A 72,089-nucleotide genomic window follows, 5' to 3' on the forward strand; every position below is an offset into this window, starting at 1 on the left:
ATAACAATCGCTAACACATACATTTCCCTCAATCGTCCCCCACGGTACCACATAACTACTCCCCACAGATACACCACATCACTAACATACCCAGCATCATCCTGGGTGGTGATTTCAACGCCAAGTCGTCGGCCTGGCATGTCAACAACCCTGACACAGACAGAGGGCTGGTACTACAATCCCGGACAGATCATCTTTTCATACTAAGCAACCTAGACCAACATACACATATCCCACACCAAGCCCTCTTCCTCCCATCATCTCCAGACATCACCGTCTGCTCCCAAAACCTCGCTCCCACTACATGGAGAGCTGTCAAAACCCTAGGTTCTGATCACCTCCCAATCATCATCACTACCGAAACCAGAATCACCCCAGCTGGCCACAAACACACATACACTAATTATAAGAGAGCCAACTGGGAGGCCTTTGTAACTGAAACAGAACAACATCTCGAAACACAGAACAGTACTCCCATCACAAACATCAACACCGCTGTGCACACTTTCAATACAATTATACAAAACGCAGACTAAAGACACATCCCCAGAGGCAACAGAGAGAGACACAACCCCAACTTCACACCAGAAATTCAAGGCCTCATCAGACAACGGGACACACTGCGACACTCCCCAACACCCCGTACACAAGACACCATACAACAAATACAAGAACTCAACACTCAAATAAACAATAAAATATCGGAACAACAAACACTAAACTGGAAAAATTACCTCCAAACACTTGACCACAAAACAAACATCAGCAAACTACAAAACACTAAACAGCATCACACTTTCCAGCAGCAACACCACACAATCACACGCTGCCATCACAACAACAGACACCATACCCTCAAACAAACAACAAGCAAACACTCGATCTCATCAATCACTTTTCACAAGTCAGCCATCTCAACCCCCATCCCGAAGACCGACGTATCATCCGACGTAAGAGACAGTACCTCACAGACCCAGACTAGGCACCTTTCACTTACAACCAGACGTAGCACATCATTAACAACCTCAAGCACTCTTCTGCCTGTGGACCAGGCAACATAAGCAACATTCACCTTAAACACCTAGGACCACAAGGCATACAAGCACTCACCAACATACAAAACTACAGCTACTTACACAACATAATACCCAACATCTGGAAGCATGGCAATATCATCACTATCCCTAAACCCAACAAAGACCCCACGTTACCCTCCTCACATCGCCCCATCACACTCCTCTGCACCCCCTCCAAAGTCACTGAACGACTGGAACTACAACTAGTCACACCTCACATTCCCCTAGCCCAGTCACAACATGGCTTTAGGCCACTACACTCCACAACACCCTACTTACAGACCTTACACAGAGAGTTTTCGATGGCATGAATTCAGCTTGGCCACCACACAGAACACTCCTAATCACACTGGACATTAGCAAAGCTTTTGATGCCATCCCCCGCCACAACCTCACAAACAAAATACTTAACACAAACATGCACAATAACACAAAAAGATGGCTGGCAAACTACTTAGCAGGCAGATGTGCACAAGTAACATTTGCCGGTCAGTCTTCTAACATCAGAAACTTCACAAACGGAGTCCCCCAAGGATCTGTTTTGTCCCCTACACTCTTTAACCTATACATGCACGACGTACCCACACCCCACACACCACAGATACACATAGCTTCCTATGCAGATGACATAACACTTACATGTAGCCTACGCACCAAAACGCAAACACAGCTGCACGCATCATTCAACCTTACCTCAACACACTACACGAATGGTTCACCACAAACAGGCTCAAAATAGCCCCAGCCAAATCTACAGTGACTCTTCTCACAAACTGGACAGAAGAACAGTCACATCCCACACCTCACCATAAACAACACTCCCCTACCACACACACACACACACACACACACACACACACACACTGTGTCAAAAGCTTTCTTAGATTTCAAGAAAGCTTTTGACACAGTACCACACCAAAGACTTTTATGGAAACTGTACCATCAAGGAGGAATTCGAGGCAAACTGTTTTGTTGGATGCAAGACTTTCTCATAAAAAGAGAAATGAGGACAGTACTAAGAGGGAACTACTCATCATGGAAAGAAGTGACTAGTGGAGTACCACAGGGTTCAGTGCTGGCACCAATCATGTTTTTAGTGTATATAAATGATATAAACAGTAACACTGGAAATGAGAGCTATCTGAATATGTTTGCAGATGATGCAAAAATACAAAGGAGAATTACTAGCACAGACTCTTGTAGGGAGCTACAAGAAGAATTAAATAAACTTCATGAATGGAGTAGTACATGGCAAATGGAATTCAATGTAGACAAGTGTCATGTAATCAAGTTTGGTAAAAGTGGGAAAAGACCTGATTGGGATTTTAAGTTAGGAAATAAAACCCTATACACATCAGAAAGAGAGAAAGACCTAGGTGTGATTATCAATAACAGACTATCTCCGGCTGACCACATCAGCGAGAAGGTACGGAACATGTATACACTGCTTGCAAATATGAGAATAGCATTCACATACATAAATGAAGACATGCTAAGAAGGATAATAACATCATTCATTAGACCAACCCTGGAATATGCATCAGTAGTCTGGAGTCCTCATCTCAAAAAACATATAGACAAGATTGAAAAAGTTCAAAGGGCCGCTACAAGATGGATACCAAGCTTAAGGGACCTAAGCTACGAAGAAAGACTAAATAAACTGAATCTACCAACACTACAGGAGAGAAGGAAAAGAGGTGACATGATAATGCTATATAAGTGCATATCAGGGAAGGAGAAAATAGACATAAATGATTACTTAACATATGGAGAAGCATCAGCAAGAGGACACTGCAAAAAACTGCATAAGAAGAGAGGTGATAAAGACGTAAGGAAATTCAGTTTCCCAAACAGAGCAATTGATCAATGGAATGCACTATCGAATGAAATAGTGTGTGCCAAAACAATTCACAAATTTAAGGATATGTACGATAAATATGGTTTAAGACACGGGACAGTACGAGCTTGACTCATTCCTGTAAAGATACAATTAGGTAAGAACAATTAGGTAAGAACATACACACACACACACACACACACACACACACACACACACACACACACACACACACACACACACACACACACACACACACACACACACACACACACACACACACACACACACACACAAAATCCTTGGTGTAACATACAATACATCAATGTCATTTAAACAACACATCACAAACATTTAAAATAAAATAACACCAAGACTCAGTGCTCTGAGGTCACTTGCCCATACAACATTCGGACACAACAAAGAAACAACCACCACAGTATACAAACAATACATACGTTCAGTGATGAATTATGCAAGCCCTGCCTGGGCTTCTAACTTCACCAAAACACACTACAACACTCTACAGACGATACAGAACAAGGCCCTAAAAATAATCACAGGCTGCACAGCTACTACACCCACAGACTACCTACATCAAGAAACCAAAGTCCTCAAAGTCAAGGATCATCTAGACATGAAAGGCACCCAGTTTCTTGCTGCAGCCTCCACAAACCCACAACATCCACTACAGTACATGGCAGCACATCCACCCACACCAAGGAACATCAAAACAACACCCAGCACACGATACCATACACAGATACTGTCATCTCTCCCCTCTCGCCCACCTCAGACCAGCTTCCAGAAGCATATCCACACTCAGATCACTCGCCGCTCCATTCAGTCACTTAAAGACAACATACAGCTGCATGCACGGCCTCCTGACATCCACCCTTCTGAATCCTATCTTCCTCGCGAGGACAGGGTCCACCTGGCCAGGCTGAGATGCGGGCACCATCCAGCCCTCTTAAGCTACCAGAAGAGGCTGGATGAATCCGTCGCTGATGCCTGTCCAGGATGCAACACAGCACCCCATACTATAAAGTACATTATGGAAGACTGCATTGCACACAATCACCTACGAGTACGCCAACAACACAACATACACTCTTTGAGAGCTCTGTGGGAAAGCCCGGTCTCAGCCATGGCCTTCCTAAGGGACTCGGGGCTGTTCGGCCAGACTGCCTAGGGAACAACTACTACTACTACTACCCCTCTAGTTCAGATGACCTCACCCAAACTAAATATTAATGTCTGATGGGAGTGAGAATAAATTACAAAAGGCCCAAAACTATATCACTGGCAATATTCCTTCGGGATAAACGTCTGTGTGAGTGTACTTCAATTACATGGCTAGCGAGCTTGTAGACAAAACTCATTTTTATGACAGTTCTTTCCAGGGTGAGTAGTAACTAGTCACCTACTACAGTACCTGGTTGTTGTTGTTACTGGTGTGGCTCCAAGATCATCTGAATGTAAACCAAGTGGCCTGCAGACTGAAGTTACCCTTTTCCTACAGTCCACCATCCTTCTTTTGGGGGATAAGGAAGGACATGAGGGACATTTGTATAACAAGGCAGTAGAACCACGCAGTTACTGTTTGTGCCATCACATGAAAGCATCCCTCTCCAGTGTCCCACTGGTACACAAGAATAACAGCATCCATATACAGTATAAATAATGTCACACCTGTTAACACTTATCCTGAATCTTAGGCAAAATTGTAAAGAAATAATGGAAACTGGATTTAGAAAAAGTATAAAGGAAAGGCATTTAAAAATACCGTGGCGGGCATAAGGCATGCAGGACCAGGGCCAGTATTTGAGAATAGGGGGAGTGCAGTATTTCTGTACTCACTGATCACATCTCTTTATCAGTAGGGTTAAATCTATATCAGAAAGTCCTGAGTAATTCTTATTCCTTTCAATACGTCTGTTTATGTATTGTAGGTTATGTAGGTGGGGGCGCTCACCATCTACTCACTTGATGTAGTGCTGCTCTCAGGTGTCTGCCCTTTCCTCTCCTCCGTCCTTCTTTCCTTCCATCCTCTTCTGTCTTTCTTTCCTTCATTCTTTCCTCGTCCTTCTGCCTACGGGTGTCTTTACACTCCCTCTTGTCTTTCGTTCCTTCATTCTTTCGTCTTCCTTCTGCCTGTGGGTGATTCTACACTGAGTGACAAAACAAATGGTTTCTTATACAACAGGAAACCATTTACTACTCTGGGCGGTAACCATATAACCAAATTATGGCGCCTGGTGGTTTAGTGGGAAATTAAGGCGCTCCAATCGGATTGAGCCGGTGAAGGTTTATATCCAAGGGTTGGTTGGGGTTTATTGCTCATGTGATGCCACTCAGGGATGAGTGAGGCTGGTCACTCTCATCTTAAATGTCAGGACCCTCTTGCCTAGCCCCGGGCTCCTACGCTCCTCATGGGGCGAAATAGGACTGGATGATGGATGGATGGAGATTATGTACAGTATTACTAGTAGCTATTTAAATTTAAAAATGAGGCAGTTTCCCCCTTCTTCCAGTAGGTTGAAAATCAGACCTCAGTGTGTCCTGCAGCAGCATGTTGGATTAGCTTTTCACACATAATGGCCAGGATGACAGCAGTGGTAGATGAGGCCAGGTCTCCATCTAGAGGCAGTAGCAATCCCCTTCTCTTTATCCGATGGATGAAGTTCCACATCCACACTGCTGAACCTTCTGTTACTTGTTTACCTAGAGAGGGTATGCAGGGCTCCAGTGAAGGGGAAAGAGGCAGAGTTCTTTTACCTTGACCTCCACCGCAAACCCGAAAATCCACCTGCAAGTAATCAATATGTTTATTCGCAAACCTGAAAATTCACCTGCAGGTAATCAAGATACTGTACTCTCGCATGTCAAAGCAATGATTAGCATAAAAAGAAAACAATACACCAGCAAAAAATTTAAAGATATAAACAAATTATTAGCTGCATGTTACCACAGTAGGGTGCCAAAGACAAAGCCATATATGGTCCTTGCTGTTCTTTATTATGCAGTTTTTCTTTTTTCTGCTGATCCCAGGTTTTGTAACCACTCTTACATTAAGTGATCTGTTCACTGGGAGGTATTAATGTGCAAGCTGTTCCTTTAACGTATAAAAGATTACTTGAGCTTCTTGTCTCTATTCCTTACCTTCCTCCCTCCCTCTCTACCTACCTTCCTACCTACCATACCTCCTCGCAGACTTCCCAACCTATCACTCTGTCTACATACTTCCCTACCTACCTACCTCCCAACCAACATAACTCTCTAACTACTGTACCTCCTGACCTAGCTCCCTACCCATCAACTACTGTACTTGCTTAACCAGCTCATTGTCTGCCTCCCTAGCTACCTCCCTCTCCACCTACATACCAATCTCCCTGTCCACATACCTCCATGCCTACCTGCCTCCTTACCTACCTTCCTATCTATGCCCTTGTCTACCTCCCCATCTACTTCCCTACCTCCCTCCCCGCCTACCTCCCTGCATATTTCCACCACACCATGATGCAATAGCAAACATGTATTTCAAGAGATGAGAGCATGAATTACTGAATTTTGAATGCCCCTTTCAATTATATATATATTTAATGGTTATACTTCTTTAACAAATGAAGTTCCTTCTATGGCCTTGATTTTTTTTTTCCTCTCCCTGTGGCCTTTGGGTTGACCTGAGCATGTTGATCACTTAGATGAGAGCACACTGTCAGCTTGAGAGGATTCATTTGATACCTTATTCATCAAAAGTGGTCCATACTTGGAATCTATGGAGCACAAAAGGATGAACGGATAGACAGATGGAAAACTCATCAGGCTCTGTCATGCTATGTCCCTCAAGTTCGTCTTAGGGAAAATTCATAACCTTTCATTGGGAATTACAAAAAAAGAAAAAAAAAACATTACTGTACTAGTAACAGGAAGTTAAATTATAAACTGACATTCTAAAAAATGAAATTGTAGGTAAATACTAGATTGTAACTTACTGTACATTAAAAGGAAGTAATCTAAGTAAGATGGAAGTTTATTAATATTTGATGTTTTGAGTTATAAGGAGAAATGAATATGACTTAATGTGAGTTAATGTATATACTGGGTAGTGATGGAGTGAACAACTACCGACCTGAACAAGACAACCGGAATTACTGTACATATACTTAGTAGTACTGGATCAAATCATGCTAGAAACAGCTCTGCAAGAGCCTTAAGACATGCTATTTTGTAAAGTGAGAAATGTAACAGAAAAGAATAAGTGGTTCACACTCAGGATGCCCCACATGGGCATGAGCTGACAAGCAGACAATAAGAATAGCTCAGGATGGAAGCATTTGTATCAACAGATACATCGGTAAGGGACTGGTGCATATTGCAGTGGCCCTTTTCATGTTATGAGGGTAAAATACAGGTTTCGGGCAAAGCGGAAACAAGGTGTGAAAAAGCAGCAAAGCTTGAATCACAATTGGTTACAGTATGTTGCTGTCATTGTAACAGAACAAAGTTACAAGGGCTGCATTCAGCATTACGACATGGAACTTTGCCAGGAAAGGAACAGAATATTTGATGAGAGAAAAAATGAGCATCTAACATGCCCAACTGTTGCTGATATTGTTGCTTAACCCTGGTCTGTCTGGCCAAACAGACACATCTACCACAGGTAATCAACTGCTTCTGTGGGGCCATCCTTCAACTACAGCATGGTACATACAGCATGTAGGGAACCAGCGTCCCTTTGTAGTAGGCATCACCTCACTAGGGTTGGGCCAGTCCTTCCCATGGCTAGATGCAGGGAAATGTTAGGAGGTTTGGCTCAGAAGTGAAGCTGCTTCACTCTACCCAGGGTGTACAGTGTCACCACATGTAGGCTCCTCATCTCCACCAACTGTACTGAGCACAAACTACCAAAACCCAGATGGTGACATGTGAGTCTGTATATAATGTATGAGGCAGCCTATACCCAGACCTGAAATTACAAGAATACAGATAATACTGTACCTGAATTCTGGGGTAAGCTGGAGCAGTGTCAGCACTATCACTCCTGCTCCTTATGGAGTTTCTGTAGGTGGCAACAGAGTCAAGATCAACTGTGGCAGTGACCACCAACACTGACTGGAGTGAGTAGAGAGGTGCCACACCCACCAAGTCACCATTCAGACCCACACACGCATCACCAGCAAAGTACCCATCGCTGCCTGGAAGGACAATTAGTTGGTCATATATGGAGTAACTGTAAGAATTAGATGTGGTTAGCTGGTACAGGTCACGTCCTGGAGTGGAATGCCTTTATAAGGTGGCATTAATATAACTGGGCTGGGGAGCTGCCCAGTTACACAGGCTTTCCTCAAATCCCTTCCTGTTCACCAAGAGGAGAATGATGGACTGCAGGAGGAAGTCTACTTAAGCCAGCAGTCCACTGGGTTCACATTTCAAATGAACCTGGGGCTACCACTGCACTACTACTACTACTACCATACTACTGAACTACTACTAACATACTACTACTACTACTACTACTGCTACTATTGCTGATAAATATCATGTTAAAGAGGCTTTGGGTAAAGAAGCCAAAAACACATTAATCTCTTCATGATCTTCACAAATGACTCAGTGCCTATCCCTTCATGCTCTCAGTTTTAATTATACAGTTAATATGCTTTGGCCCTGATTTTTAATGTGTTGCACGACTCTGACACTTAAACATTATGGTAATTCCAGCACAGTCCTATAATAATTAATGATCATGTACTTTTATCACAGAATGCATGAACTTGGTGATGATACAATATGTGAAGAATTAATAATCAATAGCAGATAAATCATCAAGGCATCATCCCATAGAGATAATATCCACAGTGGACCCCATCCTTAGGGTGGAATAAGGGTCATATTGATTTTCTTATATACTGAACAAACTATAAAACTAGGAATAAAGCGAAAACCACATACCATCAAAGCCACGCTGATTGGCAAGAAGGTAACAACCCCCTGATTTGACTGTAGCAGTGCGAACCAGGGCATAGCCAAGGCCAGCTTGCTCCAGCACCTGATGTGCTGCCAGACCATTGCTTATTATCTCCACCCCATCTAAACTCATCCATATGTGCGGACTGTGGGTGATTCATAATTGTGATTTATTTTTGAGGGAAGTACATGGTAAGCAGAGTGCAGAAACTTCCCATGACTCTAGTGTTTCCTGCAAAAACAAATTCTATATTCTTTTTACTCTATCTCTCTATCTATTCATTGCCAGACGCCATAATTCCGCAAGGGGTGGCCATTTGCCTTTGAGTTATTTATTTTACGGGGAGGAGCACTAACCCTCCACCAACCCTCTTGCTGACAGGTAGGGAGCACGTATGGTTTGGTTATATGGTTACCACCCAGGGTTGTAAATGGTTTCTTGGCTTACAGGAAACCATCTGGCTTGTCACTCAATGTAAAGCCACCTGTAAAGGAAAGAAAAGCAATAAGAAGTGATAAGAAAGATGGGAGAAATAGGAAGAGAGGAGGGCAGGCACAGAAAAAAAATAATACAGGCTAAGGAAGAAGTAGGCAGCACTACATCAAGTGAGTGGATGATGGTCGCCACCACCTACTTAGCATGAAACTGCCATCTCTCCATCTTGAATGCTGAGCTGCAAAAACAAATTAACCGTAGAATATGGTGCTAGTCATGATGAAGTGCTTTGGATAGGATGTGCAGTGGATCCATAGCATTGTTTTCTTCTTTCAATGAGTTGGGTGAAATAAGCTGCAAAAAGACAAAAACTGAGCCAGTATAAGGGAAAAGAATTTACTGTAGTTATAACAGAACTGATCATAAACTTGTTTGTGAAGCAGAGGAAAAACATAGACAAAATTTAGAAAGCTAAAGCCATTTAATGAAATCAAGGGAAAAAACAGAAAGTGGTTATCATTTTTTTTTTAACCAACAAAACTAGGCCACTCCCACAACATGAATACTTAGTCATGGTAGCATGAAATTCAATGAGCATTTACTTAGGAAGCAGGACTAAGTTTCCTTGATAACCAGTCAGATCAAACCTCCGGTCTAACTACAGGTATACCAATTAGCTATCAACTGAGCTGGAAAGGTTTAGGGACCTTTGTTAAGTTAGAAAATATGTGCTATGGCAGGTACATTTCAATCACCTCAATGGATGCCACAACTCCTCGCAGATCTCTATGCCAATGGTTGTGTCATGAGTGGCCAGCAGAGCATCCCCAAAGGCCACAGTGTCCTGTCCCGTGATGGCGGTGATGAAGGGGGGCAGAGGCAGCTGCTCCACCACCCGTGCCTGCAGGAGGAATACGGGTACAGTAGTTATAAAAGATTCTGACCAGTTTTTCTATAAAACAAGCTCCTAAAGCAACTGATGATTATTGTGCTAATTAAAAGAGGTTACCAGTGTGTGGTACATGTACTGTAATGTTAGCAGCAGCATATACAATACAGTACTGTACTTAGACTGCAAGAGGTGGAGTGTATGGATAAATATAGCAATTTACTGTAATTAGATTTACATCAGCTCTGTCGGTAACACAAAATCAATTTCCTTGACCTCTGGTGGACCAGGTATATGTGGCCACGATGGTACATATGGAATTTGCCAGTGGTGTACATGGTGGGCTAAAACTATTTCAGTCCATTTCATAACTAACTATGCAGAATATGAAAACAGATAACTGATGTTGTGCAGAATATCATATTGTGTACGAGGAACTTTTTTATTGTTCTTTAATGTTTGAAACTTAACTCATCCACAGATATACAACAATATAAGAGCAAAATCTACTATCCAATAGCTTTACATTTTTTTTTTTCTTGGCCACTTTGCTGTTGTTTGATAGAATTGGAATTCATGGGTATATCTATTACACATTCACTCTCATTTACATTACTGTGGGCACAGTGGTATGGAGCTGTCTTAAAAGGTATCAAGTGGCACAGTAAATAAAAAGAATAAGAACCCTTCCTGAACAGTGTCAGAAGTAATATTGTCTGGGTCTCTGTTTCCACCTTGATCCTTTACTGTATAACACCCTTCATGCAGGTGGTTTTGGACATTCTAAAAATTTAATTATGGAATAAATATGGACTCCATAGCTACAACCTGCTAGGCAAATGGCAGTATGTTAAGTCCGTTCCCCTCAGAAAATCCTCCTCTCATACCTCCAGTCTTCCATATTACTCCCCCTTAGAATCCCCCGTTGCAAAACCTCCCATCCACATACCTTGCCACTCCACAGCAAGCCCCAGCCCTACCTGTCTGCTACCTTCACTGAAACGTTTCTTTTACCTCAGTCTTTCACCTTACCTGCTTGAGGCGAGCAACTTCGGCATGCAATCCACTGGGTTCTCATTTCTGTTGAACCTTAGGCCAGAACTATTACTTCTACTACTGTTACTACTACTACCTGTATTGCTACTACTACTACTAATAGTACTGTTACTACCATACCACTACTACTAGTATAGTGCTATTTCTACCTATACCACTAGTCCTACTACTACTACTACTACTATTACTACTACTACTACTACTACTACTACTACCACCACTACTACTACTACTACTATTACTACTGTGTTGCTTCTGCTGCTGCTGTTGCTACTGCTGCTGTTGCAGCTACTACTACTGCTGCTGCTGCTTTTATTCATATTATTACTACTACTACTACTATTAACTATTATTACCACTACAACTACTACTATTAACTACTACTACTACTACTACTATTACTACTACTATTAACTACTACTACTACTACTACAACTACTACTACTACTACTACTACTTCTACTACTACTACTACTACTACATCTGCAACTTTACATGGTGACACTGATCCAAGCATCCTTTTTAACACTCCTCCTCTCCCTGTCTATTGAAAAAGGATGGTGGACTGCAGGAAAACGGCAACTTCAACCTACAGTCCATCAGGTTTATGTCCGGAGGAGCTTGGGACCACAACAGCAACAACAACAACTCCACCATAATATCCCTACCACTTTAGCTGACCCTCCTCCCCCCCCCACCACTTCAACCCTCCATTTTACCTCTTCATAGTATCCCCAACTCTCAACCCTTCCCCCATCTTCCCTCATTCTCACTCCCTCACCCCTTCCCCTATCTTTCCTCCTCCCAGTTCCACTCTGCCATTTCTTTCCTCCCTCCCCTCATCCTCCATATCTTGCCCCATCTTTTCTCCCTCTCACCCCTCATACTTTGCCTTATCTTTCCTCCTCCTCATCTCTCACCTCTTGTCTATCTGTACTCCACCTCACCCATTACCACATCTTTCCTCCCCGTCCATCTCCCCCCGTGCCTCATCTTTCCTCCCCCTCCACCTCCCCTCGTACCTTATCTTTCCCTCCCCTCCCCCTCACCCCTCATCCCTTGTCCTATTTCCCCCCACTCCTTCCCTCCCCTCCCCCTTCACTCCCTTTTCCCTTGTCTCATCTTTCCCTTCCCCTTACCCACCTTTCGCCAGGGGGTGAACCATCGAGTTTCCTGATAACCTAAATGGGAGTCGTTGGCCAGCATCATCTTGGGCCTCACCAGCAGCACCCTCCTGTCAAAACAACACCTTTCGTTACCTCTGCAAGGACTGTTATTACTGAAACATTTACTATACTGTATCCACCCTAACTTGGCTTAAAACTGACATCTCTGCATCATCTTACGCCTCACCAGCTGCACGTCCCTGTTTCACGTTCCTCAGTGGCAGAAAAAGTCAGTGCTACGACTGTGCAACTTTTTCATATCACTTCTGTGTGACTAGTTTCATACTGTAATGTTAATCTTTCGTTGACTCTGGACATTCAAGATGGAGAATGTAATCTTAGGTCAAATAAGAGTGAGAGTTCGAGTGAGAGCAGTTGAGTTGTCTGCCAAAGTAGTATGTAGAATTACGTGGAAAGGCAGACAAATCAGAAAGTTCAGGAGCGTTGTGTGTTGATATATATGTGCTAGAAAGTGTTAGGAATTCCTTGTGATGGTCTGGCTATGTGGAGAGGTATGAGACTGGCTGAGAGAGTAGTCTCTGTAAGGTGAAAGAGGGAGGGGGAAGGGGAAACTGAGGATGAGGCGAAGGGATAGAAATGTATATGAATGAGCGGTGTGAGATGAAGAGGACATGGTGACGAAGGCTGGAGTGGGCTACAGACTAGTGTAGGGCCGAGTTTTGGAATGACTCAGCACTTTGAATGTCCCTCATTTTGGGCTTCACCAGCATCTCTGTCACATGTGTCTGCAGTAACAGCCGCCATTAGCATCACATGTAGAAGGCATCTTTTACATGTAGCCCATTCAGTTTCAGTATGGAAGGATGGTATTAGCGCCAAGGAGGTGACATGTGAGAATCTGTGGCATATATGTAGGATTACAGGGCCTTGAGGAATGGTCCACTGACTCTAAAATAATAATAATAACAATAATAATAATAATAATAATAATAATAATGAACACCAAATTCTCCTTAACTGTCACCTAACTATCTATCTCTATTGCCAGACGCCTTAATCCCGTTAGGGGTGGCCACAAACAAATAGCCTCCATGTCATCCTGTTCCCCGCCATTTCATTGCCCTGCTCCCAACTCACACCCCCCTCTCTCATGTACCTCTCCACTCCCTCCCTCCATCTCATCCTTGGCCTCCCCCTCCCTCTCTCCCTCCCTCCACCTCACTCACATACACTCTCCTCGTCAGTCGCTCGCTCTCTATCCTCTCCACACGTCCAAACCACCTCAGTGTTTCTCCTAACGCTTCCTATCACATCCACATCCACACCCCAACGCTCCTTCACTTCCTCATTTGTCAGTCTGTCTCTCCATGTGACTCCACATGCTCCTCTCAAATAACTCATTTCCACTGCTCTCACTCTTGAGTTGTGTCTCTCCAACAACGTCCACGCTTCACTTCCATATGTTAGAGTTGGTATCACAATACTGTCATGTAATAGCTTTTTCACCTCTATTCTCACTTCCTTGTTTCCTATCACGTTTTATCTATTTCCTCACTACAAAATTTCTACCTTAAGCTTCATAAAATTATCTACCAGTAACAAGAACCGAGGAATATGAACATCAAGACTACAAAAACAAAACAAAGAAGAATAACAACAAAATTATGATCAATTTATCTATCATGTCTACCATGAAAACAACGTAGCCTACAAAGGAATAAATTTGAAGAAAAGACTCCAAGACAGAACAAAAACAAGAGGGAAAGTAAGAAAAATAGCAAAAACATTGTACTTACTTATTGCAGAAGACCAGTTTGCAATTGTAGACTACGTTCTTGTGCATGACGGGGAGGCCAACATCGACCATGATATCAGTGCATGCGGGATGTTGCAGGAGAGAGCCCAGCACCCGCCATGACTGTTGCAAAATGTCCATCTCTAGGAAGTGGTCTTTGCATCCGTAACCTCTGCAACAACAACAACAACAACAACAAAAATGTAATGCACAAGGACAGCGTTATCTTGAAGAAATGCATCTCTACTACCGTTTTCAGTGATGATTGATGGTACCGTTTTCTGTCCATCTATCTATTGCCAGACGCCTTAATCTCGTAAGGGGTGGCCACAAACAAATCGCCTCCATGTCTCCCTGTCCAACGCCATTTCATTGCCCTGCTCCCCCGCTCTCTCATATACTTCTCCACTCCATCCCTCCATTTCATCCTTGGCCACCGTCTCCCTCTCCTCCTCTCCACCTCACAAACATTCTCTTCGTCAGTCACTAACTCTCTATCCTCTCCACATGGCCACACCACCTCAATGTGTAACTCTCTCTCTCTCTCTCTCTCTCTCTCTCTCTCTCTCTGCATCTTATCTTTACAGGAATGTGTGTGTGTGTGTGTGTGTGTGTGTGTGTGTGTGTGTGTGTGTGTGTGTGTGTGTTCTTTACAGGACTGAGTCAAGCTCGTACTGCCCCGTATAGGCCTATTGAACCATTTTTATCATACATATCTTTGAGTTTTTGTGTAGTGTTGACACAGTATATTATTCGGTTGTGCATTTCACTGATCAATTGCTCTCTCTGCTGTGATTACATGGCAGGAGAAAAGGATGGCATAGCAGAAAACCCTCTCCCCTACCCTCCAGACCCTCCGGCATTTGCTGTACAGGAAACAAAGAGAGGAGTAATACCTTGCAGAACTGAAAAACCTGAAGGAATTTCATAGGATCGGCTGAGAGAGAGAGAGAGAGAGAGAGAGAGAGAGACTTGTAGCTGCTTTTATAGTGCATGATATTATTGTTATTACTGTAATTATTGGTGTTCGTACTGGTAGGTGGGGGCACTCACCATCCACTCACCCGATGAGGTGCTGCTCACGGGTGTCTGCTCTTTCCTCTCCTCCATCCTTCTTTCCTTCCATGCTCCTGTCTTTCTTTCCTTCATTCTTTCCTCTTCCTTCTGCCTGTGGGTGACTCTACACTGAGTGACAAGCCTAATGGTATCCTGTACCCCTGGAAACCATTACTAAGCTGGGTGGTAACCATATAACTATATTTTGGCGCCTGGTGGTTTAGTGAGTAATTACAACGCTCCAATCGGATTGAGCCGGTGAGGGTTTATATCCAAGGGATGATTGGGGTTTGTTGCTCACGTAATGCCACTCAGGGATGAGTGAGGCTGGTCACTCTCATCTTAAATGCCAGGACCAACTTGCCTAGCCCCGGGCTCCTACGCTTCTCATGGAGGCAATGTAGGATTGGATGATGAATGAATGAATGAATTATTGGTGCTATTATTATTATTATTATTATTATTAGTAGTAGTAGTAGTAGTAGTATTAGTATTAGTATTATTAACTGGGGTACTCACGTAATACTCATCTCAGGACCACAGCAGTATCTTGCCCCTTGTGCTTTGGCCACCTGCACAGACTCAATGATTCTCTCGTAGTTGCCACGGAAGTCCAACGCCCATTGATTTAGGGCACACGTAGATACCACTGCCACGCGAACCATCTCTGGCAGGGATGAATAATAATAATAATAATAATAGTAATAATAATAATAATATCATACACCATACAAGCAGCTATGGTTCTCTCCCTCCCTCCCTCCCTCTCTCTCTCTCTCTCTCTCTCTCTCTCTCTCTCTCTCTCTCGTGTGTGTGTGTGTGTGTGTGTGTGTGTAATTATGCTAGTCACCCTGGCAGTGAGCCTTGGTTTCTGGGTTGGTAGGATGGTGTGCGGATGAGTGGGGTGGGTTGATGGGTGGACAGGCAGGGTGGGCAGTGAGTGGGTGGGCGGATGGATAGGGTGGGCAGAGTGGATGTGGTGGGTGATGTGATGGACGGGTTATATGGGGGTGAGGTGGGTAGGTGGGCAGACAACTGGGTGGGATGGGCAGGGTGTGTGGGTATGTGGGTGGATGGATAGGATGGATAGGTGGGCGGGTCGGATGGATGGGGATAATGGGAAAACATGTCCATGAGAAAAACAAAATAGACCCATGAGGATATGAGTCCATGAGGTAAATAGGTCCAAGGATTCAGGAAAACTATAGGACATGAAGGAAAATGTGTCAGTGTGGGAGCAGGTCTGTGGGCGAAAATATTTGGCTGTTGGGTTGACGCTTATGGGATGTAGAAGACGGTCCACTGGGTTCACTTTTACTACTTTTTTTTTTTTTTTTTATGCGAGGAAGAAGGAACCAAAGGCCATGAGCCCGCAGTAACAGTTCCCTCCAAGAGAAAAACAAAATACAATATAGAGCCAAATTCAAGATCCGATCATTTTGAGATGCCTGGACACACTGCGTTTGAAAGACTGGAGATCATAGGCAGCAGGAAATACAGACAGAGGGAGACAGTTCCAGAGCTGACCTGTTGCATAAATGAAAGACTGGGAGTAACGGTTAACTCTTGCATTAGAGAGTTGGACAGAAAAAGGATGAGAGTTTGCTACCAGACGGGTGCTACGCGCCCGTCGTAGAGGTGGAGGAATGCAAGCAGACAGTTCAGAGGAGCAGTGACCATTAAAGTAGCGATAGAAAAGAGATAAAGATGCAACAGTGCGGCGAAGAGACAGAGGTTGAAGGGAGTCAGTAAGAGGAGGAGAGTTAATGAGACGAAAAGCCTTTGACTCCACCCTATTGAGAAGAGCTGTATGTGGGGAGCCTCCCCACACATGAGAGTTGTACTCCACACAGGGGCGGATAAAACCCCTGTATAGAGTCAACAATTGTGCAGGGGTAAAGAAAGAGCGGAGTCGGCTTAGCACACCCAATCTCTTGGAAGCAGATTTTACAAGAGATGTAATATGATCTTTCCAAGATAAGTCCCGAGTAAATGAAACCCCAAGCATGTTCAAGGATGATGCAGGATTAAGCTGAATATTATTAAACATTAGTGGGTATACCTGTGGAAGATTTTGTCGGGTTGATAGGTGTAAGGACTGAGTCTTAGATGCATTAAAGACAACCATATTATTTTTACCCCAGTCAGAGATACGAGCCAAGTCAGACATTAGGTGTGCCATAGCCTCATCCCTTGATTGTTGAAGTAACTGTTGAGATGGGCGTTGCGGGAACCGAATGGAGAGGTGAAGGGTGGAGTCATCAGCGTATGAGTGGATAGGGTTAGATGTACAGCTTAGAAGATCATTGATGAATAAAAGGAAGAGAGTTGGTGATAGGACAGAGCCCTGAGGAACACCACTGTTGATAGATCTAGGAGAAGAACGATGGCCGTCTACAACAGCGGCTATAGAACGACCAGAAAGGAAGCTAGCGATGAAGGCACAGATAGAAGGATAGAAACCGTAGGAGGGCAGTTTGGAAATTAAAAGATTTATGCCAGACTAGATCGAAAGCCTTTGAGATGTCAAGTGCAATGGCAAAGCTTTCGCCAAAGTCCCGAAAGGAGGATGACCAGGAGTCTGAAAGGTAGGTGAGAAGATCGCCAGTGGAGCGTCCCTGACGGAACCCATACTGACGATTGGAAAGAAGGTTGTGATAGGAAAGATGCCTTAAAATTTTTCTATTAAGAATTGACTCAAAAACTTTTGAAATACAGGACGTTAAAGCACTCCTACTCCTACTGATTACTGCAACCTTCCGTAATCATCTTCAACGGGTCTATCCCACATCTTTTTTTTTTTTTTTCACTCATATTTATAGATTTAAGATAAAGTGTTTAGATTATTAATAACCCAAAGCAGAGGACTTATTTCGTGATTTTTATTTTTTCTGTCTTCTGATGCTTAATTTTATTCACTCTGACTATTTGCATTTTACTCTAACTTGGCCTAAAATTGCCATCTCTCCATCTTGAATTTTGAGCTGTAACATTAGATTAACACTGGAATACGAAGCTAATGAGGAAGTAGTGCTATCGAGGGGATGTAGAGGCGTAGTACTGTCTTTTTCTATCACTGAGCTACGTCCAGTAAGATGCAAAAGGACAAAAATCTGAGCCAGGTTAAGGTGAAATTAGGAGTACAAGTGTAGTAAAGATGGAGGTTCATTCCCAAGGCTCATCAAGGCTGTGCAAGGTGAGTGGCTCATTTCCATCAATTAAAACACACCAAATACACTCTCACAATAACTTTGTAGCTTCTTGTAGTGAAGCTTTGTAGATCAGTTATACATATATTAGACTCGTGGACGAGCGGTTGTTATACGTGAGTAGCTTTGTAAGTAGATTATCTTGGTTCCCTTTTGTCATGCAATGACAGGAGAGGTAAAGATGAGTATGGGACTATTTTTATTTGTCTTGGAAATATTAACAAAGTCTCTCACACACGAGTGAAGTATAAGTAGAGTCCCGCGAGCTACCTCCCTGTCTCTCTCTCTCTCTCTCTCTCTCTCTCTCTCTTCCACCCTCTCGCCCATGTTGCTAGGCTCCTTCTCCCTACTACCTGCCGGTTCTATGGCTAGCCTCCTTCTGAGCTCTGCTTCCTAAATTTTAGTGTAGCAAGGGTCGTGTCACGTGTGTTACACTGTTGTTGGAATGTTCTAGAAGCCTGTGTGTGAGTATGTGTGTATGTGTGTGTATGGTCACGAGGCGCTGTCGTGTGCCTATCAAGCATTAGAGTGTGTAAGCATGTTTAGCATTGCTCAATTCTCGCAGACACAATACCTTCTCATCATCTGACTTGCTGCTTCTATCTGTCTGTCTATCTATCTATTAATCTATCTGTCTATTATGATTTGTAATTATAATATGGAGTCCTGACAACATTACTACTACTCCACCACCACCACCACCACCATTACTACTACTACTACTACTACTACCATAACCACCACCACCACCACCACCACTACTACTCCTACTACTACTACTACTATACTACTACTGCTACTACTACCACCACCACCACCACCACCATCATCACCACTACTACTACTACTATTACTACCACTATTACTACTACTACTGCTACTACCACCACCATCACCACAACCATTATTACTAGCCTACTTCTACAACCACCACCACCACCATCACCACTACTACTACTACCACTACCATTAGTACTACCATTACTATTACTACCTCTGTTACTACTACTGCTACTACTACTACCACCACCACCACCATCACCACAACCACCACCACCATCACCACAACCACCACCACCACCACCACCACTACTACTATTACTACGAGGGATAAATCTCATAAAAATCAAGCCATACTCACTGCCGAACACAACACACTGACTAGCAACACACACTGCCACTCAAGGCCGCTCTATCACCAGCCTTCAAGTGCTGACGGGGGGATGCGGGTTTTGGCTAGGTCACCCTGACTGTCTATCTATTAATCCACCCATCTATCTATCTATCTATCTATATGTCTATTCATCTATCTCTCCATGACGCCCTGTCCTCTACCATTTGGATGTCCTTCCTTCAGCTCTCACTTCCTCTCATTACCTCTCCACATCTCCATCTCTGTCTCCCCCTCTCCCTTTCCTCCTCTGATAGTATAATTTTTATTTTAGGCTTAATCACCACTGCTACTACCACTAAACACTCCTGGCTGTAATTTCTGTGTTGCGGGGATGGTGTGGGCTTGGTTATGGCAGTGGCAGTAGGAAAGGATCAAAAGAATAAACGATACAGGATGGACATTGATATCGCTAATCAGTCCCCGCAGCGAAAGATAAACCGCCTGACAGAGTGGAAGAGAAGTGTTATTTATGGACTGCCCTGTATTTCTTACTAATTTCTCGCTACCAAGAGCTGAAGAGGGACGCCTTCACGTGGGGGCATTGAGATAACTAAGCGGTGGAGCTTCCTGGTTATGTGAATGTCTCTCAGCTCCCTCCGTATATCCCCCCTGAGAGAAAGGAGGTTGCATCAGAGGGGTAGTCTCGCCCTGCATTTCACTGGGTTCAAATGCAGATGAGCTTGGGGTTACAACTACTGCTACTACAACCACTACTACTACTTTTACTACTACTACTACTACTACTACTAAATTTCTAACTGCCCACGGACGATTTTATTCAGCATAGAAGGGGTGTGGGTGTGGTGGTTGTGGGAGGATTTCATGGTGTGGTATATGAGAGTTCAGAGTAAAGTAGTGGAAATGAGATTATTAAGGACTGTGTATGGAGTAGTAGTAGTAGAAGTAGTAGTAACAGTAGAAGTAGTGTCAGTATTAGTAGCAGTAGTGGCTGCAGCAGAAGTAGTAGTAGTAGTAGTAGTAGCAGCAGCATTAGGCTTATCAGGAAATCGAGCCTGGTAGACAGCAGACTTAAGTTGATCTGGGGTAGCTATCCTCCATTCGGGGGATAGGAACGTATAGCTGAGGAACGATTCTATAACCAGAAAGCTGAGCGGCCTTGTTATGTCAGCGCCACCACATGAAGGCGTCCCTCTCTAGCACCAAAGATGTAGCGTAAGTCTGAAGATAACAGAGCTGAAACGAGTGTATGTATAGATATTGCAGGTTCCCACGATGATGCGGAGATGAAAAAGGCATATGCGAGTGAGCCTGAAGGTGGGGGAGAAGAGGCACAGTAGGCCAAGAAGGTGGATGAACAATGGCAAATAAGTGTTTAAGTAGGCAAGGCATGGAGGTTGATGGTTGGTTGACTCACGTACGTAGGAGCACATGACAGTGATTTAGCATTCTCTCTCTCTCTCTCTCTCTCTCTCTCTCTCCTATAATCAACGGATCGGATTTGCCTAGCAAGTAATGTGAAACGCACCTGCAAAGGAAATGCTCCCCCCTCCTCCTCGAAAAAAATGCAACTGGTAGAACTGTGAAGGCTATTTCACTGGATACGCTGTTGATAGTACAGCATATCATTCGTAATTTCTCTTTCCTTGACCTCACCCTCGATACCACGTCCTCGGCGTAGAAGGTGGCATCGCTATCACCGGACCACCCTTACGATATTACTGTACTGTACTTAAAGCATATTTGATTAACTGTTTTTACAATTTATAATAAATCCTGTGACCGTTCCTTATCATTTTTTAATATCACTGGTTGTCATTTAGGGAAGAAAGCAATTTTATTGTTTGAATAATATATCAATTAAGAAAAAAGCTATTTCGTGTTTAATTCATCATTAATTTAATTTTACACTGCCTGTTTCATCAAACTCAAACACATAAATATAGAATCTGTTGAGCAGAAAAATAAACCGAATGGCTGGAGCCGATCCGTACTCTCCAACGCAAGCAAACAAAAGGAAGCAGTGTTGTTTAAAGGCATCGTTACTCTCATATATAGGCCAAAATGTGTCTCTTTGAGCAAATTAAGCTTCTACACGACAATGGTCTTCATTCAAATTTGATAGCTTTGGTAAGAAATCGTTTACAGTTGAGTAGGTAATATAGAAAGGCCTTTGAGTTCACTTTTCATCTTGCACCCATTAATTTGCAACGTAAATATCCTCAGCCAGCCAGCATGTATTAAATGAGATATATCGGCAGCTTTACACGAACTAGGTTAAATTTTACTTTTGAAGTGCATTCAGGCTTTTAAGTTCGTTTGCGTAATTGCCTTATGAGAAATAATAGCAGTGTAAAGACTGCCTGGTTATGGTGATTAATGTTAGAAATTTTGGTAATGTTTTATAATAGATGTGAATTTTCATATAAAGATACATGTATTTGTGTGGAACTAATGTAGATTTGGTGACATGAGCATTTTATGATGAAGAGCACAGTGATAACCAACATGAGTTAATTTTTCAAGTGCAAATGTTAGTCATGTTTTTGAGGAAAATTCCTTTAACATATAAGAAGCTGAATATTTGAGGCAAACTTTGGAAATATTGGCCAGCAAACAAAACATAAGGAAAATCACAGCCAAATTTCTTCAATAAAAATGAGACATGCAGAAATGAAATCGAATAGACTTCACCAAACCAACCCCGGGCATTCAATAAAAACCATATAGACACAGCTTAATTACCCAAACTAAACCCTCCCAACCCAGTCTGAGGATCCCATAGGCGCACAAAGCAGATAAACCCAATCTAACATAACCTGACCTATGGTAATTATTGTAACCTTATCCGGGTAAGGGAGTTTTAGCATAAGATCTATTTATCTCTATCTGTCTATTGCCAGACGTCATAATCCCGGAAGGGGTGGCCGTTGGACGCTGAGTTAGTTGTTTTACAGGGAGGGGTCCCAACCCTTCGCCGACCCACTACACTTAGGGAACACATATGGGTTGGTTATATGGTTATCACCCAGCATTGTAAATGGCTGGCTGGCTTACAAGAAACCATTAGGCTTGTCACTCAGTGTAAAGCCACCTGAAAAGGAAAGAAAAGTAATGAAAAATTACCGTACAGGAAAGATGGGAGGAATAGGAAGAGAGGAGGACAGACACAGAAAATGAATGATATAGGTGAAGGAAGAAGCAGGCAGCACTACATCAAGTGAGTGGATGGTGGTCGCCACCACCTACTGTGCCACTATGACATAAGATGACTATATATACAGTAGTGTGTATTTAACCGTGGCCACCCCCTACCAGATGAATGGGTGTGGTAATAGATTGAGTTTCTGCTTCGGCGACTTTTCAGATTATCTGTTCGTGGCATCTTCCTAGCATATAATAGGCTGATGAATTGCCTATATTTGTTCATAAAATTCTTGAATACGAAGCTTAGGTAGTCGTCCCCCACAGTTGTCGCTGTGTGCAGGCAAAGTGCTACTCTAACCCTTTGAATCTGATGACATACTCCTGCAGTATTTTGTATGTTTTTTCACTTTCCTCTAGATGATTTTACTCAACTTAGGAGGTGTTTATGAAGGCTGTATCTAACCCCTCCACATCAGAAGTCTTCTAATCTGAATAAAATTGCCAGAGTGTAGCAAGAGTAAAATGACAAACTCATCACTGAAGTGAAGGGACAGGTTGAATACCTTTAAGTAAGGCATGGATTTGGTTCATCATTAAGGGGTTAAAGGCATGAAAGACACTTAGTGACCTTATAGTGAATTATTATCAGTCTTAAGTGAAGAATACCTGGTTGGTGTGAATTCATCAGCAGCTTAATGGTAACTTCAAATGGAAGAACTTTGAACTATTACTTTTTTTTTCTGTAAATATTTCTGATGAATAATTATGACTTAAAATTTACAGGGTGGTTTGGTGCTAACAGTAGCAGAAAATCAGCCAGAAAACTCCTTACTGCCAGCTGCTCGCTACCAGACGTTGGTGTATGTTGGTCGCTCCCTCCAGAGTCAGGGAGAATTCAGGCGGGCTGAGGCAACCTTCAAGGAGGCACTTCAGTTTGCCAAGGCCACAGCAAAGACCAAGATTGCCAAAACATCGGATATGTTCAAGGACGGCCTGACAGAGATAGGTGAGCATTTTTTGATGTGACACACTCAGACCTATTTTCTCATCAATTAAGGAGATTCCCCAGTACCTTACAGGCTTGTATCTGTATATGACATTCTCATGTGGTGCTGGTGAGGAACACCCTCATATGATGGCACTGAAATTGCTTTGTGGCTGCTCTGCACTGTGATACAAATGTTCCTTAGCTTCCTCCTTAGCCCCTGAAAGGAAGATGGTGGACTGTAAGAAGAGGACAGCATCAATCTGCAGTCCACTGGTATCACATTCAGATGAACCTGAGGCAACAACTACAGCATCACTACTACCAGTACAACTGCTGCATTTATGTACGGTAATTTGTGTTAGGATTACCAATATTTAATATGTACAAGGGAATATTAAGGGTAGTATGCAAACTTGACCACCAAGCCCTTCACTTTGATAGCATGTTCTGTTTTACTCAGGGTACTGCCGCATGATATTGTTCAAGTTAGGAAGGACTTATAACAATGAAGGAGTTAAAGAGGTCTATATTCAATCCCTACAGTTCTGAAAGTCTCCCTCGACGTGGTAAAATTGCCTGTATAGGCTGTATCAAGAGAAGTTGAAAAAGGCATCACTGGATTGCAGAGGTTAAGGAAAAAGTGGTAGAAAACCTAATTCCACCAGAATACCCTCAGAGTTGAAGGCAAGGGACCATAATGCCATAAACTGAGAATTTATTGTATGCACAAGGGGGGAAAAACTCTGAAAGGTATCCTGCTGTTGTTTTTTATGCCTGTCCGCCTGTAATTTAAATGCCTCGTATATCTTACAGTAGGGATGAGGTCCTTCAAAGAGTCAAAATATCACACAGCACTATAGTCTCAGGGATGATATCACGGATAAGAGAGCATATTTATATGCCAAGTGCATGTAAATGAAGACAGACAAGTGCTAGTGTGCCATAAAGGGAGGTTTCAGTGTTTAATTGTAGGAAAGGAATCTCAATTTTGTTTTTAATTTTAGTACTTGCCTGCCCTCACTTCAGAGCAATTCATACATGTAAGTCTAGTTCTTAAGATTTGTAATAATCTACAGTAAAAGTTCATCAGGCAATTTTTAGTGCTTGCTCCCTATTGTGCATGGTTTTTGACAAGACCTGCTATATAGATGCCAGTAGAACTACTGGTATCATTCCAATCAGTGTTCCATGATGTAGGTAGCAGAGAGATGGTTAACAAGGGTCAGTCATCTTGACTGAAATGACAGTACAATATCTACTATGATATTCATTTTATTTTACCATATTTTTATTTTTATTTTGAAGAGACTCTGCCAGATAGGTACAGTACATGTGAAGCTACAGAGCGTGGTGAAAATTTTTTTTGCCTATCTGATGGAGCCAGGATTCCGTGGGCTTGAATGATGAGTGAATGGAAGCATGTCCCATTGAACTGGGCAAATTTAGACTGTCTGGACATTGCTACTCCTCACCCTGCCCTAGGGTGGGAAAAGATGTTGATGATGAAGGACCAGGTATATTTAATGCAAATGATGATCCAGTCGTTGAGTACTGTACTTGTGGGAGAGATGGCTGGCCATTACTTGTAGCTAGATGAATTCTGGTTATTGAAAGTCTTTCCATTATATAAAACACTGTCAGAAAAGTAGATTAATCTCCTGCCCTTAGATGTTTTGAACTACAGCAGCCTAACCTCAGGGTCCTGACATCCCATAAGGAGTGATAAGAGCTTGGTGCATTTTTTTCAGTTTTCAGGGAACAAGTAATGTATAGGCATTTGTAAGTACTGTAGCTACTGTTGTTGTTTTATTTTTAACAGAACTGGGCCAGTCCCACAGCTTGAATGGTAAATTGTTGTTGTATGAAATATGAGGAGACTTATTGGGTAGGAATGAGTTTCCTTGGTTAGAATTTGTCTTTCCAGTCTGACCATACTGTGCTTTACTGTCAACTGGATTGAGAGGGGTTATGGATCTTTTTCAGGGTAGAACAGATGCATTACATTTTTTTTTTTTTCGTAGTAGTTACTCTGCATTTTGTTCTTCAGATGTGAAGTATGCGATGGCGGAGTGCAACATTGCAGTACGTCAATACACACAGGCACTGACTCTGCTAGAGTCGGTGCCACAGCGCCACCGCACCCCCAAGGTCAACATGGCACTGGGCCGACTCTACCAGCAGGCAGGCAAGGAGCGACCTGCCATCACAGCATACAAGGAAGTACTCAAGGTCAGTTTTGGGGTTGTCTGTATGAGTTATAATTATTCAATAATTAATGCAAAAAAGGTGACATAATAAAAACTTAATGTATATGATGGCAGTAGCATGTATCTGCTGTTGTTGTATTTAGTGTTTCAGTTGTATAGAAACAGTATGGTAACCCTTTGTCACAGTTGAAAAGTGTGGCATGATTATAGCTTAATTTATATGATAGTAATAGCATGTGTTTGATACTGCAGTATATACTATTCTGATTAGCTTTTTAAAAACAATGACCTTTTTGATACAGTTACCCCACTTCACTAGTTTATTCAGGTGGAGAAATCTCACATGACAAAAAGATTTATATAACTGTGTTTTTGAGACATTCTACCTGTTTGTTCATTTGGTTTATAAAGGCACCAACGTGCTTGCACGTGTTGGCTTTACATATTTTATTCTGGATAATGTTAGATGATTTGATTCAGTTGAGGGAAATCTTAAACAGCATAAGGACTGTATTACTGAAGAAAAAGGGTGAACATCAAGGACTCAGGATGCATTTGACAGAAGAATGTAGTAATGAAAAATAAAGCATATGATGGAAAGCTTAATGATGATGAATTTACAAATAATTTTTTCTCTCCATTCCTACATTTCAAATATGTATATGATAGTGCTGGATTCTATATGGTATTTTTTTATCATTTTCTGCATTGCAAAATGTGTATGGTATTGCAGGAGTGTCCTCTGGCTCTAGAGGCAGTACAGGAGCTGCTGAGTCTGGGCGTGCGAGGAGCTGAGGTGGCATCTCTTATGATAAATATTCCAGGATCATGCACAGCCACTGAATGGTAGGCCTAAATGTGTGGAGTTTAAGCCATGTTTTTTTTTTTTTTTTTTTTTTTTTTTTTTTTAAATATACATAAGGCACTGATGCCTACCATCTACTCACTTGTTGTAGTGCTGCCCTCATGTGACTCCAGGGAGTGCATGAGTGACAAGCCAAAATGTAACCTGTATCCTGTAATTCAGGGATGGGAACCATTTACTATGTTTGATGGTAACCATATAATCAAATGATACATTAGGGTGTAGTGGGTTAATGTGCTTCAACCAGATGGAGGCCTATAAGAGTTTTCATTCACAGAGTGGTTGGGGTTTATTTGTTACATAGTGCTACATAGGGGCAAGTGAAGCTAGTCACCTTCACTTTTAAATGCCAGGACAGAATAGTTTACTTCCAGGCCCCTGTTCTCCTGATGAGGGAAAAAAGGATTAGAAGGAACTGAAGGGTGTGAACCAGAGAAGATGCTCTTTTATATATATATATATATATATATATATATATATATATATATATGTGTGTGTGTGTGTGTGTGGGTGGGTGGGCATGTGTTTAAAAACTGCAATTTTTTGTAATTTCTGGATTCTTCTGAATTAAATACTGTCCTCTTCCTTCTGTCTGCGAGTGACTTTACATTGAGTGACAAGCCAAATGGTTTCCTGATGTACAGGAAACCATTTACTACACTGGGTTGTAACCATATAACTAGACTATGATGCCTGGTGGTTTAGTGGGTAATTAAGGCACTCCAGCCGAATTGAGTCTGTGTAGGTTAATATCCAAGGGGTGGTTGGGTTTTATTGCTCATGTAATGCCACTCAGGGATGACTGAGGCTGGTCACTTTCATCTTAAATGTCAGGACCAACTTGCTTAGGCCTGGGTATCTGTGCTCCTCATGGGACAACACAGGATTAGATGATGATGATGATGATGATGATGTACAGTACCAGTATTTTGTTCACACAGTACCTCATAATAACTGTAAAAGTTAAGCTCTGTAAACTTATTAGTGAGTACAATGTATTTTATTTTTCCAGGTTATCATTATGGGTAAAAGGCCATGCGTACTTACACAATAGAGATTATACCAGTGCTATCAATGCCTTCAGGCAGCTGGAAGAAAACTCTGCTCTGAGTCGGAATGTTGATATTCTAGCCACCCTTGGAGAAACCTTCTATCTAGCCGGAGACTCAAAGAATGCCCTCATTATGCTGCAGAGGGTAAGTTTAGCTGCATTGTTGCTTATTCGTTTGTTAATTTTATTTATGCATGTCATTTTTTTTTTCCCAGCCATAAAACTATATATGGTAAGCTTTGTGTTAACTAGAGACAAATGGTGCACATGCTGTACTGTGCAACATTGGACAAGTTGACCAACACTGCTGAAGATGCGATAGTTTCTTTCAGAAATCTTGCTTTTTCCTTTTTTCCTTAACAGAGCTAGGTGAAATTAGTTCATTTTTAACCCTTGCCGAGCTGTAGCCCTCATATAAGGCACAATGAAAATCTGCATGGACCAAGCTGTAAATCTTATATTAGGTACAATTTGCATTGGTTATAAAACAATGACTCAGGGGAGGTGAACTACCTTACAAAGAATCAGCATAGCAGGAGATAATAGAACTTCCTATGATGATGTAAGTAAAACTGTATAATGTATTCAAAAATCATCTTTATTAATTTTTGTATATGAAGTTCATGTTTTAATGCTTGTCAGATAGTAGGTTTTCCTGTGGTAACATTGTCTAGCATTGGCAAAAGATTTTAGCTGTTAAGTAGGAGATGGGTGGCTACCATTGACCGTGGAAGGTACTACCATGAAAGTGAAGTGTGGCTAGTCTACAAGCTTGGTAACTAGCCTCACAGTTTTCACTCCTAGGCAAAAATCTCAACCACAAGCAAATAGTGTCATAGATACAGATGGCATTTTAGTAAAGGGATAAATAAGTGTATTATGTACTTTGTTCTCACAGGCTCATGCAGTCAATCACCTAAACTTAAGGGGATCTGACTTGCTGGCGTGCTTGCTTGCAGCAGAAAAACGTAATAGAGAATTAGAGGACCTTGCCATGCTGACTACCTCAGTAACAGACACTGCCCCACAGCCTTGGATCACCATGGGATACTACTGCCAGCTTAGCAAACGTACCACAAAGGCTATATATTTTGCTCATAAGGTAGGTACTGGTATTAACATTCCTTTTGGCGCCATCTTTTTGTTAACAGTGATATACACTAACCAGGCAGCTCCATTGCATGGTTATATAAATATCCCTCACCTCCTTTCCTCTCTCCTGAAAGGAGGATGGTAGACTACTGAAGAAAAGCAGCTTCAGACTGCAGAATACTGGCGTCATGTCCAGAAGAATCTGGAACCACAAGAACAACAACAGCAACATGCATTCCAACTGCCAGTTTCTCATCATAATTTATAATCCTGTTTGTAGTCTGCAAAAAGATCTTGAACGTACTGTAATGGCATTAAACATAAGCATTTTACACTGGCCAACGGCCATGCCACGTTGAGTATACCGCTTCCCGTCCGATCAGCGAAGTTAAGCAACGTTGGGTCTGGTTAGTACTTGGATGGATGACCGCCTGGGAACACCAGATGCTGTTGGCATCCCTACGTGTCAAGTGGGGTTGGTGGAGGATTAGTGCCCCTCCCTGTAAAACAATTAACTCTAAGCCCTTGACCACCCCGTTTGGGATACATGGCGTCTGGCTATGGATGGATGGATGGATTTTACACTGTATAAGTGGACTCTACACTGAGTGACAAGCCAGATGGTTTCCTGTACACCAGAAAACCATTTACAGGTACTACGCTAGGTGGTAACCATATAACCAAATTTTGGCGCCTGGTGGTTTATTGGGTAATTATTGCGCTCCAGTCAGATTGAGCTGGTGAAGGTCTATATCCAAGGGGTGGTTGGGGTTGATTGCTCATGTAATGCCACTAAGGGATGAGTGAGGCTGGTCGCTCTTATCTTAAATGTTGGGACCAACTGCCTAGCCTCGGTCTCCTATGCTCCTCATGGGGCAATGGAGGATTGGATGATGGATGGATGGAATTTTTTCAGTAGTTTGTTTGTAATGGAATTTGTCATATGCCTGACAGTTCAGCACCACCTGCAGAATTATGCAGAGACAGTTGACTCCCAGTAACCCTTTGGTATTGACAGTACAGTAGTTGTATGGTTAAGATAGGATTTCATTCTTTCTTTCTTTCTTTCTTTCTTTTTTTTTTTTTTCAAAAAGTAGATTACAGGTATCCAAATACAGTATGGGTATGTGCCAGGTATAAAAATGCCAGTATGCATGAACTGAAGTCAGAAATTGTGCTCAGTAATAAGCTTTCTACATTCACTGGTGGAGCTGTATTGACCATTTTTAACATTTTGCAGCAAAATTTGTGTAATTCACCGGGTCAGTCAGGATCACTTGATGGTCGTGATGGTCAGCTTTTACCCTCCCGGAAGGGAGCTGAGAGCTCATATAGTCCAATCTAAGGGCAAGGCTGTGACCTTCACACACCCACACACCCATCCCCTTGCTCATGGGGGACAGTAACCACCCACTTCGTCAGTGAAACTTTTCGCAACCTGAGCGAGGCGCAAACTCCCGTCTACCAGATGGCAAGCGAGAACGTTACCACTGCACCAGCGAGCTGTGTGTGTGTGTGTGTGTGTGTGTGTGTGTGTCAAAAATAGGAGGGATGAGAGTGGAGGAAGATGCTTAATTGTGCAGGGCAAGTTTACGCGTCCATTCACCGAGACAAAAGCGGGAGGAGGGATGAGTGGGGGAAAAATGCTTAATTGTGTGTGTGTGTGTGTGTGTGTGTCAAAAATAGGAGGGATGAGAGTGGACGAAGATGCTTAATTGTGAAAGTGTGTGTGTGTGTGTGTGTGTGTGTGTGTGTGTGTGTGTGTGTGAGAGAGAGAGAGAGAGAGAGAGAGAGAGAAACAGGAGGAATGAGAGTGGAGGAAGATGCTTAAGTGTGTGTGTGTGTGTGTGTGTGTGTTTTAGTAGGCTACAGTATTGGGATATGTAGAAGTCTCATGTATGTGCTCAATTCCTGACTTCCTTTCATGCATGCAGATTATTTCTACCTGAAAGAAAAAAAAAAAATGTTTAGAAGTGTAATATACAAATTCCATATCTAGCTGTAGAAAACCTGTGCAGTAGAATTTTGGCCTTAAATAATAATCCCTTCACTCTGATGACATTTTTTATTTTATTCATGCTATCTTCAGATAATTTTACTTAGCGTAAGGAGCCATTAGGTTGTGAAAGGATTAATGAAGGTTGTTTCTTACCCAGTCACTGCAAATTATCTCTCCTAATGTTGTCTGGAGGTAGCCAGAAGAAAATGAAAAATACATCATTGGACTGCAGGGGTTGAATTACTAATGGCAAACCTGTATTCTAGGCATGTTCCATCAACCCTCGGAGTGTGGAGGGGCTACTACTGAAGGGCACACTCTTGTTGGAACTGAAGAAGCTGCAAGAGGCTGTCATGCACTTTAGGGAAGCCATGCAGATTGCTCCACATCGCTTTGAACCACATAAAGTAAGAATATTTGGATTTTTCACTTAGGATTTTTAGTTATTTTATTTTCTCATTTATTTATTTATTTATTTTGGTTATGTATTTATTTATTTATTTATTTTATTATTTATTTTTTTCAAAGATTAGAAAGGACCAGAGCCCACAGTTTTTTATTACTGAAAAGATCAAGGAGTAGAAAGTGAAAGTCATTATTTACAGTACCGTATTCATTTTGAGTGTTTGAAGGACTAGAGGTTGCAGGAAGAAGAATATACCAATGGTGGAAAGATGAGAGAGCCTGCAGAGAAATGTTGTGTAGTGGATGAAGAAAAACACTGAGGTGTTATATACACCTGGAGAGACTGCATGAAAATACATTGACGAGGAGAATAGTTTAGATTTAGGTACCGTAATTGGTAATGCTACTCGAGGAAAACCTTTAACACCTACACCGCGGGCATGTTTACCGATGTTTTGCGTGTGCCGTGGGGTTATTCGGGCTCCGACAGACTCTCAAAAAATATTTGCCAAAAATCAGTTATTAGTCCTGGAATATTAAAATTACATATGCTTATGGCACATACCTTCAGCTTTCTCCTGGAATGTTTGTTGAGCCTTCATCAGTTACCGTAGGACTTGTGGAGACCTCTGAAGTTGGGTAATGAAGTCTCCACTTTACACTTCCCGACAGCCTGTAATATGATTACCACAGCCAGATATTAACACTATAAACACTACTCTATGATTTTCAAGTAGTTTGGGATCCATACTCCAAAAAAAAAAAACACTGTGAAAGCAATGAAAATTATGAGCGCGTCTGACCGTCGCACTTGCGCTAGTTCGCTCTTGGTACTCTGTCATTTATTATTCATAAAACCCCTCACACTTTATATTTCTATTACTATATAACACTTATATATATCTACAGTCTTTATCCATAAGTTTCCTTCAGTAGTATTAGTTTATTGTCACTGTAGGGATTCAATTTCTTTCAGTAAAATACGTAGCATTCACTTTCTCGTCCTGTATACTAGCATTGAGAGTGAATGTCACTTTCATCTTCACTCTCATAACTCATAGTATTCAGACATGCTAGAGTGAAACTTTCACTTTCATTACTTCTAGGGTATATACTCGTATTCTTATACTACTACTCATTTACATTTCTATTTACGTTCTCTATTTTATTTACGTTATTTACATTTCTATTTTATTTACACTGTGTTATGCACTGTCTCTTGAAGTAACTTATAAAACTATTTTCCATTGTTCACGTATATTTACATTCATTACTTTCACTTGCTGTTTACACATTATTTACACATTATTTACAGTTCCACTTGCACTGTTTTACTCAATAGAAAGATCGTAGTCACTCTTTTATCAATTGTCAGCCCTTTACCTCTTTCCACATGAGGTTTAGTAGGGGGTAAAGGTCACAGGGCCCTTTGCATGGGGGTGAAAAAGTCCCTGAAGTCAGCAAGAGGAAACAGATGTACCTCCACTTCGGAAGATGAGAGTAAACTGATAAGGGAGGGCCGGGTGGAGGCCTACTTAGGAGATATTCAGTACTACCAACGTTAGCTCTTGAAACAGCTATGTATAGCACTGAAATGATTGGCAGGAAATCTAGACAATACATTATAAATTAGGTAGTTCCAGGTGAATGTAAATATCATTTAGGCTTCTCCCTTCCCTCCTTATATGTATATTTATTATGAAAATAGATTATACGGCATATTTCAATGGGAAAAAAACAGTGAAAATTAGCGAACTAGTGCACGTGAGGTGTTGTCAGGTGATAATTAGCCAATTCCAGGTGTATGGCACTCTCACTTACCTTATTTCTTTCTTGTATATATTATTTGGTATAAGAATAGGGCATAGGGCTTATTTCAATGGATGAAATCAGTGAAAAATTCCAGGGAAGATTAACTTAGCGTAGCACGGCCGGGCAGGCGAGAGGATAGGGTAATGGAGGGGGGGTAGGGAGGGGAGTCAAGAACGGGGAGAAATGGCTAAATTGTCAACAATGGATGGGAGTACAGATGAGATTAGGAGTGCTGACTAGTGTTGGACATTGGCAGTACTGATAGATGATACAAGCCCCCACTTGGAAGCCCGGGTGAATTCAAAATAACACAGAATCACAAAAGCGACGCCCCGTGGTATGATCCCTTGCTCCCAAGCGTCACGAAAGTGACGCCTCGCGGTTAAGGGGTTAATAAAATGTTTTGGTATTAATGATGACTTTGGTTAAGAGGTGTGTAGGTAAAATTACTGTCTTATAAATGAGAATCAGGTTTTGTTTACATAGTGTTGTTTGTTTATTTATCCAATTCTTGAATTGGTTATCATCATATGCATTTTCAGTTTTATATGTCCGCTTGCCATGTAGCATAGGTGAGGTGAGTTCATCTGATAGCACTCCTCCACCTTGCTCTCTATTCTGTGTCACATTTCTAGCAGTAGATCTGGGTCTAAGGTTGGCACACACCATCTCATCCCATGCCATCCTTGGTGTACCTCTCCATGTATGTCCCAGTACCTGTTTGCTTCTACAGTTCATGTCATCTGTAGATGAGCTGTGAGGATTCATTACATTTCTCTTTACAGGGGCTAGTTGACTGCTACCTGGCAATGCACAGATCCAGAGAAGCAGTGACCATAGCTAGCAATGCATGCAAGCTATTGGGTCAAACTCCAAGAGCACTCACAGTAGGTGACACATTTTTCAGTGTTGTGTATATTGATTTATGGTAGGTGGGGGCACCCATCATCCACTCACTCACTGTAGTGTTGCCTTATGGTCTCTGCACTGAGTGGAGTGACAAGTCAGATGGTTTCCTGTAACTCAGGAAACCATTTACTACACTGCATGGTAACCATAGGACCAACTTGCCTAGTCCCGGGCTCCTATGCTCTCCATGGCACAACACAGGATTAGATGATGAATGAATGAATGAAATGTGAATATCGATCACTGATAATTATGTAATAGTAGTAGTAGTACTAGTAGTAGTTGTTGTTATTGTAGTATCAGCCCCAGGTTCAGCTGTAATGTGAACCCAGTGGACTGCATGCTGAAGTTGCCCTTCTCCAACAGCCCACCATCCTCTCTTTGATGGATATGGAAGGAGTAAAGGACATTTGTATATCCAAGCATTTGAGCCAACCATTTATATCAGTGCCACCGCATGAAGGCATCCCTCTCCAGGATCTTACCCACATGTAAAACCATTTTAAGATGTTAAACCTTGAAAGAAATGTTACCATATTTTGATGATTGACCCTTCACCCATTTTATTTTATTCATACAGCTACCAGATGATTTTATTCAGCTTAGAAGATACCCTATAAGTGAGGTTGTTTGTGATTGCTGTACAGATAACTAATGTTTCCAATTTGATAAGTCTGTCTCATCTTGTCCAGTCAGATGATGTACTTTTCATTTTATCTTTGCTATCTCCAGATGAGTTAAATCAACTTAAGAAGGTTCTCTAATAGGGAAGGGGTAATTGAAGGCCATATCTGACCCCTCCAGTTCCAAAAGTCTCCCCACATCTAAATAAAATTGTGTGGAAATAGCAGTAATGAGACAAGGCATCAACAAAGTGAAGATGCCAAGCAGATAATGTGGAAATAGCTATAATGAGACAAGGCATCATCAAAGTGAAGATGCCAAGTTAAAAAAAAAAAAAAAAAAAAAAAAAAAAAAAAAAAAAGTTAACAGTAATAAAAGGAACAAAGACTTTATTGAACTGATGTTCATGATCATAGTTAAACTGTTCATAGTTTAGTAAACAGATGCAGTAATAATATGATAGAGTAGTAGCTAACACCTTTTTATTTATATTTCCAGTTGTATGCATCAGTACTGGTAAAAGACACCTTAACAGTAAGTAAAGGGAAAAGTTTGCTGGAGAAGGCTTTGAAGGAAGACCCCTATCATTTACCTGCAGTGTACCTGCTGTGTGAGTTGTATGAGCAGGTAAGATATTGCTGAAGTAAAAAACAGATTTGTTAGTCGTGTCACTTTGTTATTACAAACAGCCATTATAATTTTTTTTTTTTTTTCCTGTCCAAAAAAAGGGACGAAAGACAGTAAACTTGCCAAAAATTGTTTTCTGTGAAACTTTGTATAGTGAGCTAGAATCAAGCTGTGTTCGTTTAAATGACTGGAGGTTATAGGGAAAAAGAAATACAGTTTGAGGAAAATAGTTCCAGAGTTAACCAGTTGCATAAGTAAGGTTTAAGAGTGCCAACTAATCTCACATTAGAAATTTGGGCAGAAAAGGGAAAATAATGTGTTGCCAAATCTGTACTGTACAGTTTCCACTGTAATGGGGGAGGGGTACAAGCAGACAGTTTGTAAGAACAGGGACCATGGAAACAGCAGTAGTAGAGGGAGATAGATGCAACAATACTTAAGTGTTGTTACCACATTACAGGTATAAGGTTGGAGGGCCAACAAAATGTCTGTGAAGTTTATTGCTTTGGTTTGAATAGGTGCTAAACATATTGGGGACCAATGTTGTTAAGCTATATATGAAAGGGCTCTGAAACTGGCTCTAAGGATAGTCTATAGACAGCCCTCATTTTATTTGTGTTCCAAAATACTACAACTGTTTCCAAACATTTGTTACTTTAAATTGGGGGAGGTGGCATATCAGTGTTGTAGGTAGCAGTGGAACTTTGATGGACAATTTTTCTTTGATTAATGTGAACTTGATAGCCAAGCATATTCAGGAAGGGTGCATATTATGAGGATACTGTACACAATATAAGGGTTACTCTACAGGCAGCCCTGTTGCATGTCAGGGTTTCTAGACTATCAGCATTCTCTTTACAGCTATACTTTTTTGTTGTTGTTTACCTCAGCCTGACCTATATTTTCATCCATTTACAGCTAATTTAATGTAGGCCTAGCTCAGGAGCAGAACAAGACAATGCTGTGGTATTTCATTATTTTAATAGTATTTCTTTGTGGCTATCATCCTATTCCAGTGTTAATCTATTATTTGAACTCAGTACTCAAGACAGAGAGATGGCAATTGTAGGTCAAGGTCAGGTACAGTACTGTAAAAGAGTATAATACCATAGAGCAGGGGAAACTGGCAAATCAGCTTTATAAGACAGTGTTCTGTGATATATATTGGATTTTTTAGCAAAAAAGAATTGTAAACAGTCAGTTTAGAACAATGACTGTTGAAGGTAGCAGAGGAGACTTGTTTGGTTGCAACCCTTAAAAATTTAGAAGGCAGAATATATAATGTTTGCAGGACATGAGATATGAAGCTGCCATAGAATTGTTACGAAAGCAGGTAGCAGTTCAGTCAACAAGTAGGCTTCATCAAATGCTGGCAGACCTATTCTCTCGGGTACATGATGAAGAGAAGGCTGCTCATCATTTTGGGATTGCACTCAGGTGAGTTTTTAAATCAGCTTTCAAATGAAGAAACTCATTAGTCTCTTGAATTTGGAAGACATTGTATACTTTTTCTTTCTGCTACCTGGTGGATTTTATTCAGCTCAGGAAAGGTCTCTCACACTGAAAGGGTGTTTTACTACTTCATTTAATCCCTCCAGTGTGAAAAGTCAGTTCTGTTTGAAAAGTCTATTGGAAGTTGAGTATAATCCTCAGGAGATGGCAGGAATATTATCTAATGATGTCCCCAGGCTCAGTAGATTGACTTTCAGATTTCTTGGTATAGTATACTGTACTGTACAATTATTTCTCATACCCTTGGATGATGGTGTTGATATATTTCCAGTATTTATACCTTGATTTATATACTTAAAAAAGGTATTTATACAATATAGCCTACTCAGTACAGAAAATATGGTGTTAAACCAAGGTTTTGAAGGTTGAATCATTGTAGTTGTGAAGCAGATCTTACAGGATGAAAAAATTAAGTTTAAATGGTTATGTGACTCATGATTTTACTGACACCTTGTTGACAGTGTTCCTGTTTTGGTGCTTTCCTTTGATTGCATGTGAATCTTACCCAGTACATTTTTTAGTTGAAATTAGGGCTGCTGCTGCTGCTGACGATGATAACAATGACACTGATGATGACAATGCAATATGTGTTTTGAACAGCCATGAACCAAGCAATACAAGAGCTCTAGAAGGAATGCAGAAAATGGAAGCAGTGCCACCAGATAATGTTGAGGCCCCACCCTACATGGAGGTGGAGGAGGATATTGCAGACTCGGAGGTGAGCTTGTTTTACTTAACCTCTTCAGTCTGATGATGCATTTTCATTTTATTCATGCTACCTCCAAACAGTTTTATTTAGTTTAGGAGAACCTTTCCTAACTTGAGGGGTTAGATGTAACTTTCATTAACCCCTTCAGTACTGGGCATCTTTTGTAAGCCAAATAATATGATCTGACCTTGGCTGATTAAAATGAAAATCAGTTCATTGAATTGAGGTGGTTAAATCTTATGTGGTAGTATCTGTACTGTAGGTTCCATACTATAGTGAGTTTAACAGATGGAACTAGATCACTATTGCAACCTGGATACTAGGGATGTTGGCTTAAAATTTGATGACTCTTGCTTATGAATTACATTCCTGAATCGATAAGTCATGCTGCTGTTGCTGCTGCTGCTGCTGATGATGATATACAGTTTATCATCAGAAGTAGAAGAAAGTTGCAAATATAATAAGGAATACCAGCTAATTTTTTTTTTTTTTTTCTTAACAGGGAGAAGTGGAAGAGAGTGACCTGGAAGCTGTTTGGTCTGATGTTGATTTTTCTTTCGGTGGACAATAGCAGCTGGTAGAGAATATGTAGCCCAAGGTCTGGAAAACTCATCCATTAGCTTCAGTGATCTCTGTCCTTTACCGACTACTCACATGTTATTAGATGTCTGTATATTGAATGTCGTAAACCTTTTCTCTGCAGTGATGGTTTTTCATGTGTTCTTGCCAGTGCTAGATTATTTTTTTTTCCAGCACATTTAAGTAGTAGTAGTAGTGGTTGTAGCCCCAGGTTCATCAGAAATTTGAACCCAGTGGACTGCAAGCTAAAGGAGCCCTTCTCCAGCAGTTTGCTCTCCACCATTTGGGTGTGTAGAAAGAATTAAAAAAACAAAAAAATCACTAGAAAGAAGGGGCTACTGAAGACTTTTTGTTTCCTTCTTTTCCTCTTTCGAAGATGACTATAATTGTGTGATTATTGCAACAATAAACTAAGCTAGGTGTCCTCTGACTAACAGAACTAGGGGAACTACTATAGCCTAACACTGTACTGTGTAACTGTGTAATTAGGCAAATATAGGGTGATCTGTATTTTGTGTCCCATCTTACCTATCACTCATCTTTTGAATTCTCCTTTGATATGGGGATGGACTAATCAGCTTTACCAATGTCTGCCTCCAGTAATCAGTTGTGCAATCAGTTGGCATCAAAAAGCAAAAGCCATAAAGAATAAATAGGGTTCAATAAAATCTTAAGATAGCAAGAATAAAGTGAAAAAGGCATCTCTGGACTCAAAACCTTAAATGACTCATTCACTACTAATAATTATCTTTGATACCAGAACTGAACAAAATTGTAGGAAAAGAATGCAAACTACTGTACATCCTTGAAATGAAAAGGTGAAGACTTATAATGTTGAGCTTTTGTTGATACTTTTTTTTTTTTTTTTTGTATGTGTGTAAATTAATGGTGAGAAACCATTTACTACGTTGGGTGGTAACCATATAACAAAATTTTGGAGCCTGGTGGTTTAGTGGATAATTATGGCACTCCAATCGGATTGAGCCAGTGAAGGTTAATATCCAATTGGTGTTTGGGGTTTATTGCTCACGTAATGGCACTTAGGGATGAGTGAGGCTGGTCATTCTCATCTTAGGATCAACTTGTCTAGCCCCGGGCTCCTACGCTTCTCATGGGGCAATGTAGGATTAGATGATGGATGGATGGATGCAAAAAAAATAAAAAAAGGGTATTTATATTGTATAGTATAAGCTAGTGCAAAAACCTTCTAGGAATCATTAAAAAGGACTCCTAAGAATTATACATGTTAGGTAATTTTTAAGTAGTGCCAGATGTTTACTTAGACATTAACTCGTGCTGTTGTGTTCTTAAGGAGCTCTTAGCGTCCTCACTATTTGTACTCCTATTTTAATTTATTTGTAGTATCTTTAGAAATTAAATATCACTTTAGGGAGACATTTTGAACTGGAGGGGTTAGATATGGCATCTATCAAACCTCTCTCTTTTTCATTCATTTTAACCAGGAAGATTTTTATCTTCCTGCAGCTTATTTCATGTAGCTCAATGGAGAATAAGATAATACTTTGGCTTTAGTTTCATAGCACAGTTTTGTGACTAGCGTTGTATTACAGAATAGAATTGATCACTTGAAGCTCAGCATTCAAGCTAAAGATACAGTATAACAATTTTTGCCTAGTTAAGGTAAACAGAGTATAGACATCTGCCCTCAGGTTGAATAGAATTGTCAGGTAGTGGCACAGATTCATTCAGCTAGGGAAAAACTTTGAGCTGGAGGAGTTAAAGGTGGACTCATAAATCCCACCGGAACATGATCTCCTGAAAGTTTAATAGAAATGTCTGGGTAGTAACAAGAATCATATTAACGCCTTCAGTACACTGTCTTTTTATTCTTTATACCACCAAACAGTTTGATCCTAATTTGAATATGAGGTAATGGGAGATATGATAATGAATTTTAGACACGTGGTGCCTTTGGGCTTCCTCCATGGGGCTCATTATATTATTTTTATGACAATACTCCATGGAGGGACTTCAGAGGGGAGGGAGAGCAATCTTAGGGGGAGGTGGTGGCTGAGTTGGTGGGGAGGTGGCCTGCAATCCTAATGGACTCAGGTTTGAATCCTGGCTGGGGCAGGGAACAGGTTAAGGATTTGAATTTCATTATAGCAAACTTTACTGATCTGCCAGAAGGCCAGCTGACACATCATAAAAATACCTGCTAATACTGTACCAGTACGCCAGTCCCTGTATGAGACAGCCGTAGCATGTATTCAATACGGACAGTGGGTGTTAGCGCCGAAGTGGTGACATATGGAGGTGTATGGAATGTAGGAAGACTACTGGGCCTTGAGAACAGGTTGTGAAGCCTATGCCCAGATTGGACACATTATAAGAAAAAAAAAAATCCATTGTACATTCTCGATTTCCGTGGTTTATCAGTCGTGGCTCATTTGATGTTACTCCATGGATAGCTTCATATAGCCTTCATTACTTTGCTACAGAACCCCCCTAAGCTGAATAAGCTTGTCCTGGTAGCTCAGATAAAGGAAGAAATACACCACTGGATTGAAGGTGTTAAAGCTGTGTACTGAAGGGGTCAATAAACTCATATCCTCAAACAGCTTTAGGTAGTTGGGGATAAGGATTGTAAAATAAATTTAGTATTCTCCATAAAAACTTAATTCTCAGATATGTATGTATACACCTCCATTATTTATTATGTCTTCTTATGGTTATAGATTTTTATTAAACTTATCATGACATGACATGATGATAATATATACTGTACACGTGATTTTTTTTTTCTGTGAAATCTCATCCTTTAATTTGATGTGGCAAGACAGTTTTATACATGCATACATATAGTTGTGCACGTTGATTTATTTTTAATGCAATCTCATCCTTTAATTTTATGTGACAAGACAATTTTATATACATATGTTTAGTGGGTAATTACGGAGCTCCAATTAGATTGAGCCTGTGAAGGTTTATATCCAAGGGGTGGTTGGGGTTTATTGCTCATGTAATGCCACTGAGGGATGAGTGAGGCTGGTCACTCTCATCTTAAATGTCAGGACCAACTTGCCTAGCCCTGGGCTCCAATGCTTCTCATGGGGCAACATAGGAGTGGATGATGAATACCTGTATGTATATATATATACACACACACACACACATACAGCAATCCCTCCAACATCCGATGTAATAGAGCCAATGGCTTGTCCAGGACTTGGGTTTGTCTGGGACTTGGGACCCTAACCCAACCTAACTTTGAAAACAACATAAATAACTCCCTACCGGACATGCACAGCACCTATTTAAGACCTTATTCACCCAAATAAGGGACAGAAAGCATGAAATAAATGAAAAGGAACCAGAGAATGAGGAATCAGAAGTGAGTATGGAAAATATTTAGCAGTGTACAGGGTACTTACAACCCGTCCGTGGCTGTCATGAAGATTAACCCACCTCCTCTAAAGCTCTAACCGGTGAAAATGCTCTTGAAGCTTATACAGTAATCCATTGTTGTGCTGCACTTAATCCTTTCTACTGTAAATTATAATTTAACACGACACATTCTGTTCTTATCTGCACCATGCCAGTTGCAACACGCCAGTTTTCACTCTGCACTTAATTCTTTGCACTCTGAATTCTAATTTCTTAACACTGCACAACACAGTAAATTCCCATGTTGTCTAGCAGTGTAGGTATTGCAGTTTATTCACTGTTTATTCACAAAAATGAGCATGTGGGGCAGCCATGACGATGAGTGTCTAGTCACGACGGTAGTTAGGCAGGAACTGGGGAGGGGAGGATGCAGGGGGGCACTCTACTACGCACAAAAACACAGCTGTTCATCACCACGTGGCAAATTTAAAGCAGGGGTGAACACACATCAGCTTTTTTTTTTGCATTTAGGATTTTGGATTTAAGGGACTTCATGTTCTACCTGACAAACGGACAAGACCATTCAAAAATGATACATAATGTCTAGGTTATACACATTAATATGTTTTTTTATACAGTACCTGTAAAATAATATAATCATATAAATAACAAGTCAAGAGTGAGAGCAGTGGAAATGAGTTACTTGAGAGGAGCATGTGGAGTGACATGGAGGGACAGGTTGACGAATGAAGAAGTGAAGGAACGTTGTGGGGTAGATGTGGATGTGGTTGAAAAGATTAGGAGAAATACACTGAGGTGGTTTGGACATGTGGAGAGGATGGAGAATGAAAGACTGACTAAGAGGGTGTATGTAGGTGAGGTGGAGGGAGGGAGAGGGAGGGGTAGACCGAGGATGAGGTGGAGGGATGGAGTTGAGAGGTATATGAGGGAGGGGGGGGTGAGTTGGGGGGAGGGGAGTCAAATGGTGGGTGACAGAGTGACTTGGAGGCGTTTTGTCTGCGGCCACCCTTTGCGGGATTAGGGCGTCGGGCTATAGATAGATAGATAGATATAAATAAGTGAAACAATCATTGCATTTCATAATAAGATTGTCTTTATATGTGGTAAAACAATGAACATTTTCGAGTAAGGGACAAGTTGATTCCCCATTTAGTTCCTTAAATTGAGATTTGAGTATATATATATATATATATATATATATATAAAAAATGTGGTAGGTGGGGGCACTCACCATCCACTCACTCGATGTAGTGCTGCTCTCGGGTGTCAGCCCTTTCCTCTCCATCCTTCTTTCCTTCCATTCTCTTCTGTCTGTCTTTCCTTCATTTTTCCTTGTCCTTCTGCCTACAGGTGACTTTACACTCCCTCTTCTGTCTTTCTTTCCTTCATTCTTTCCACTTCCTTCAGCCTGTGGGTGACTCTACACTGGGTGACAGGCCAGATGGTTTCCTGTGCACCAGGAAACCATTTGCTATGCTGGGTGGTAACCATATAACCAAATTTTGGCACCTGGTGGTTTAGTGGGTAATTATTGCGCTCCAATCGAATTGAGCTGGTGAAGGTTTATATCCAAGGGGTGGTTGGGGTTGATTGCTCATGTAATGCCACTCAGGGATGAGTGAGGCTGGTCACTCTCATCTTAAATGTAGGGACCAACTGCCTAGCCCCGGGCTCCTACGCTCCTCATGGGGCAATGTAGGATTGGATGATGGATGATGATGGAATATATGTACTGTATATATATTTATAAATATATATATATGGAGCCTCTGTGGTACAGTGGTAAGGTGTGCGTTTTCATACACTGAAGAATGAGGGTTCATGCCCTGTCAGGGTGATACATTTTGGGAGCATTCTTCCGGCCATATACTGCTTTGGCGGACAAAAGGGGTGCTGTGGTTGAACCAGTGTCGTGTACTGTAAAGTATGCTTGCACCCAGTCAGCTTGCGTGGGCCGATTACACTTGGTTCACAGACTACACACACATTGAAAGCCATTCCAACAGAACAATTACACTTACAAGCACTTCCCACTCTACATACAATCTCTACCAGACAGCCTAAGCCACTTGGTAGAGATACATAGGCTGGATTGTCCATACTTCGGTCGGGATAGGCCGGTCCTGCACTGGATACTCAAATGGCTGATGATGATGATGATGATTTATATACAGTACCCTCGCGTCCAGCACGGTAATATTGTCATGCATGGGTCATGTGTTGGACCAAAAACGTGTTGGACTAACAATAGAGCTTATGGGGAAAAATGAATTATGTCAGCAACCCTCGGAAAAGTCTCCCTAAATACCTACCATATACCTATACATATATTGGTACTATTGTAATTATAATAAATGGTACTGTGCTATGAATGATAACTAACCTTTTAGGATAGTGTTGGTGGGCTTGCTGGGAATGGAAGGTGGTATCCAAGGCTGTAGGTAGTCGTACTGGGTCCCCAGAGGATGGCTGCTGGCGTCACTAGCGGGTAATGGCTGTTGCTCCTCCTCAACCTCCCTCATATATCCTTCGAAATCACACTCAGAATCACTATCTTCGTCCACAGCCATGGAAGGTCCTGCTTCTGCCTGTCCTAGCACTGTAATCCTCGGCAAAGTGCATGCTTCTCACACTGTTGCCAAAGCCCCGTCTCGTGACTGTGGAAAGTGATCGCTGTTGCTGACTCGGTAGAGAATAAGGAGAAGCAACTTTGTTTATAAACTGGTACACACGCCGATGAGAAGGGTTTCAAAACGATTGATATTTATTCTAAAATATTAATATGTATTCAGTGTCAGGCCAAATGTTCAATGCTGTAGTACGATACATTCTCTGTCGAGTCGCCTGGGTTTTGGTCACACTGTTTTGCCCGTCGTATCGACAGGAATCCATCCAGATGAATTCCAAATGCCTGTGGTATCGTCGGCAATTTTACCATGTTACCGTTCCGATTTACCATTGTATCCTCGGCAAACCTGGTATGAAGTGCCGTGTGATAGCCTTCGGCTGCCAGGATCTTGTCTTAGTTTTTTATTATGATCACGTTGACTTCATTCATGTCGTAGGCCTTGGCAGTGTCAACTTTCCTCTCCCCTTTCTTCTTCCTCTCGATGCTTTCTAGCTTGGTGGCCTGAGGGAGGTGCCGACGCTTCTTGGGGTTCTCAGAAGGCTTCCTAGGCATCGTGACCAGGGTAAAATGCAATAACAAGGGCAGAAAATGCAGCAAGAAAAAAGCACCTTCCAATGCAATTATACGACTGAGTGGCACTGTGGCGGGAGAAATGTAAACAAAACATCACGTGACACCAGATGCGTTTTTAATTGGGCGGCATCACGATCACGTCACGATAGCGGGCGGGGAAGGCTACTTGATCAGAAGTTTTCATTGGCTATCACCATCATGGGAATGTCCAGTATGACCGTGTTGGACCGGGGGTGATCGTGCTACAGTGAACTCTACGGATTTCGCCCACTTCTCGGAGCTCTGTGCATGTTATGCTAACACACTCGTGTTGCAGTAATTAAATCATATTAAATAATATTAATTGCTCTCTGTGCTGGACCTGAATCGTGCTGGACTAACGCGTGTTGGATGCGAGGGTACTGTGTATATATATATATATATATATATATATTATTGACATATACATATGGAGATTTTGGTTTATGTCATATTAGTCAGGCAGACAAGAGCCTATATCTTGATATTCTTGCACAGACCTCTTGGATTTGACAGGAAAATTATGTACTGAAAATTATGTACTGTATAAAAGAGGTACAAGGTAGGGTAGTGGATGTTGGAGTGGCCCTGGTGAGAGAGGATAGTGTTTGGAAACTTCCTGTACTGTTGTTTGCAGATGATACTGTGTTGTTGAGTGAAGACGAAGGGGAGCTGCAAGGCTTGGTGGATGAGTTTGAGAGAATGTGTAAGAAACGGAATCTAAAGGTGAATGTAGGGAAGAGTAAAGTGATGGTCTTTGAGAGAGGTGAAATCAGTGAATGTACAGCGAGGTTGGACGGTGAGGAATTGGAAAATGTCTATCTATCTATCTATTGCCAGACGCCTCAATCCCGTTTGGGGTGGCCACAAACAAATCGCCTCCAAGTCGCCCTGTCCCTCGCCATTTCACTGCCCTGCTCCCAACTCACACCCCCCTCTCTCATATACCTCTCCACCCCATCCCTCCATCTCATCCTCGTTTAAGTACAGTAATCACTCTAATATCCGGACGCCCAATATCCGAACATCCCCACTATCCGGACATAAGAATGTTTCATATTGTACTTTTTTCCATACTATACTTACCTCATTTCACCCTTTAATGTCCTTTATTGGTGTGAATAGGGTGTTAGGAGCTATACATGTGCAGTAGGAAGGTGTTTTTCTGAGTTAGGCTAGGTTAGGGTCCATAAGTACCAGTCCATGAGCCAGTCACCAAAATGTTAATTATTGTATGAACCTACTTCTAAACCCTCATTTTATGTTTCTTTTGCATTTATTTCAGTCATTTATTTGCCTTATTGGTGTGATTTGGGTCTTAAATAGGTGCTATGCATGTCCAGAGGGAGTTGTATAGGTGTTTCTCTGAGTTAGGGTCCATAAGTACAAGTCCATAAGCTGGGGCCCAATATCCAGACAGAACCAATATCCGGACCTACCTATGGCTCTATTATGTCGGATATTGGAGTGATTACTGTACTTGGGTAGTGTGATGAGTAAGGATGGAGGTTTGGAGGGTGAAGTGCTTGAAAGGGTACAGCAGGGAAGAAAGGTTGCTGGTTCTTTGAAAGCAGTGATAAGAAACAGGGAAGTGAGCATGGAAGTGAAAAAGTTACTGCATGACAGTACTGTATTGTGATACCAACTCTAACGTACGGAAGTGAAGCTTGGACATTGTTGGAAGGACACAAGTCAAGAGTGAGAGCAGTGGAAATGAGTTATTTAAGAGGAGCCTGTGGAGTCACATGGAGGGACAGGCTGACGAATGAGGATATAAAGGAGCGTTGTGGTGTTGATGTGGATGTGATAGGAAGCGTTATGAGGAACACACTGAGGTGGTTTGGCCATGTGGAGAGGATGGAGGGTGAAAGACTGACGAAGAGAGTGTATGTGAGTGAGGTGGAGGGGGAAAGAGGGAGGGGGAGGCTGAGGATGAGATGGAGGGATGGGGTGGAGAGGTATATGAGAGAGGGGGGTGTGAGCTGGGAGCAGGGGAGTGAAATGGCAGGGGACAAAGCGACTTGGAAGCGATTTGTTTGTGGCCACCCCAAACGGGATTGAGGCGTCTGGCAATAGATAGATAGATAGATACTATGATGTGATGTAAAAATGAAAAATCAGGAATAAGAACTGTGGAAATAGGGTTGTTGATTGGTCTGGAGTGTGAAAAGTGTATAGCATAGAGTATAATGTGATTCATGAACAGTATGGAGTAGGGAAGTCTGTAGGCATCATAGCCGAATAGTGTGTGTTTAGATGGTATGGTCATGTTTAGAGAATACGTGTGAACAGACTGGTGAAAAGGGTATTTCTGAGTGAATTTGAAAGTGGGAAGAGGCATGGTAAACAGGAAGAAGGTGGATAGATATAGTAAATGAAAGTGTGTGTAGAAGTGAGGTATGAAGTGTAGTGAGGCTAGGAAAGCTGACTGGAAGATCTTTGTGTGGGGGAGTGTATGCTAAAGGGTTTGGCACCCCTGTTTTATCCCTGTGAAATGATAGTTATTGGACTGACTCTGGCTTATAGGCAGTATGAAATGTGAAAGTGTGAATATTTATGTCTGTGAGGTGGAGTCAGGATTCCAGGGTCATGAGTGGTCAGTAAATAAGATTGTGGCCCAGTTAGTTGGGGAAACTTTTGATTATACTCCTTCTGTCAGATTTCTCTTGCTGTCTGAACCCTACCTCATCCCATCTTTAGGTGGAAAAAAGAGGTCTGGATGATGATAATGATCGTGATGATGATGATGATTCCTGTGCTTATGCCTCACCCCATCCATAGGTGGGAAAAGAGGTCTGGATGATGTTGATGATGATTATGTTCATGTCACCTCACTTAGACACATGAGTCCACATTTTTATCAGCATAGGAGGCTTTCTTAGCACCTCAGGCTCCTATGACTTACTCAGCTGAATAATAATATCTGGCATTAGGTGGAAAAGAATAACTGAGTTGTCCTGACCATGTGACAGTTAACAGTGATAGTACTGACACCTTACTTAATGGAATAAACCTGTCTGGGATTAGCTGGAATAGGTTATTAGAGTTTTCCTGACCATGAGAGGGGTAATGTTGACAGTATTAGCACTCCTTGACTCCTCTGATTCACTAAGGCTGAATAATATAATTTGGCATTATCAGGAATTGTCCCAAATGTGAGAGGGCCAGTACTGTATATGCTTGTACAGTATGTTATTTATGGAATCTGTATTCATATTAAAGATGTATTGTCACATAAAGAATACCAAGATGTATTAGTCAAGATATATCACCAGAGAGGTATTAGGAGTCTCTGTCCCCTTCATTTCAATGACATACAGGATAGTCAGCATATAACACTCCTCTACCACTCTACCGGGTAATTTCTCATGTGTTCAGGGACAGTTCAATCAGCATTATCAATTTCTGTCTTGCATCATGTAATAATTACTGGCACATTGATGCCCATACCAGCAGACTGAGCACTCTCCACAGCACATAAGATACCACCATGTGAGTTTCTAGTGGAGTGCCATTTACAGACCACCCTGTTATTTGTATAGTATTAATTTCTTACTACCTAAAGGCATTTGCATAGAGATGACCTCTCAGACTGAAGAGCTTAGAGAAGGCAATAGCTAACCTCTCCAGCTTGTTAAGTGTCTCCTAAGCCGTCCAAAATCATCTGAAGGTAGAAAGAATAAAATATAAAATATATCACTAGAGTGAAGGGGTTAACCAGTGAGAATGTAGGGCAAAGACAGTGGAAATACACTTATAATCTAGTGGTTAAACTTCCAGTGGAGCTAGAATTCTAGAAGCATGAATGGTGAGTGAATGGGAGTGTGGCCCATTCAATTGGACAAACTTTTATTAGTACAGTAGTATGTCTTATTCATCCAGTTTCTTCTGACTCTCTGAATCCTACAGTACCTCACCCCACCGTAGAGTGGGAAAGGTTGTCTGAATGATGATGATGTATCACTAATATGCCCTAGTTGGAGTGACAACCTTCCATTAGTTCAATTCCCAAGTTGTGACAAGAAATTTTTTTTATCCTGGAGTGCCATCAAGGGAATTAGGCTGGTCAATTCCCCTTAAAAATACTGGTCAGTGGCAGCCTGACTTTGGGTCCCAAAACCTCAGAAAAAATATATGGAATTGGCTGTTACCATTACCGTTACTTTTATTTATGTTATTCCACATGTGACACATACCCGGTAATTATCAACTCTTGCCATAGATAAATTAACTAGGTCAGTGTTTAAGTACTGTATAATGAAACAGAGAGCAACCTGGATCTGTTGTTTTGAAAAGTGAAGTACTGTACTGTACTTATATTTAATGACTATCTCATTCATATATTCTTCTAATAAAATACTGTAGGCTATCTAGATTTATTGTTCAGCCCATGGACATCACTTCTTTGTCATTTGTGTAATTGCCAGATTATTTTAATCAGTTAAGGAGACCTATCAAACAGCAGAAATAAGATATAGGGTTGTATTATAATTGGTTTTGGAGATTTAGTATCAACTCCTACTGGTTTATTCTGCATATCACACCTCAGTATCCTCTTGGGTGTTATTGATGCAGACTGTTTCAGTATTAACACAAAATGAGTAACAGAAGAGAATGTTAAGGTGTAATGTACAAAATAAATTACTAATGAAGAGATGCAGTGAAACCTCTTGTGCCACCTTGACCCCTTCATGATCATTCCAAAGTTAAATTAAGCCTTCTGGTGATGGCATGAACAGAATGAAATAGATGTCCTCTGGCAGAAAGAGTTAATGAGAATAAATGCTAAATAAACTTTGTGAAATTTCTCCTTCACCCATATAATGTCTCCTAATAAAGTCTATCTCTTTCTATTTATTGCCAGACGTCTTAATCCTGTAAGGGGTGGCCCAAACAAATCACCTCCATGTCGCCCTGTCCCCTGCCATTTCGTTGCCCTCCCCCCAGCCTACACCCTCCTCTCTCATATACCTCTCCACTCCATCCCTCCATCTCATCCTTGGCCTCCCCCTTCCTCTCCCCCCCTCTACCTCACTCGTAAGTCTTTCACTCTCCATCCTCTCCACATGGCCAGACCACCTCAGTGTGTTTCTCTTAACGCTGTCTGTCACATCCACACCACAACGCTTCTTCACTTCCTCATTTGTCAGTCTGTCTCTCTATGTGACTCCACATGCTCCTCTTAAATAACCCATTTCCACTGCTCTCACTCTTGACTTCTGTCCCCCCAGCAAGGTTCAAGCTTCCCTTCCATAAGTTAGAGTTAGTATCACAATACTGTACTGTCATGTAGTAACTTTTTCACATCCATGCTCAGTTCCCTGTTTCTTATCATTGCTTTCAAGGAACCAGCAACCTTTCTTCCTTGTTGTACCCTTTCAAGCACTTCACCCTTTAAATTTCCATCCTTACTCATCACACTACCCAAGTACTTAAATGCACTCACATTTTCCATTTCCTCCTCATCCAACTTCACTCTACATTCGCTGACTTCACTTCTCTCGAAGACCATAACTTTACTTTTCCCCACATTCACCTTAAGATTCCGTTTCTTCCACACTCTCCCAAACTTATTCACCAAGCCTTGCAGCTCCCATTTATCTTTGTTTAACAACACAGTATCATCTGCAAACAACAGTACAGGGAGTATCCAAACATTGCCCTCTCTCATTAGGGCTGCTCCAACAGCCACTGCCCTACCTTGTTTCTCTTTTAAAACCCCATCCACATACAGATTGAACAACCATGGAGACATGACACATCCCTGTTTCAATCCAACCTTCAAGTAGAAAAATTCACTCAGTTCACTATCCACATGCACTGCAGCCTTAGCACCCTCACACATACTCTTCACGGCATTCAGCAACTTCCCATCTGCTCCACATATTCTTAATACTTTCCACAATCCTTGTCTATCCACCCTGTCATTTGCTTTCTCCAAATCCATGAAAGCTGCATACAACTTCTTTCCCTTCTCTAGAAACTTTTCCACTAAAGATCTAAGAATGAATATCTGATCTACACATCCTCTTCCCTTCATAAAACCTCCCTGTTCTTTTCCAACTAATTCCTCAGTTATTTCCCTAACTCTGTCAATAAGTATCCTACCATACTGTATACTTTTCCTATTATACTAAGAAGACAAATGCCACTATGATTTCCACGTTCTTCTTTTTCCCCTTTTCCTTTGTACAGGTGAATAATTATACCTGACTTCCAATCCTCTGGGACTCTACCTTCCTCCCAGGCCAATCTGCACATCTTCCATATTCATTTTACTACTATCTCTCCCCCATACTTCAGCATTTCACCACACACTCCATCAGTCCTTGGGGTTTTCCCCATTTTAACTTTCTTCATTGCTACCACAACTTCCATCCTACTGGTTTCTTCCTCTCTTCTCACATCCCTCCATCTCCCAGCCATTCCCTAGCCACTTACACTTGCAGTACTTTCATTCTTTATGTTCAACAATTCCTTAAAGTATTCTCTCCATCTGCTCACTTTTTCTCCCCTCTCCACTAGTAATCTACCATTTTTATCATTCATTCCCGAACTAAGTTCTTTGGCACCCTGTCTAACTCTCTTTACCTCTTTCCAGAACATTTTCTTACATTCCCTCCACTTTACACTCAAATTCCTTCCAAATTCCTCATCCACTCTCTTCTTACTCTCTCTTACTAATCTTTTCACCTCTCTCTTCCTCTTTACACATAACTCTCTCTTCTGCTTCTCAACTTGTTCCACGCCTCTGTTTCTCATCCACTCGCTATATGCTTTCTTCTTTTGCGCCACAGCCTGTCTCACCACTTCATTCCACTATACTGTTCCCTGCACCCCTTTTGTCTTCTCTTCACCCCGTACACCACCTCACATGCTGCACAGATTTCTTCTGTGAATATCTTGCAAACACCTTCCACATCTCCCATCTGCTCCAGTCCATATTTACCCAATCGCTCATCCACCCCCCTCTTATATTATGCCTTTTCCATCCTCTTGTAACCTTTCCATCCTCCTTGTATGAACTTTTCCCTCCTGTCCTTCCCTTTCATTTCTCTATTTCCTTCAGACATTGATTCTGACCACCACTTGGTGGTGGTCAGAAAGTCCACTCCCCCAGCCTCTATATACTCTTGCATCCATTACACACGTTCTCATCCTGCCATCCACACAAAAAGTACTCTTTGTTTTATCTGTTGCTCTAATGCCAGAAACATCCCTCCCTTTTTATCCAAGATTGTACTGCACTTTACAAACATGCCAGTATACAGTGCACAGACACATAGCCACCACAGCTGTCCAAAACCTAAAGAGAAATATCCTCAATGAACCTCCACCAGACATTCATTGCACAAAAATTGTATTTCCCAGAGAAATGTTAGTGCATCTAGGCAGTTTATGAAGTGGCCATCACCAGGCTAGAAGTCTGAAATAATTGTTCCTTCCATGAGAAAACAATGTTATGAGCTAAAGAACCATTCAGTTTGAGATGTCTAGTCAGAGCCTATTGCATTTAAATTAGACTGGAGGTCATAAGTAAAAGAACATACTAAGGAAGACAGTTCCAGAGTTGACCTCTTGCATGAAGGATGAAGTACTGGTGTAACTTGCATTTTGAGAGTTGGAGAGTAATGGAGTGAGTTTCTTGCCAGGCGGGTGCTGTGTGCCTACCATAATACAGAACTGTGGATAGCTGGTGGTGGTGACGATGATAGGAGTTAGTGATGACGATGGAGGTTGTGGTGGTGATGATGATGATGATGGAAATTGTTATGTATATACTGTATATACTGATCTGTATAGATAGACAGATAGATAGATGGATAGATAGATACGGACACTTTTTATACAGTGTGCTTATATGTTTCAGGGAATTTGTGTAAGCAGTATTTCATGAAGTCCCTAGGGAATTCGTGAAATGAGTTTAAATTAGGATGGCTTAATTAAGGTTATATTAATTTAGGCTGCAGTTAGGTTAGCCACCTGGGGGTAGGGTTTTTTTTTCAAGAATACTCCCCCAGTATCCCTGCTTGCCGTAAAAGGTGACTAAAAGGGTTGGCGGAGGGTTAGTGCCCCTCCCCGGAAAACAACTAACTAAAAAAACAAATAAGCCTCGGACAAGGACTGACCAAACGATGACGACCAAGGACCGGACAAAGGACATGGTTATCGGAATGTGGAATGTAAGGGGAGCGAATGATGAGGTGAAAGAGAGATTGTCCAGGTGCTTGAGGGTGCGCAAGTGGATGTATGTGGAATAACTGAAACAAAATATAGAGGAGAAAATGTGAGAGAATGGGAGTATGGATGGGGTATATGTGCAGGAGTAGGTGAGAATGAGAGGGCAAAGGAAGGCGTATGTATAGTTGTGAGTAAAAGATGGAAGAAGAGCATAAGACAGTATGGATCAGTTGGGTCAAGGATTGTGTGGGTAAAGTTGAAAGTTGGAATACAAATGTGGGCGATTGTGTGTGTGTATGCGCCAACGCAAGATCGTGCTAGAAGAGTGAGAGAAGAGTTCTGGACAAATGTAGAAGTGTGCATGGAAAAGTTTGGAAGGAATGAGAGAGTGTTTTTGATCGGTGATATGAATGGTAAAGTTGGGAATGTGAAGGTGGATGGAATAGTTGGTGAGTGGGATGTGCCTGCTGAGATAGATGAGAATGGGAGTGCGTTAGTGGACATTTGTGCTGGGAGGGGGTTGGTGATAGCCAATACCTTCTTCAGGCATAAAATGATCCACAGGTATACATGACGTGATGAAATGGGTGGGTGGTGAACTGAAAAGTTTCTCGAGAAGGGAAAGAAATTGTATGCGGCTTTCATGGATTTGGAGAAAGCATATGACAGGGTGGATAGACAAGGATTGTGGAAAGTGTTAAGAATATACGGAGTAGATGGGAAGTTGTTGAATGCTGTGAAGAGTATGTGCGATGGTGCAAAGGCTGCAGTGCATGTGGATGGTGAACTAAGTGAATTTTTCTCTTTGAAAGTTGGGTTGAAACAGGGATGTGTCATGTCTCCATGGTTGTTCAATCTGTACATGGATGGGGTAATAAGAGGTACAAGGTAGGGTAGTGGATGTTGGAGAGGCCCTGGTGAGAGAGGATAGTGTTTGGAAACTCCCTGTACTGTTGTTTGCAGATGATACGGTACTGTGTTGTTGAGTGAAGACAAAGGGGAGCTGCAAGGCTTGGTGGATGAGTTTGGGAGAGTGTGTAAGAAACGGAATCTAAAGGTGAATGTAGGGAAGAGTAAAGTGATGGTCTTTGAGAGAGGTGAAGTCAGTGAATGTACAGCGAGGTTGGATGGTGAGGAATTGGAAAATGTGAGTACGTTTAAGTACTTGGGTAGTGTGATGAGTGAGGATGGAGGTTTGAAGGATGAAGTGCTTGAAAGGGTACAGTAGGGTAGAAAGGTTGCTGGTTCTTTGAAAGCAGTGATAAGAAACAGGGAAGTGAGCATGGAAGTGAAAAAGTTACTACATGACAGTATTGTGATACCAACTCTAATGTATGGAAGTGAAGCTTGGACGTTGTTGGAAGGACACAAGTCAAGAGTGAGAGCAGTGGAAATGAGTTATTTAAGAGGAGCCTGTGGAGTCACATGGAGAGACAGGCTGACGAATGAGGATATAAAGGAGCGTTGTGGTGTGGATGTGGATGTGATAGGAAGCGTTATGAGGAATACACTGAGGTGGTTTGGCCATGTGGAGAGGATGGAGGGTGAAAGACTGACGAAGAGAGTGTATGTGAGTGAGGTGGAGGGGGGAAGAGGGAGGGGGAGGCCGAGGATGAGATGGAGGGATGGGGTGGAGAGGTATATGAGAGAGGGGGGTGTGAGTTGGGAGCAGAGCAATGAAATGGCAGGGGACAGGGCAATATGGAGGCAATTTGTTTGTGGCCACCCCTTACGTGAGGCATCTGTCAATAGATAGATTATTTTCTTTGCCCCTCCTTTTAGACCATGGGTAAGACTTTCTGTAAACAAAAGGAGAAATAGGACAAAGGAAACATAGCTGCAAATGAGAGTAAAACATTATATAATTTTTTTACATAATTTTCAAAGGAAATACATATTTTACATAATTCTTATACAATTTGAGGGTTCCACATAGGTTTATAAACTTATCACAACACATTTAGAACTTAGAGTTGGCAAAAAGAGTTGAACAAGAAGAATCTGTTTACAATAATAAAAAATGACCAATGAGGTGAAACGGGCTGTGGCACAAAAGAAGAAAGCATACAATGAATGGATGAGAAATAGGGGCGTGGAAGAAGTTGAGAGGCGGAAGAGAGAGTTATATGTAGAAAGAAAGAGAGAGGTGAAAAGATTAGTAAGAGAGAGTAAGAAGAGAGTGGATGAGGAATCTGGAAGGAATTTGAGTGTAAAGTGGAGGGACTGTAAGAAAATGTTCTGGAAAGAGGTGAAAAGAGTAAGACAGGGTGGAAGTGGAGTTAGCAGGGGAGTGAAAGATAAAAATGGTAGATTACTAGTGGAGAAGGGAGAAAAAGTGAGCAGATGGAGAGAACACTTTATGGAATTGTTGAACGTGGAGGATGGAAGTAATGCGAGTATAAGTGGCTGGGGAATGGCTGGAAGAAGGAGGGAGGTGAGAAGACAGGAAGAAATCAGTAGGATAGAAGTTGTGGAAGCAATGAAGAAAGTTAAATTGGGGAAAGCCCCAGGAATTGATGGAGTGTGTGGTGAAATGCTGAAGCATGGGGGAGAGATATTAGTAGAATGGATGTGGAAGATGTGCAGATTGGCCTGGGAGGAAGGTAGAGTCCCGGAGGATTGGAAGTCAGGTATAATTATTCCCTTGTACAAAGGAAAAGGGGAAAAAGAAGTGTGTGGTAATCATAGGGGCATTTGTCTTCTTAGTATAATAGGAAAAGTATATGGTAGGATACTTATTGACAGAGTTAGAGAAAGAACAGAGAAATTAGTTGGAGAAGAACAGGGAGGCTTTAGGAAGGGAAGAGGTTGTGTAGATCAGATATTCATTCTCAGATCTTTAGTGGAAAAGTTTCTAGAGAAGGGAAAGAAGTTGTATGCGGCTTTCATGGATTTGGAGAAAGCATATGACAGGGTGGATAGACTAGGATTGTGGAAAGTGTTAAGAATATATGGAATAGATGGGAAGTTGTTGAATGCTGTGAAGAGTATGTACGATGGTGCGAAGGCTGCAGTGCGTGTGGATGGTGAACTAAGTGAATTTTTCTCTTTGAAAGTTGGGTTGAAACAGGGATGTGTCATGTCTCCATGGTTGTTCAATCTGTACATGGATGGGGTAATAAAAGAGGTACAAGGTAGAGTAGTGGATGTTGGAGTGGCCCTGGTGAGAGAGGATAGTGTTTGGAAACTCCCTGTACTGTTGTTTGCAGATGATACCGTGTTGTTGAGTGAAGACGAAGGGGAGCTGCAAGGCTTGGTGGATGAGTTTGAGAGAGTGTGTAAGAAACGGAATCTAAAGGTGAATGTAGGGAAGAGTAAAGTGATGGTCTTTGAGAGAGGTGAAGTCAGGGAATGTACAGCGAGGTTGGATGGTGAGGAATTGAAAAATGTGAGTACGTTTAAGTACTTGGGTAGTGTGATGAGTAAGGATGGAGGTTTGAAGGATGAAGTGCTTGAAAGGGTACAGCAGGGAAGAAAGGTTGCTGGTTCTTTGAAAGCAGTGATAAGAAACAGGGAAGTGAGCATGGAAGTGAAAAAGTTACTACATGACAGTATTGTGATACCAACTCTAACGTATGGAAGTGAAGCTTGGACGTTGTTGGAAGGACACAAGTCAAGAGTGAGAGCCGTGGAAATGAGTTATTTAAGAGGAGCCTGTGGAGTCACATGGAGAGACAGGCTGACGAATGAGGATATAAAGGAGCGTTGTGGTGTTGATGTGGATGTGATAGGAAGCGTTATGAGGAACACACTGAGGTGGTTTGGCCATGTGGAGAGGATGGAGGGTCAAAGACTGACGAAGAGAGTGTATGTGAGTGAGGTGGAGGGGGAAAGAGGGAGGGGGAGGCCGAGGATGAGATGGAGAGATGGGGTGGAGAGGTATATGAGAGAGGGGGGTGTGAGTTGGGAGCAGGGGAGTGAAATGGCGGGGGACAGGGCGACTTGGAGGCGATTTGTTTGTGGCCACCCCAAACGGGATTGAGGCGTCTGGCAATAGATAGATAGATAGATAGACCAATTATTTGGGTTAAAATTCATAAATTCACATTCATGTATGTAGTCCTTGGCACAAGTACATCTAAATACAAATTATAACATATTTTCCTGGATAACAAACACTTTTGTTAACAATAACAGGCCCTAGAAAGGTAACAACTGTTTTTGTTACACCAAAGGTAACCCCAGAGCCCCTTTAGTGCCAAATCAGTGCCAGATACAGGAATGATCCTATCACCTCCCCAATCTACCTAACTAGCTAAGGAAGGGTCAGGTCCCTCGATTTTCTTTCGTTTTTTAACTAAACAAATTTTGACTGGGGTCCAATGGACCCCGGTTACCTGTTTAGGGTTTAGCCCTGGCACAATGATGGGTGTGGGGCACATCCACGACACTGGTTACGTTAGTCCAAGGTTGACATGAGTATGAGCAGCCTCCTGGTAGCGTCATCCCAGAGCTATGGTCGGAAGGTGAATATTATGGTCAACATCCCAGGTGGTCTACAAGCCCTGGCCGAGAGATGTGCCCTCCGTGGATGACAACGACAAGGCCGCAACAACAGCATCACTACCTGTTTGCGCGACCAAACTGACGAGCATAATCGAGCCTGGACAAGCTTGTGTGATTGTTCGACTAAGTACCAGTACATCATATTTTCTTTCATAAGTCCATGATTAATAATAATTCCAGCTTCACAGACCAGGAACAAATGCTTATGGGAGCATTATCGGTCATAAACGCGAACGTTCGTGATTGCTCGCTCGGCAGTGTTTGTTCACTCATTCGCTAGGTGTAAATCCACTCTTACATATAGGGGAGGGCGGTGATGATTCGGCCACTTTTTCGAAAAAAAATCATAATAAATAAAGTTTAAGAAATTCATAAAATCTACTTATTCCAAGAGGAAGCCACATCTTTTGGCTCTTTTGTGTGCTATTGTCAGTTCTTAAACTTACGTCATTTCTTGGCAGTAATCCAAACTCTTAAGGTCTCCAAAATGGCCGAACCATCCCTCTTGGTGTGGATGATTCGGCCACTGGCGTTGGATGGTTCGGCCACCATGTGGGATGATTTGGCCACTTGCCTCTGGGGCTCAATTAAAGAATTAAATACAGTAGGAAAATTAAGAATCAAATTTTCATCTGTGCTGACATGATTTATTGGATTTATTTTTACCTAAACAATCTCCTTTTAATGAAACAAGGAACAAACAATCTCCTTATAATGAAATTAAATGGCTCTACTCTTGCCTATCTCAGATAAAATAAAACTATAATTTTGTGAAAGAAAATATCGAAGTCAAATGAAAGCTACTTTTCTTACATGCTGTTTACTCTTAACGCATTTTAAATTCAGTGAAACAAAAATCCAAAGTTGTAATACCTTTGCCTTCGCTTAGTGCTTTGTGAAACTGGTTCAGGAAATACTCCAATTATAGCGTTTCTTGAAACAGAAGCTTCGTCAATTTCTGAGGGAAAGTAGAGAGAGAGAGAGAGAGAGAGAGAGAGAGAGAGAGAGAGTGATAGAGAGAATATGTAATTTTATAGAAAAAAGGTAAGGGGATGAGTCTGTTATGATGTGGCAGGGGTAAACCAGCTCTGCTGTCGGGCCCTGCTGCGGATGTCATTGATTGCATTGCGCAGTTGACCCTTGTGCGGTGTGGTGCGGTGAGGATCTGTCCGTTCTCCCCTTTGGGACTAAGATGCGAATGAATGTGTTTGAATGGATGAGTAAATGGGGAGTGTGTCGTCCTGTCTCAGCTACCTCCCTTTCCTTGGGGGAAGCAGCCTAGGTATATAGATAGATAGATGGATAGATAGAAAAAAATCATTAAATAAAGAAAATAAATCATTAGATAATTATGAGGGATGGTTCGGCAGGGTTGCCAGGTGGCCGAACCATCCCTCACTTCAAGTGGCCGAATCATCCCACATGTATAAAGATGTACACATAGTGCCCCGAAATCCAGAGTTCATAAGCTGTTCGAGTGTTATCTACTCTCACGTCGCCTATAGACAATAAATGATATTTGCACTATATATGGATAACAACCCTGAAGTATTAGTGGAGCTATTGCTTACGTTGGATCACCGAAAAAGTACATAGGGGTCACGAAAAATCATAAAATCTAACCTGACGTTGCTGTTTCCCAGCCAACCAAAACAAAAACACATGTGCCATCTGTCGGCAAGATCACGCAACTTCATGTGAAATCTCAATGATCTAGGTCCCCTACATTATTCAGAAAGGCCAGTGGCCGAACCATCCTCCTGGCCGAACTATCACTGCGCTCCCCTATCATTAATATATTCCCTAAAGATTTAACTGGAAAGTAAAAAAAAATCTGAATAAATGCAGCAATACGTCTATTGTTAAATCATAATTAAATGACTTAAATTTATTAAACGCCTAACTCCTATTTTCTTCGCCCTCATCGAAGACGCTATATTGCAGTAAGACATCTCCCTTATTTACTTACAATTTGTCCTGTTTATGCACACTTGAGTTGGTGTGAGGCCTATTATAGGAGTTCTGAGGAATATAATAGTATTGGGATATCTATGTATTTTTTTTTTTTTTTTTTTTGAGGACTGAATGATACCAGTTCTAGGCATAGGCCTATACCATGAACGTAAATATCTCTGCATATCAAATAGTATCTATATTTATGGTGCAGGAGAAAGATGCCTTCATAATGGTAACACAGATATTATCAGGCGATGTATATGCCTGGTTATACAACATTAAATTCCTCCATTGTGGAGTTCTGTAGTAATTTAAGTCATTGTCATTATCCTTTTGTGGTTTCTTTGACGTGGGATGTATAATATCTGGAACTGTAAAAGGAAGCTGGTAAATGGGAAGATTAACAGCAGGGTGACCAGTGAAATGGGTTTTGCATCTATTCATATTACATTCAGAGTTTAATCTTGGGCTAGATCATGGAAGGAGTGCATGTGTAAGTGAAGAGGACTGGGGCGGTGAAGGGGAGGATATTTTTCGTTGTAAAATTGATAATAGGTGAAGATGTGTTAGATAAGGATATGGCATGGAGTAGTGAGTGACCAAAATCAGAATTAAGCTGTGGGATCTGATGAAACAAAGGAGATAAACTGTGGGCTAAAGAAGAGTGTGGTTCAGTGCTTAGAGCAGTGAGTATGTGAGGAAAGGACGTACAGTTAACTCTCAGTTATCCGTTGTAATTCAGCCAATCCCTATGCCATATAATGTGAAATGCCGGATGTTGCATAGTACCCAGTGGCGTCACCAGGGGGGGGCTAGGGGGGCTTAGCCCCCCCAAATCAAGGACTCAGCCCCCCAAAAATTGCAGCCCCCCAAAATAATCTATCTATCTATCTATATTATTATTATAATAATAAAAAAACACCAGCTTACATAGTATGCTTGTAGCTCGGCATTGACCCACCTAGCTTTCCCCCAACCCTCTAAAGCCAATCCACTTTTATTCGTGCATCCATATTAGTTTAATACAATATTATTTATAGCTATATAATGTGATTAGTTATTCACAATTTACGTAAACCTATGACTCAAATCATAATAGTTATAATATATTAGTTTCCCATATACTTTTTCCAAGCTTGGTTTTCTTTGAAATATATTTATTGCACAAAGAATGCAAGACTGTATTACATTTATCAGACTTATTATATATTTACAATATATAATATGGTATATATTAATCACGGAGCTTTAAAATTGGATTATGCAGTCTAAAATATCTGATCTATGCAATTTTTCACAAATTCGAATGTTCAGAGTATCGAAACTCGGAGAGTCGGAATGTTTGTTTACATTGAGAAGTGTCGGTGAACTGTGGCTAAATCCCGTGTTGTTTTCGGTTTTATTTGAATGTATTGGTTTCAGTGGCTGTATAGACGTTACTGCGTTCCGGTATATTGCTAGCCACCTCACTTTACCTGTTCATTTTTGTTTTTTACAGATATGAGATCTAGCCTATACTCTATACAAAGAGTCAGCAGTACTTAGTTGGTTCAGTCGACACTTGACTGTCGGAACTGAATATCATTTCCCTTTTATAGGCTATTCTACAATAATACATTTGCGGATATCAGCCAGCAGCCACTCAAGTGATGAAAAGGTCATCTAAAAATCCTCAGGGACAGGGTGACATAAGCAAATTCTTTCGCACCCGCACCTCCAAAGATGACAGGTGAGTGCCAAGAAAAAGTGGCTGTTATTGGGAATGAGGTGCCAGAAGCAACCCCAGATAACCCCAAAGCTGAACCCATTCAGACATGTGTAAGTAGCCCTATATCAAACTTTTTCAGTAGTCATTTTATGAAGCTTAGGCCAGGATTTTTTTTTATTGATTTATTTTTAAATTGGCTAGGCCTAGGCTATTTCTCATTGTTGCAAATATTTTGTCCTAAACGTACAGAGTGGGAAAGTAGGCTAAAACTCTCTCTTTGCAATGAACTGCAATTTTAGTTTACATTAATTGATAAGTAATACTGTGAAATAAATGAAAAAAAAAAAAAATCCACATTGCATTATGTTACTATGGGAGGGTATCAGGTTTTATAGAATACAATTTTTTTTGTAACTTTGTTTTATCAAAATGGTTTTATAATGTAATTGATTCATGAATTGGAGTTACTTGTTATAGAATATATAATATTATATATATATATATATATATATATATATATATATATTTTTTGCGAATGGCTTTGTTTTCCTATCACAGTACCAGTAATGGAAGATAAATCTTGGCAATTATATCTATATATATACATTGAATAAAGAGCTTCTTTGAATTATCAAATTTAATATGGTAAGACTAAGAAACCGTTATGATACCACATAATACTAGCAATTGAAGAAAAACTATTATCTGCAAAAAAGCTTTATACAATTACCTTGTACACGTTATATCATAAGGCTTACTGATACCTGGTATTAGGCCCATCAGTATTCATGTGTCCTATAAGTTTCTTATTAATAACCTGTGAGACCTTATTTTACTCTTTCTTCACCTATAGGCCTCAAGAATGCCTCTAAAGCTGCTCAATTTCCGAAAAATTTTCCGGGGGGCCGTACAGTGCCCCCCCGTACCCCCCAGCTGCATAGGCTCGCTTCGCTCGCCCCCCCCTTCGCTCGCCCCCCACTTCGCTCGCCCCCCCCTTCTACATACACCAGGGCTACAGCCCCCCCAAAATCTAACCTCTGGTGATGCCACTGGTAGTACCCCCCCCTCGGCTCAACATTCAGTGTCAAACCGCGTATTGTGTTACTGCCCATCTCGACCCTCGATCCTAAAGACTTTCCCAGGAGTAAAAAATGAAAACTAAGCATCAAATTCAATAAAACAATGATGCAGTACAGTAAGTACCGGTTGGCTGCCACTTACGAACTGGTTGACTTGCCTCAGTACCAGATATTGCATAGAACTGCTGGTTGCATCCCATTTTGGTGCCGGATGTTGCATAATTTCACCGGATATTGCTTTAATTGAGCCAGTCTAGCAGTGCTGGATATTGCAACGACAGATATTTGAGAGTTTATCATCTAATGTGGAATGTGAAAGCACCAAAAAATTAACAGACGGAGCAGGATGAATGGATTGCAGTACCTGTACTCTGGAAGGATAGGTGTAGTACAAGAGCTTCATACATTTTTTAAAGTAGGCTTATTAGAATGATTTTGTATCTTAGAAATTTTATGTGGCATTCTGTGAAATGCCTTCCTCAGATCCAGGTAGACACAATTTACACAACCCTTTCTGTCTGTGTAATATCCATAACTCTCCCATAGAGACTTAGCAGATTAGTAATGCATGATAATCCTTCTCAGAATTGAAATTGTTTTGTAATTAACCTTTTCCTTTCTAGAAATTCAGTCCATCCTTTTCTAACAGTTTTTCCACAGATTTTACAAAACACTAGTAAGGCATGCAGACCTGTAGTTCAGCGGGCTTTCTGTCCCCTCCTTTATGTAGCTAATGGCACTACATTTGCTCTTTCCCATTGTATCAGTAATTCGCCACTTTAATATGTAGAGAGGAAAGATGGGACTGGAGTGCATCAGTGCTGTGATAATAAGGGGCAGATTGAGATGGTTTGGACATATGGATAGGATGGAGAATGACAGCTGGGTGCAGACAGGGAAAAGTGTGAACGTCTGGGGTGGGGTTGTGAGAGGCAGGCCGAAAAAGACCTGGAATGAGGTCACAGAGTGTGGACACAGGATTAAGGTACTGATTAGGGAGGCTGCCAGAGGTCAAGTAGCATGGAGACAATATGATCTTATTAAACTTGCACCTACCTATATTGTTGTTCTATGATTAGGCTAACAAGTAAGACAAATTATTATTTTTTCTTTTTTTTTATTCTTTAAGTGTATTAAGGGGTAAAATCTGCTAGGCATCGTCTCCCCCACACACACATTTTATTTAATAGCATTGGGTCTGGTCCTGAATGTGGTTAAAGCTGATTCCTTTAAATTGAAAGGCAGGTTAATTCAGCATGTGGTTAAAATTTAGTCCTTTTAATTATGTAAACTGTAACTGGTGTATACTGTATGTGGATTTTGTTCATGTCATCCCAGCTTCATCCTGCATGTGAACGTGGTAGACTGGATTTGGGTTATTTACATATTTTTTAAGACATATTTCCTTTGCCACTGCCAGATGGTTTAGCTCTAGTTATCCCCAAATGATATTGTTCTTGCCACCAGCCAGATAATTTTGTTAATCAAGGTTTGGAAGGAAAGGACCAGTTTGTAATATGGGTCTACTCTGAGGGGTGACTGGAGTTTATTATTATTATTATTATTATTATTATTTAGCATCCTCTCCTGGTTCTTGTCATTCATTTGTATAGTTTATAAAGGCTCCACCTTACCTGTATCATAAAAATTATACAAATAATATAGAAGAGAACACTACAATGTAATACACAAATTAAGATGCCCAGCAAGAGGTGATAAGGGGCCTTATAAGTCTGAAAATAATGTGGTCCAAGGTTTTCTTCGTGCACATTTTTATCTATTTTATATATGGTGTGAGTCTGGGGGGAGGTCAACTTGATGACAGAGGACAGGACAACACCGAGTCCATTTGTTCATGCTGTACCCCGTTCACCCCACAGGATTAAGACCCAAGTTGTAGACAGGTTATTTAGGAGTAGTATTAATAGGGTTAGTGCCCCTCCCCGGAAAACAACTAACTAAAAAAACAAACAATAAGCCTCGGACAAGGACTGACCAAACGATGACGACCAAGGACCGGACAAAGGACATGGTTATCGGAACATGGAATGTAAGGGGAGTGAATGATGAGGTGAAAGAGAGAGAGATTGTCCAGGTGCTTGAGGGTGCGAAAGTGGATGTATGTGGAATAACTGAAACAAAATGGAGAGGAGAAAGTGTGAGAGAATGGGAGTATGGATGGGGTATATGTGCAGGAGTAGGTGAGAATGAGAGGTCAAAGGAAGGAGTATGTATAGTTGTGAGTAAAACATGGAAGAGGAGCATAAGACAGTATGGATCAGTTGGGTCAAGGATTGTGTGGGTAAAGTTGAAAGTTGGAATACAAATGTGGGCGATTGTGTGTGTGTATGCACCAACGCAAGATCGTGCTAGAAGAGTGAGAGAAGAGTTCTGGACAAATGTAGAAGTGTGCATGGAAAAGTTTGGAAGGAATGAGAGAGTGTTTTTGATTGGTGATATGAATGGTAAAGTTGGGAATGTGAAGGTGGATGGAATAGTTGGTGAGTGGGGTGTGCCTGCTGAGATAGATGAGAATGGGAGTGCGTTAGTGGACATTTGTGCTGGGAGGCATAAAATGATCCACAGGTATATATGGCGAGTGATGAGAAGGGAGGGTGGTGAACTGACTGAAAGGAAGGCAATGATTGATTATGTGTGTGTGGATGAAAGGATGCGAAGATGTGTAATGGATGCAAGAGTTTATAGAGGTTGGGGGAGTGGACTTTCTGACCACCACTTAGTGGTGGTCAGAATTAGAAGTCAAGTAAGATGGAGGAATAGAAGAAGGGAAAGACGAGAGGAAGGAGTAGTTGCAAGGAGAGTGGAAAGGTTACAAGAGGATGAGAAAAAGGCAGAGTATAAGAGAGAAGTGGAGGAACGATTGGGCAAATATGAATTGGAGCAGGTGGGAGACGTGGAAGGTGTGTGTAGCATATTTACAGAAGAAATATATGCAGCATGTGATGTGGTGTGTGGAAGGAAGAGAAGACGGAGGGGGGTGCAAGGAACAGCGTGGTGGACTGAAGAAGTGAAACAGGCTGTGGCACAAAAGAAGAAAGCATACAATGAATGGATGAGGAATAGAGGCGTGGAAGAAGTTGAGAGGCGGAAGAGAGAGTTATATGTAGAAAGAAAGAGAGAGGTGAAAAGATTAGTAAGAGAGAGTAAGAAGAGAGTGGATGAGGAATTTGGAAGGAATTTGAGTGTAAAGTGGAGGGACTGTAAGAAAATGTTCTGGAAAGAGGTGAAAAGAGTAAGACAGGGTGGAAGTGAAGTTAGCAGGGGAGTGAAAGATAAAAATGGTAGATTACTAGTGGAGAAGGGAGAAAAAGTGAGCAGATGGAGAGAACACTTTAAGGAATTGTTGAACGTAGAGGATGGAAGTAATGCGAGTATAAGTGGCTGGGAGAAGGAGGGAGGTGAGAAGACAGGAAGAAATCAGTAGGATAGAAGTTGTGGAAGCAATGAAGAAAGTTAAATCGGGGAAAGCCCCAGGAATTGATGGAGTGTGTGGTGAAATGCTGAAGCATGGGGGAGAGATAGTAGTAGAATGGATGTGGAAGATGTGCAGATTGGCCTGGGAGGAAGGTAGAGTTCCTTAGGATTGGAAGTCAGGTATAATTATTCCCTTGTACAAGGGAAAAGGGGAAAAAGAAGTGTGTGGTAATCATAGGGGCATTTGTCTTCTTAGTACAATAGGAAAAGTGTATGGTAGGATACTTATTGACAGAGTTAGAGAAAGAACAGAGAACTTAGTTGGAGAAGAACAGGGAGGCTTTAGGAAGGGAAGAGGTTGTGTAGATCAGATATTCATTCTTAGATCTTTAGTGGAAAAGTTTCTAGAGAAGGGAAAGAAGTTGTATGCGGCTTTCATGGATTTGGAGAAAGCATATGACAGGGTGGATAGACAAGGATTGTGGAAAGTGTTAAGAATATATGGAGTAGATGGGAAGTTGTTGAATGCTGTGAAGAGTATGTACGATGGTGCGAAGGCTGCAGTGCGTGTGGATGGTGAACTAAGTGAATTTTTCTCATTGAAAGTTGGTTTGAAACAGGGATGTGTCATGTCTCCATGGTTGTTCAATCTGTACATGGATGGGGTAATAAAAGAGGTACAAGGTAGGGTAGTGGATGTTGGAGTGGCCCTGGTGAGAGAGGATAGTGTTTGGAAACTTCCTGTACTGTTGTTTGCAGATGATACTGTGTTGTTGAGTGAAGACGAAGGGGAGCTGCAAGGCTTGGTGGATGAGTTTGGGAGAGTGTGTAAGAAACGGAATCTAAAGGTGAATGTAGGGAAGAGTAAAGTGATGGTGTTTGAGAGAGGTGAAGTCAGTGAATGTACAGCGAGGTTGGATGGTGAGGAATTGGAAAATGTTAGTACGTTTAAGTACTTGGGTAGTGTGATGAGTGAGGATGGAGGTTTGGAGGGTGAAGTGCTTGAAAGGGTACAGCAGGGAAGAAATGTTGCTGGTTCTTTGAAAGCAGTGATAAGAAACAGGGAAGTGAGCATGGAAGTGAAAAATTTACTACATGACAGTATTGTGATACCAACTCTAACGTACGGAAGTGAAGCCTGGACGTTGTTGGAAGGACACAAGTCAAGAGAGAGGACAGTGGAAATGAGTTATTTAAGAGGAGCCTGTGGAGTCACATGGAGAGACAGGCTGACGAATGAGGATATAAAGGAGCGTTGTGGTGTGGATGTGGATGTGATAGGAAGTGTTATGAGGAACACACTGAGGTGGTTTGGCCATGTGGAGAGGATGGAGGGTGAAAGACTGATGAAGAGTGTATGTGAGTGAGGTGGAGGGGGGAAGAGGGAGGGGGAGGCCGAGGATGAGATGGAGGGATGGGGTGGAGAGGTATATGAGAGAAGAGGGTGTGAGTTGGGAGCAGGGCAGTGAAATGGCGGGGGACAGGGCGAGTTGGAGGCGATTTGTTTGTGGCCACCCCAAACGGGATTGAGGCGTCTGGCAATAGATAGATAGTAATAGCATTATTGATATCTGTACATTATGTTCAGTACATAGATAGGCAGATAAATAGAAGCCTATTAAAGTTCTTTTTCTCCCTATGAAGTAAATATGGCACTTTTCACCAAGGCATAGTAGTTGTTGTGACCTCAGGCTCATCTACAGCAGGAACTCAGTGAACTGCAGGCATAAAGTTGCCCATCTATTGCAGTCTATCATCTTCGTTTCTTGGAATAAGGAGGTACTTGAGGTACCATAACCAGGGAATTGAGCCAGAGAAATGACATAAAGTGGATCAGTTTATCTTAGGTCTCATGTACTAGTAGTTAGAGTAGTTGCAACCCCAGGCTCATCAGAACATTAACCCAGTGGACTAGTCTACATACAGAGCTAGCTTTCAGTAGTCCACAATTCTCCTGTTGGGGGATAGGGATGTGATTAGGAAATGTTAATATAATCATGCAGCCCCCTCCCCTATCCAGTTAGTGCCAGTCCAGCACAAATGCTGTAGGTGTTAATTAAGATCTGTATTGAAATCCTCCACAGACAAAGGGTTAAATTATCAGCAGACCTGAGAATATCTCCTAAAAGTCTGCCATATTTTCAGGGGTCTCCTGTGCAACTCACGGTGCTGTTCCTGCTACTGCTGTTGCTCCTGTTCCTGCCACTGCTGTATTGTTGCTGCTGCTAGAATTGGTGGTGGTGCTGCCATGTGGGGGTTGATGCTAGTGCTGCTGCCATGCTGGTATTGGTGCTGCTGCCATGCTGGGGTTATTGGTGCTGCTGCCATACTGGTATTGGTGCTGCTGCCGTGCTGGGGTTATTGGTGCTGCTGCCGTGCTGGGGTTATTGGTGCTGCTGCCGTGCTGGGGTTATTGGTGCTGCTGCCATGCTGGGGTTATTGGTGCTGCTGCCGTGCTGGGGTTATTGGTGCTGCTGCCGTGCTAGGGTTATTGGTGCTGCTGCCGTGCTGGGGTTATTGGTGCTGCTGCCGTGCTGGGGTTATTGGTGCTGGTGCCGTGCTGTGGTTATTGGTGGTAGTCCAGTGTTTTCCCTCATACCTCTGCTGTGAAGAGGTTCCTAAGGCCAAACTTAGCTCCTGATACTACTACTACTACAGCTACTAGCACCCTTCTGAAATGTGAGTTAGAAATTTTTTGGTTCGTCCACACTGACTTGGCGGAGAGTTTTGTATTTTGGCAGCCTAATCCCTAGAGCTCAGAAGCAGAATAAGACATGGATAGCAATAGTGTGACTTTGCATCCTTTTCAAATCAGTTTTAAGCCAAGTTGAGGTGGACATAGTATTTTAACAGTTGCCCCTCTACTTATAAAGTTTTTATTGAGAATTCCTCACTCAGTGCTTGGGTGGGAAGAGGAAATATGGCTGAAAGGATAATGATAATTCCTTATGATAATGATAATTTTGATCAGCAGCAGTGCTAGGCTCCATAACTAGAACATTCCACCGCTAGGATATAGAAGACCAGTTAATATAGGTACTCATTTTACTTGCTAATCAACAACGATGATGATGACAATAATGATGATGATAGGATAGGATGATGCAGTGCCAGGAATCAATCTCTCGCACTGTCAGGCTGGTATCTTCTTTAGAAAAGTATGTATTAACCAGAAGGCCTAATGAAATCTTAAGCTGGTCAGTCTTTGTCAACAATAATTCGTACTTCAAATGTTCATTAGTGGGGGAGCAACTGTCTTTTTTCCATCTAACACCAGATGGTTTTATTCAGGTGAGAGTGATTGTTGGGAGTCTAAGGATAATAATGATCTTCATTTTTTCTAATCTATTGTATAGCCCGACGCCCTAATCCCGCAAATGGTGGCCGCAGACAATCTCCAAGTCGCTCTGTCACCCACCATTTGACTACCCTCCCCCCAACTCACCGCCCCCCTCCCTCATATACCTCTCAACTCCATCCCTCCACCTCATCCTCGGTCTACCTCTCCCTCCCTCCACCTCACCTACATACACCCTCTTAGTCAGTCTTTCATTCTCCATTCTCTTCACATGTCCAAACCACCTCAGTGTATTTCTCCTAATCTTCTCAACCACATCCACATCCACCTCACATTGTTCCTTCACTTCTTCATTCGTCAACCTGTCCCTCCACGTCACTCCACATGCCCCTCTCAAGTAATTCATTTTTAACTTATTTATTTATTCATTTATATTAGTCTATGCTCACTTGTCATAGTTCTTGCACCTTAACCCGTCACGTCCCGAGGTTTTCCGCACCTCCGACATCCCCCAGTCCCGAGGTATTTTCGATTTTTTTTTTTTTTGGCTAAAACCTTCGCTTTTGGTGAGAAACATCGAAAATTCATAGAGAAATCGCTCACCTGAGGTTTAAAGTGCCCAATCCAGGTAGGAGTTCCTCCTTACCTGAGTGGGTTTTCTAACATGCTGGCACCAAAGAAAACGAGTTCTATGGGAGGGTAACTATTTTATCCACTCATAAACGGTATTTATTTATTTACTTGGTACGAATGTAAATGTAGTATGTGAGTATATTGGTTTTCAAGCAGTAATAAAGGCATTATAAGCATTGTTTCACTCACTAACTAATCACCATACCTGACCTTTTTTTGCCACATTACCTGATCATTATTTTTGGTCGTTTCTTCTTCTAATGCTATGTAAACATTGTCCTCCACATTGTCATCGATTGGGGAATCATTCTGGCCCTGAATATCTTTACTAAGCAGGTCACTGGTAACAGGTCCTTTGCCAAGACAATGGCGTGAGGGGGGGAGGGGGGAGGTTATGCAGTGTAAGGCATTGTCCCTGCTTGCCATCTTGTAGAGGAATAGAGGAAGGTGTCCCGAGTATACATACGAAAAATCACGTTCGAAAATTGAAAATTGTGCAAATTAGAGACCTTGCAATTGCACGACGTACTGGTACGTCGCCGGGACTGGCAAATGCAAATCGTTGCAACGTACCCATACGTCGACGGGATGGGGCGGGTTAATGTGGTCCAGGATTTGTCCATTTACTTGCTTTGTTCATATATCTCATTGGTAGAACAACACAGTACCACAGGTCTACATCCTTCCCATTGCACATCATGACTAGTATTCTTCAGTTTGATGAATTACTTTATTACAGAGATAATGATTTTGTCATGTTAGTGCAACAAAAGTATAGTAAGCAAAGTCTCCAGGCATACCAGTAGCAGATACTTTTTGAAATCTTTCCTTTGCACTTCTTCATGATTAGTATCCTTGCTAAACTACTTGTATTACATCATCTCAGCATTATTATATGTTAATCAAGGTTTGGAAGGAAAGGACCAATGTGTAGTATGGGTTTACTCTGAGGGGTGACTGGAGTTTATTGTATTATTATTATTACTTTTATTGTTATTATTATTACAGTATTATTATTATTATTTAGCATCGTCTCCTGGTTCTTGTCATTCATTTATATAGTTTATAAAGGCTCCACCTTACCTGTATCTTAAAAATTATACAAATAATATGCAAGAGAACACTACAATGTAATACACAAATTAAGTTGCCCAGCAAGAGGTTATAAGGGGGTAGGGTTTTTTTTCAATAATACTCCCCCAGTATCCCTGCTTGTCGTAAAAGGCGACTAAAAGGGTTGGCGGAGGGTTAGTGCCCCTCCCCGGAAAACAACTAACTAAAAAAACAAACAACAAGCCTCGGACAAGGACTGACCAAACGATGACGACCCAGGACCGGACAAAGGACTTGGTAATGGCTACATGGAATGTAAGAGGAGCGAATGATGAGGTGAAAGAGAGAGAGATTGTCCAGGTGCTTGAGGGTGCGAAAGTGGATGTATGTGGAATAACTGAAACAAAATGGAGAGGAGAAAGTGTGAGAGAATGGGAGTATGGATGGGGTATATGTGCAGGAGTAGGTGAGAATGAGAGGGCAAGGGAAGGAGTATGTATAGTTGTGAGTAAAAGATGGAAGAGGAGCATAAGACAGTATGGATCAGTTGGGTCAAGGATTGTGTGGGTAAAGTTGAAAGTTGGAATACAAATGTGGGCGATTGTGTGTGTGTATGCGCCAACGCAAGATCGTGCTAGAAGAGTGAGAGAAGAGTTCTGGACAAATGTGGAAGTGTGCATGGAAAAGTTTGGAAGGAGTGAGAGAGTGTTTTTGATTGGTGATATGAATGGTAAAGTTGGGAATGTGAAGGTGGATGGAATAGTTGGTGAGTGGGGTGTGCCTGCTGAGATAGATGAGAATGGGAGTGCGTTAGTGGACATTTGTGCTGGGAGGGGGTTGGTGATAGCCAATACCCTCTTCAGGCATAAAATGATCCACAGGTATACATGGCGAGTGATGAGAAGGGTGGGTGGTGAACTGAATGAAAGGAAGGCAATGATTGATTATGTGTGTGTGGATGAAAGGATGCGAAGATGTGTAATGGATGCAAGAGTTTATAGAGGCTGGGGGAGTGGACTTTCTGACCACTACTTGGTGGTGGCCAGAATTAGAATTCAAGTAAGATGGAGGAATAGAAGAAGGGAAAGACGAGAGGAAGGAGTAGTTGCAAGGAGAGGGAAAGGTTACAAGAGGATGAGAAAAAGGCAGAGTATAAGAGAGAAGTGGAGGAACGATTGGGCAATTATGAAATGGAGCAGATGGGAGACATGGAAGGTGTGTGTAGGATATTTACAGAAAAAATATGTGCAGCATGTGATGTGGTGTGTGGAAGGAAGAGAAGACGGAGGGGGGTGCAAGGAACAGCGTGGTGGACTGAAGAGGTGAAACAGGCTGTGGCACAAAAGAAGAAAGCATACAATGAATGGATGAGAAATAGGGGCGTGGAAGAAGTTGAGAGGCGGAAGAGAGAGTTATATGTAGAAAGAAAGAGAGAGGTGAAAAGATTAGTAAGAGAGAGTAAGAAGAGAGTGGATGAGGAATTTGGAAGGAATTTGAGTGTAAAGTGGAGGGACTGTAAGAAAATGTTCTGGAAAGAGGTGAAAA

The 72,089-nt window shown here is 41.7% G+C and overlaps 2 protein-coding genes and 1 non-coding gene across 3 annotated transcripts; 2 read left to right on the top strand and 1 right to left on the bottom strand.

Annotated features, from left to right (window-relative positions):
* Window positions 1-5,458: 5,458 nt before the first annotated feature.
* Window positions 5,459-15,904, bottom strand: LOC145413840 (glutamine-dependent NAD(+) synthetase-like). The gene is made up of 8 exons (XM_080283508.1): window positions 15,759-15,904; window positions 14,185-14,355; window positions 13,125-13,286; window positions 12,405-12,495; window positions 10,072-10,217; window positions 8,866-9,026; window positions 7,915-8,111; window positions 5,459-5,722 (listed from the first exon to the last, which is right to left on the bottom strand). The coding sequence occupies exons 1-8, from the start codon at window positions 15,902-15,904 to the stop codon at window positions 5,459-5,461; spliced, it is 1,338 nt and encodes a 445-aa protein (XP_080139634.1).
* Window positions 15,905-21,585: 5,681 nt separating this feature from the next.
* APC7 (anaphase-promoting complex subunit 7) lies at window positions 21,586-38,284 on the top strand. Its single transcript, XM_080283163.1, has 12 exons — window positions 21,586-21,710; window positions 23,511-23,733; window positions 25,763-25,944; window positions 26,656-26,768; window positions 27,800-27,983; window positions 28,737-28,940; window positions 31,196-31,336; window positions 33,932-34,033; window positions 35,178-35,306; window positions 36,598-36,743; window positions 37,419-37,536; window positions 38,030-38,284. The coding sequence occupies exons 1-12, from the start codon at window positions 21,645-21,647 to the stop codon at window positions 38,096-38,098; spliced, it is 1,677 nt and encodes a 558-aa protein (XP_080139289.1). The 5' UTR covers window positions 21,586-21,644; the 3' UTR covers window positions 38,099-38,284.
* On the top strand, window positions 29,268-29,386 carry LOC145414151 (5S ribosomal RNA). Its single transcript, XR_013899834.1, has one exon. It is a non-coding gene; the product is annotated as a 5S ribosomal RNA (ribosomal RNA).
* Window positions 38,285-72,089: the final 33,805 nt, after the last annotated feature.

This window comes from Coenobita brevimanus, chromosome 12, assembly GCF_032717465.1.
Source record: "Coenobita brevimanus isolate Jiangsu-jjx chromosome 12, ASM3271746v2, whole genome shotgun sequence".
NCBI lineage: Eukaryota > Metazoa > Arthropoda > Malacostraca > Decapoda > Coenobitidae > Coenobita > Coenobita brevimanus.

Excerpts from the sequence above, each read along its gene's own strand:
- APC7 (XM_080283163.1), top strand. The coding sequence starts at position 21,645 with ATGTGTCTCTTTGAGCAAATTAAGCTTCTACACGACAATGGTCTTCAT. Across the intron at positions 23,734-25,762 it reads GGACGGCCTGACAGAGATAG|ATGTGAAGTATGCGATGGCG; the intron begins GTGAGCATTTTT and ends TTTGTTCTTCAG. Across the intron at positions 31,337-33,931 it reads ATCGCTTTGAACCACATAAA|GGGCTAGTTGACTGCTACCT; the intron begins GTAAGAATATTT and ends TTCTCTTTACAG.
- LOC145413840 (XM_080283508.1), bottom strand. The coding sequence starts at position 15,904 with ATGGTTCGCGTGGCAGTGGTATCTACGTGTGCCCTAAATCAATGGGCG. Across the intron at positions 9,027-10,071 it reads GAGTTGTGGCATCCATTGAG|TCCGCACATATGGATGAGTT; the intron begins GTGATTGAAATG and ends AATCACCCACAG. Across the intron at positions 8,112-8,865 it reads CAATCAGCGTGGCTTTGATG|GCAGCGATGGGTACTTTGCT; the intron begins GTATGTGGTTTT and ends TTGTCCTTCCAG.